Source organism: Rutidosis leptorrhynchoides, chromosome 3, assembly GCF_046630445.1.
Source record: "Rutidosis leptorrhynchoides isolate AG116_Rl617_1_P2 chromosome 3, CSIRO_AGI_Rlap_v1, whole genome shotgun sequence".
Lineage (NCBI taxonomy): Eukaryota > Viridiplantae > Streptophyta > Magnoliopsida > Asterales > Asteraceae > Rutidosis > Rutidosis leptorrhynchoides.
Window position 1 is genome coordinate 173,852,072 of NC_092335.1, and position 72,089 is coordinate 173,924,160.

At 32.5% G+C, this 72,089-nt stretch overlaps 2 protein-coding genes across 2 annotated transcripts; both read right to left on the reverse strand.

The window, feature by feature from the left end:
* Positions 1-7,369: 7,369 nt before the first annotated feature.
* Positions 7,370-8,025, reverse strand: LOC139897019 (uncharacterized). Its single transcript, XM_071879661.1, has 2 exons — positions 7,500-8,025; positions 7,370-7,401 (listed from the first exon to the last, which is right to left on the reverse strand). The coding sequence occupies exons 1-2, from the start codon at positions 8,005-8,007 to the stop codon at positions 7,385-7,387; spliced, it is 525 nt and encodes a 174-aa protein (XP_071735762.1). The 5' UTR covers positions 8,008-8,025; the 3' UTR covers positions 7,370-7,384.
* A 29,746-nt stretch (positions 8,026-37,771) lies between these two features.
* On the reverse strand, positions 37,772-40,824 carry LOC139897020 (sec14 cytosolic factor-like). Its single transcript, XM_071879662.1, has 6 exons — positions 40,577-40,824; positions 40,193-40,448; positions 39,001-39,037; positions 38,600-38,717; positions 38,301-38,411; positions 37,772-38,080 (listed from the first exon to the last, which is right to left on the reverse strand). The coding sequence occupies exons 1-6, from the start codon at positions 40,646-40,648 to the stop codon at positions 37,940-37,942; spliced, it is 735 nt and encodes a 244-aa protein (XP_071735763.1). The 5' UTR covers positions 40,649-40,824; the 3' UTR covers positions 37,772-37,939.
* Positions 40,825-72,089: the final 31,265 nt, after the last annotated feature.

The window sequence follows — 72,089 nt, forward strand, 5'->3', positions numbered from 1 at the left end:
CATTGATGACATACTTATTTACTCAAAGAATGACCAAGAACACGGTGAACATTTGAGAAAGGTGTTAGAAGTATTGAGAAAGGAAGAATTGTACGCTAAGTTTTCAAAGTGTGCATTTTGGTTGGAAGAAGTTCAATTCCTCGGTCACATAGTGAACAAAGAAGGTATTAAGGTGGATCCGGCAAAGATAGAAACTGTTGAAAAGTGGGAAACCCCGAAAACTCCGAAACACATACGCCAGTTTTTAGGACTAGCTGGTTACTACAGAAGGTTCATCCAAGACTTTTCCAGAATAGCAAAACCCTTGACTGCATTAACGCATAAAGGGAAGAAATTTGAATGGAATGATGAACAAGAGAAAGCGTTTCAGTTATTGAAGAAAAAGCTAACTACGGCACCTATATTGTCATTGCCTGAAGGGAATGATGATTTTGTGATTTATTGTGATGCATCAAAGCAAGGTCTCGGTTGTGTATTAATGCAACGAACGAAGGTGATTGCTTATGCGTCTAGACAATTGAAGATTCACGAACAAAATTATACGACGCATGATTTGGAATTAGGCGCAGTTGTTTTTGCATTAAAGACTTGGAGGCACTACTTATATGGGGTCAAAAGTATTATATATACCGACCACAAAAGTCTTCAACACATATTTAATCAGAAACAACTGAATATGAGGCAGTGTAGGTGGATTGAATTATTGAATGATTACGACTTTGAGATTCGTTACCACCCGGGGAAGGCAAATGTGGTAGCCGATGCCTTGAGCAGGAAGGACAGAGAACCCATTCGAGTAAAATCTATGAATATAATGATTCATAATAACCTTACTACTCAAATAAAGGAGGCGCAACAAGGAGTTTTAAAAGAGGGAAATTTAAAGGATGAAATACCCAAAGGATCGGAGAAGCATCTTAATATTCGGGAAGACGGAACCCGGTATAGGGCTGAAAGGATTTGTGTACCAAAATTTGGAGATATGAGAGAAATGGTACTTAGAGAAGCTCATAAAACCAGATACTCAATACATCCTGGAACGGGGAAGATGTACAAGGATCTAAAGAAACATTTTTGGTGGCCGGGTATGAAAGCCGATGTTGCTAAATACGTAGGAGAATGTTTGACGTGTTCTAAGGTCAAAGCTGAGCATCAGAAACCATCAGGTCTACTTCAACAACCCGAAATCCCGGAATGGAAATGGGAAAACATTACCATGGATTTCATCACTAAATTGCCAAGGACTGCAAGTGGTTTTGATACTATTTGGGTAATAGTTGATCGTCTCACCAAATCCGCACACTTCCTACCAATAAGAGAAGATGACAAGATGGAGAAGTTAGCACGACTGTATTTGAAGGAAGTCATCTCCAGACATGGAATACCAATCTCTATTATCTCTGATAGGGATGGCAGATTTATTTCAAGATTCTGGCAGACATTACAGCAAGCATTAGGAACTCGTCTAGACATGAGTACTGCCTATCATCCACAAACTGATGGGCAGAGCGAAAGGACGATACAAACGCTTGAAGACATGCTACGAGCATGTGTTATTGATTTCGGAAACAGTTGGGATCGACATCTACCGTTAGCAGAATTTTCCTACAACAACAGCTACCATTCAAGCATTGAGATGGCGCCGTTTGAAGCACTTTATGGTAGAAAGTGCAGGTCTCCGATTTGTTGGAGTGAGGTGGGGGATAGACAGATTACGGGTCCGGAGATTATACAAGAAACTACCGAGAAGATCATCCAAATTCAACAACGGTTGAAAACTGCCCAAAGTCGACAAAAGAGCTACGCTGACATTAAAAGAAAAGATATAGAATTTGAAATTGGAGAGATGGTCATGCTTAAAGTTGCACCTTGGAAAGGCGTTGTTCGATTTGGTAAACGAGGGAAATTAAATCCAAGGTATATTGGACCATTCAAGATTATTGATCGTGTCGGACCAGTAGCTTACCGACTTGAGTTACCTCAACAACTCGCGGCTGTACATAACACTTTCCACGTCTCGAATTTGAAGAAATGTTTTTCTAAAGAAGATCTCACTATTCCGTTAGATGAAATCCAAATCAACGAAAAACTTCAATTCATCGAAGAACCCGTCGAAATAATGGATCGTGAGGTTAAAAGACTTAAGCAAAACAAGATACCAATTGTTAAGGTTCGATGGAATGCTCGTAGAGGACCCGAGTTCACCTGGGAGCGTGAAGATCAGATGAAGAAGAAATACCCGCATCTATTTCCAGAAGATTCATCAACACCTTCAACAGCTTAAAATTTCGGGACGAAATTTATTTAACGGGTAGGTACTGTAGTGACCCGAACTTTTCCATGTTTATATATATTAATTGAGATTGATATTTACATGATTAAATGTTTCCAACATGTTAAGCAATCAAACTTATTAAGACTTGATTAATTGAAATATGTTTCATATAGACAATTGACCACCCAAGTTGACCGGTGATTCACGAACGTTAAAACTTGTAAAAACTATATGATGACATATATATGGATATATATATAGTTAACATGATACTATGATAAGTAAACATATCATTAAGTATATTAACAATGAACTACATATGTAAAAACAAGACTACTAACTTAATGATTTTTAAACGAGACATATATGTAACGATTATCGTTGTAAAGACATTTAATGTATATATTGTTGGGATTTAACAAGTTCCATTATACTTAAAACCATTTAAGAATCAATTAAAAAGCGGAAGCATGTAATTACCATTTGAACATGTTATGACTCTAACCAATTTAAAGTTAAATCCCAATTAGGATCAAGTTGTGAAACATGCTTACAAACTACAAGCAAGATAAGAGATTATACCTACTCCAAGCTTGTTGATAAGTGATGAAGATGATGATGATGAATGGAGCTCCAAAACAATGAAACCTCAAGTTGTTATACCCCAAGCTTGTGCACCAACACCCTAGCTTTTGGTTAGGATTTATTTTACACTTGAAATGAGCTTGAAAAACTTGAAAATGAATCCCTTTGGCACCCACAAAGGCCACGGCCAACAGCTCTCTTTTGAGCAGAATTTTTCAAGTTGTTTTGATGTGTAATGTTATGTGTCTCTCTCTTTGGTCAAGGAGCATGCATGTATATGGAATGGGAATTGTATTTGACCAAGGAGGAATCTAAGAGCATGTGTGTCTCATTCCCCATGCCACTTCCCATTTGTATTAGTTTTATATATGTATAAAATTTATAAAACTTTCATTATATAAAACTTCCATATACATTTTTTTTATGTACATTTATATTTATATAACCAAATATATAAAATGTAACATAACTAAGTTTAATCATTTAACCCATAAATAATTAAATCCATATTATATAAATTATTCCATAATTTATATATATATATATATATATATACACATCAAGTAATATTTAAGAAAACCATTTTTCTTAAGGTTCAAGTGTCGCGTATTTAATCAACGAACCAATCGTTAAGATCAAAATACAATTAAGGTGTCGGTAAGCTTGTTATTGGGTATGACCCGACTTGGATCAAAACATATTAGCCACGTTAATTTAATATGTCTCTCGGGCATATGAAATACCTTCAATCTCCCACTTGCACGAGAAACATAAGAAATTAATGCAAGTGATGGATACAGCCTAACACACCGTCCATCACCCCTAATATGTTATGACTTTGTGCCATTCAATAACATCATCCCTTTCGAGCTCCCTACTCGAACTGATATATGTAGGTGAATCTTTCATTATATCCTTTTGTCATAGATGTCATGTCAAATCCAGGAGATACAGAGTGATCACTCTCTTATAGATTTAACTTTTCAGGCCTTAGACATCTGACTCTCAACGAATAAGAGGGACAAATTCCATCTCAACTACATACGTCCTAGATATACACTTTGTAATATACCTGAGTTCTTCCTTATATACTACCATGTTTCAGAATAGCGAAGGAAAGAATCAAGGCATAGTACTTGGTGAATATCCGAACCCAATATGTATCTCAGGTCAGAGGATACAATGATATTCGCCTTTACTCAAGATTACATGTGATCAACCACAAAGGCTCTATACAGTAATTCTTGAGAGCGGGTCTTCCAATATTTATTTCCCACAAATATCTATGAACCTTGGTTGCAACCTTGCCCCACATTCAGTCCTTGAATGTATACCAATCCAAGTTCATAATAGTCTAAACCTCACACTTGTTCCCACAAATGTGATCAACTACGGATTTTAGAATAATAGCTTATTCATGGATAAAATATGCAAAATAGGAACATGACTCAAAATAAATTAAACCATAATCATATTAATGAGTTTGAACAAATTCGTTCCATTACAATACATAAAGTAGATCATTTCCAATCACTAGAATGTCGAAGCCCTAATGCACAAACATGTCCCTCATGTTTTGGCCCATGTAAAAGCTTCGTGAGTGGATCCGCAACATTATGATCTGTGTGAACTTTGTGAATACATATCTTTCCCTTTTCAACCTCATCCCTGATGTAGTTGAATCTCTGCTCAATGTGACGAGTCTTTTGATGAGCACGAGGTTCCTTGATTTGAGCAATTGCACCCTCGTTGTCACAAAAGATCTCAAGAGGGTCCTGAATGGAAGGGACCACTCCTAAGTCGTCAATGAATTTCTTCATCCATGCAGCTTCCTGAGCTGCCAGTGAGGCGGCAATGTACTCCGACTCTGTAGTGGATAATGCAACAACCTCCTGTTTCGAACTCTTCCAAGAGACCGCACCACCATTTAACATGAAGACATAACCGGATTGTGATCGAGAGTCATCTCGATCAGTTTGGAAACTCGCGTCCACGTAACCTTTTACAGCGAGTTCCTCCTCACCAGACCCATATATTAGAAACATATCCTTAGTCCTCCTAAGGTATTTCAATATGCTTTTAACAGCAATCCAATGACTATTTCCTGGGTTATTCTGGTATCTACTTGTCAAGCTTAGAGCGCATGACACATCCGGTCTAGTACATATCATTGCATACATGATAGACCCAATAGCAGATGCGTATGGGACTTTCTTCATTCTCTCTTGTTCATCTTTCGTGGCAGGACACTGAGATGAACTGAGAACGGTTCCTTTTTGAATAGGTACCAAACCTCTCTTAGAGTTTTCCATCTTAAACCTTTTCAAGATTTTATCAATGTATGTACTTTGACTTAAACCTATCAATCTCTTGGATCTATTCCTATAGATCCCTATCCCCAATATATATTGTGCATCTCCTAGATCCTTAATGGAGAAGCAACTCTTTAGCCAAGTTTTGACTCCTTGCATTGTGGTAATATCATTCCCAAATAATAATATATCATCCACATATAGTACAAGGAACATGATAGTGCTCCCACTAGCTTTCTTATATACACAAGCTTCATCACCATTTTTAATGAAGCCAAATTTCTCGGCTTCCTCATTAAAACGATGATTCCACATTCTAGATGCTTGTTTCAATCCATAGATTGACTTCTTTAACTTGCATACACTTTTAGGATATTTTGGATCAACAAAACCTTCAGGCTGGACCATATAGACATCTTCCATAAGATATCCATTTAGGAAAGCGGTTTTGACATCCATTTGCCATATTTCATAGTCGTAGTGAGCAGCAATGGCAAATAATATCCTAATAGACTTTAGCATTGCCACAGGCGAGAAAGTTTCATCATAATCAACCCCTTGAGTTTGAGTGAAACCTTTTGCAACAAGTCTGGCTTTATATGTATCCAAGTTTCCATGTATGTCGGTTTTCATTTTGAAAAGCCATTTGCAATCAACTAGCTTAGAGCTAGGAGGTTGCTCAACAAGTTCCCACACTTGGTTTTCATACATGGATTGCATCTCAGCGTTCATGGCTTCCTGCCATTTATCTTTATCAATCCTTGATAAAGCATCTTGGTAGTTTGTTGGTTCATCCAAATCAACCGTATAGCAACCATCTATGAGAAACCCATATCTCTCAGGAGGATTGCTAATCCTACCAGATCTACGAATGCCTTGTGTATTTTGATCATCCATTTGATCACTATCAACATTTTCATGTTGAGTGCTAGTGTCAACCAATTGTGTATCATCTACTTGATCTTGAACCTCTTCAAGATCTATCTTCCTTTCACTGTTTCCTTCCATTAGGAACTTAGTTTCAAGGAATTCCGCCTTCCGAGCAACAAATACATTCTGCTCGGATGGATCATAGAAATAGTATCCCATATCATCCTTGGGATATCCTATGAAGATACACTTCGTGGATCGAGCATTCAACTTATTAGGGACGTAACGCTTAGGATAAGCTTCACATCCCCATACCTTTAAGTATGATAGAGATGGAGGTTTACCAAACCACATCTCGTGAGGAGTTCGTTCCACTTTCTTGGTTGGGGCCATATTTAAAATACGAGCCGCGGAGCTTAGACAATAACCCCAAAATGATAGAGGCAACGAGCTTCTTGCCATCATAGATCGAACCATATCCATTAGGGTTCGGTTCCTCCTTTCGGAAACTCCATTAAGTTGGGGTGTTCCGGGTGGAGTAAGTTGTGAGATAATCCCACAACTCCTAAGATGATCTTGGAAGGCATCGCTTAGGTATTCACCTCCTCTATCGGTACGAAGTACCTTAATTGTCCTATTGAGTTGATTTTGTACTTCGTTTTGATATTCTTTGAATGCTTCAAACGTTTCGTCCTTGTGTCTTAATAAGTAGACATATCCGAAACGACTAAAGTCATCAATGAAAGTAACAAAGTATCTTTCACCATTCCTAGTCATGGGTTTAAAGGGTCCACATACATCCGAATGTATTAATCCCAATAAATCTTTAGCCCTTTCATAGGTCCCTTTGAAAGGTGCTTTAGTCATCTTGCCTTGTAAACAAGATTCACATACTTCAAACGAATCCATTTCATTTGATTTCAAAAGTCCATACTTTTGAAGTGTATGTATTCGGTTCTTGTTTATGTGACCAAGGCGACAATGCCATAAGTAGGAATCACTCAAATCCCTTTTGAGTTTCTTGGTGCTTGTATGGTGCATTGAGCTACTAGATGATGTGTCATCATGAACCAATTCATAAATTCCATTTGAAGGTGAAGCCTTGAAATAGAATACATTATCTAAATAAATATGGATATCATCATTAACAAAATTAAGATTAAAACCACATTGTTTCAAACGGGAAATGGAAATAATGTTTCGACATAAATCGGGTGCATACAAAACATCTTCCAAAATAAGTTCCAAACCACTTGGAAGCTTTAACACAAAGTCTCCTTGAGCCTTCACTTGCACTTTGGCTCCATTACCCATGTAGAGACTTAATGTTCCCGTTTGCTTGCTACTTCTTTTGAACCCCTGCAATGAATTGCAAATGTGAGTTCCACATCCAGTGTCTAATACCCATGTATTAGAAGAAGTAATACTAAGCTCTATATATACCATATATATATTACCTGAGGTTTGCCCTGCATCCCTCTTCTCCTTCAACTCCTTAAGATAGATCGGACAGTTTCGTTTCCAATGACCCATTTCACCGCAACCGAAACATGGGTCTTCCTTGGGGTTTGCCTTCTCGGCTACCTTTTGTTTCTTAGCCTTGTTGATGGTTGAGGTAACCATCTTCCCCTTCCCTTTGCCTTGATGGGCGGGTCCTTTTCTCTTAGCCACCTTTGGCTTAGAGGTCTTACTTTTGGACCCACCTTGATCGATTGCTAACACGGGTAAAGCCCTTTTACCCATGCTAGTTTCCGCCGTTCTAAGCATACCGTGAAGCTCACCTATGCTCTTATCCATCCCATTCATATTGTAGTTAATTACAAATTGATCAAACCTTTTTGATAGGGAGTTAAGGATAAGATCGGTGGCTAACTCATTTGATATGTTCAAGTTAAGACGGTTAGCACGATCAATAAGGCTTTTCATCTTAAGTACATAAGATGAAACCGATTGGGTATCGTCCATACGACAAGCATGTAGCGCCCGAACCGTTTCGAAGCGCTCGACACGCGCTTGTTGGAGGAACATCTCCTTCAATTGCGTTATCATGTCGTATGCACTATGGTGCTCGAAATCCTTTTGGAGTTCGGGTATCATAGTCCCAAGCATTAAGCATGAGACTTGAAGGGAGTCGTGGCAATACTTATCGTAAGAGGCCATTGCCTCCACATCATTCTCATCCGGTTGATCGGGAATGGGGTCCTCAAGTACATACGCTTTATCCTCTTGTTTGAGGACAATCCGAAGATTGCGGAACCAATCCATAAAGTTTGTATGGTTGAGTTTGTCTTTCTCTAAGAGAGACCTTAATGATAGGTGGTTTAGGTTAAGTGGTGCGTTTGGAATGTTGTTGTTGTTATTGGCGGCCATCTACAAAATTAACAAAGTTCGTTTAAGTATCGATTTTAATTTAACATTCAATACCCTTTAAATCAAATTGAATTATTAAATTCTAGAATCCAACGGTAAACCAAATTTCGGTTAGGTGACCTTTATCCCGCAATTTGATTTAGCTAGGTAGTCAATAAATGACAATTGCAATCCATTTACAACTTCTAGAGTATGGGATCATGCAATCCTTTTGCATGGCATATTTATCCCATCAACGCCTATTTGTTCCTCATGCTTCGGTGACCCTAAGTTCATGATTCCCAAATCAAGTCGTCCTACTTGTGTAGACATGTAGACTTAACATACAAGTGGTTAGGTGACCTTTATCCCACATGTATGCGAAGTGTACCTTATTCATATTAGTTCACTCAAGACGGTTAGGTGACCTTTATCCCATCAAGAGATTCCTAATATGTCTAAGTGTTTCCACAAAAGGATGGCGTTTAACTTGTTTACCTTGTATTAGTTAAAGGGATTTTAAGTTTTCATTAATTCTAGTTTGAGAAAACTTTTGCACCATACACCAACATGCATTTAGTGTATGGTTTATTTGAAAATCCATTTTCATGTTATGTAATAAAGCCAATTTTATTACTTTGATATAAACCATTTTATATGTATGATCCTTATCATGTTCTTAATAACCGATTATTAATGTCCTTTTAGCCGTTTTTAATTAAACCATTTAAATTGACGTTTTGCATGTCGTTAATAATGTCAATTTTAACCAATTTAAATTGCCATTTTAGTTTGTTGTTAACTTGTGTGATTAACTTGTAGCAAACAAACATACAATCCACATAATCATACAAAACAACCACGCATGCAAAATCATATGTTCACAATCAAGCCATTTTTGGTAGACATTTGTTTAGCCGAAAACAAATGCCACCGGTTAAGGGTAATAACACAAAGTAGGAGATTTAAAACTCCCACTTAATCTTGCATCCTTCCTTGTGTTCTTCATTGTCATCTTCTTGTATCTTCATCATTTTACAAAATATATCCTAATACATTTTGTCTAGAAAATGAAAATACAACCTAATCTATTTTACATACCAAATATAAAATAAATTACATGACAAAAGGAACAATTATTACACACCAAATTACATGAATATTACAACCACATGAATGAATTAATATTACATACCAAATGAATGAATTAATTCAACCACACATGCAACCATACAAACACAAGGCCAAGGCTTGATTGTGAACAATAATATACAACAAAATATGACCAAATGGCAAGTTCCAAACCCATTTGAAACCTCCCTAAATTCGGCCAAACTATGAACCCCACCCAAACCCAAAAATTTTTTTTTTTTTTGCATTCTATTATCATGCATGTTCATAAAATGCAAAAATATAGTGGGTTTAATAGATCATCTCGAAGCATATTTCAACAACTTCGGCTCTAGATACCATTGTTGGGATTTAACAAGTTCCATTATACTTAAAACCATTTAAGAATCAATTAAAAAGCGGAAGCATGTAATTACCATTTGAACATGTTATGACTCTAACCAATTTAAAGTTAAATCCCAATTAGGATCAAGTTGTGAAACATGCTTACAAACTACAAGCAAGATAAGAGATTATACCTACTCCAAGCTTGTTGATAAGTGATGAAGATGATGATGATGAATGGAGCTCCAAAACAATGAAACCTCAAGTTGTTATACCCCAAGCTTGTGCACCAACACCCTAGCTTTTGGTTAGGATTTATTTTACACTTGAAATGAGCTTGAAAAACTTGAAAATGAATCCCTTTGGCACCCACAAAGGCCACGGCCAACAGCTCTCTTTTGAGCAGAATTTTTCAAGTTGTTTTGATGTGTAATGTTATGTGTCTCTCTCTTTGGTCAAGGAGCATGCATGTATATGGAATGGGAATTGTATTTGACCAAGGAGGAATCTAAGAGCATGTGTGTCTCATTCCCCATGCCACTTCCCATTTGTATTAGTTTTATATATGTATAAAATTTATAAAACTTTCATTATATAAAACTTCCATATACATTTTTTTTTATGTACATTTATATTTATATAACCAAATATATAAAATGTAACATAACTAAGTTTAATCATTTAACCCATAAATAATTAAATCCATATTATATAAATTATTCCATAATTTATATATATATATATATATACACATCAAGTAATATTTAAGAAAACCATTTTTCTTAAGGTTCAAGTGTCGCGTATTTAATCAACGAACCAATCGTTAAGATCAAAATACAATTAAGGTGTCGGTAAGCTTGTTATTGGGTATGACCCGACTTGGATCAAAACATATTAGCCACATTAATTTAATATGTCTCTCGGGCATATGAAATACCTTCATATATATCATATTAAGAGATATTCATACATGATAATATCATGATAATATAATAATTTAAAATCTCATTTGATATTATAAACATTGGGTTAACAACATTTAACAAGATCGTTAACCTAAAAGTTTCAAAACAACACTTACATGTAACGACTAACGATGACTTAAAGACTCAGTTAAAATGTATATACATGTAGTGTTTTAATATGTATTTATACACTTTTGAAAGACTTCAATACACTTATCAAAATACTTCTACTTAACAAAAATGCTTACAATTACATCCTCGTTCAGTTTCATCAACAATTCTACTCGTATGCACCCGTAGTCGTACTCGTACAATACACAGCTTTTAGATGTATGTACTATTGGTATATACACTCCAATGATCAGCTCTTAGCAGCCCATGTGAGTCACCTAACACATGTGGGAACCATCATTTGGAAACTAGCATGAAATATCTCATAAAATTACAAAAATATGAGTAATCATTCATGACTTATTTACATGAAAACAAAATAACATATCCTTTATATCTAATCCATACACCAACGACCAAAAACACCTACAAACACTTTAATTCTTCAATTTTCTTCATCTAATTGATCTCTCTCAAGTTCTATCTTCAAGTTCTAAGTGTTCTTCATAAATTCCAAAAGTTCTAGTTTCATAAAATCAAGAATACTTTCAAGTTTGCTAGCTCACTTCCAATCTTGTAAGGTGATCATCCAACCTCAAGAAATCTTTGTTTCTTATAGTAGGTTATCATTCTAATACAAGGTAATAATCATATTCAAACTTTGGTTCAATTTCTATAACTATAACAATCTTATTTTAAGTGATGATCTTACTTGAACTTGTTTTCGTGTCATGATTCTGCTTCAAGAACTTCGAGCCATCCAAGGATCCATTGAAGCTAGATCCATTTTTCTCTTTTCCAGTAGGTTTATCCAAGGAACTTAAGGTAGTAATGATGTTCATAACATCATTCGATTCATACATATAAAGCTATCTTATTCGAAGGTTTAAACTTGTAATCACTAGAACATAGTTTAGTTAATTCTAAACTTGTTCGCAAACAAAAGTTAATCCTTCTAACTTGACTTTTAAAATAAACTAAACACATGTTCTATATCTATATGATATGCTAACTTAATGATTTAAAACCTGGAAACACGAAAAACACCGTAAAACCGGATTTACGCCGTCGTAGTAACACCGCGGGCTGTTTTAGGTTAGTTAATTAAAAACTATGATAAACTTTGATTTAAAAGTTGTTATTCTAAGAAAATGATTTTTATTATGAACATGAAACTATATCCAAAAATTATGGTTAAACTCAAAGTGGAAGTATGTTTTCTAAAATGGTCATCTAGACGTCGTTCTTTCGACTGAAATGACTACCTTTACAAAAACGACTTGTAACTTATTTTTCCGACTATAAACCTATACTTTTTCTATTTAGATTCATAAAATAGAGTTCAATATGAAACCATAGCAATTTGATTCACTCAAAACGGATTTAAAATGAAGAAGTTATGGGTAAAACAAGATTGGATAATTTTTCTCATTTTAGCTACGTGAAAATTGGTAACAAATATATTCCAACCATAACTTAATCAACTTGTATTGTATATTATGTAATCTTGAGATACCATAGACACGTATACAATGTTTCGACCTATCATGTCGACACATCTATATATATTTCGGAACAACCATAGACACTCTATATGTGAATGTTGGAGTTAGCTATACAGGGTTGAGGTTGATTCCAAAATATGTATAGTTTGAGTTGTGATCAATACTGAGATACGTATACACTGGGTCGTGGATTGATTCAAGATAATATTTATCGATTTATTTCTGTATATCTAACTGTGGACAACTAGTTATAGGTTACTAACGAGGACAGCTGACTTAATAAACTTAAAACATCAAAATATATTAAAAGTGTTGTAAATATATTTTGAACATACTTTGATATATATGTATATATTGTTATAGGTTCGTGAATCAACCAGTGGCCAAGTCTTACTTCTCGACGAAGTAAAAATCTGTGAAAGTGAGTTATAGTCCCACTTTTAAAATCTAATATTTTTGGGATGAGAATACATGCAAGTTTTATAAATGATTTACAAAATAGACACAAGTACGTGAAACTACATTCTATGGTTGAATTATCGAAATCGAATATGCCCCTTTTTATTAAGTCTGGTAATCTAAGAATTAGGGAACAGACACCCTAATTGACGCGAATCCTAAAGATAGATCTATTGGGCCTAACAAACCCCATCCAAAGTACCGGATGCTTTAGTACTTCGAAATTTATATCATATCCGAAGGGTGTCCCGGAATGATGGGGATATTCTTATATATATGCATCTTGTTAATGTCGGTTACCAGGTGTTCACCATATGAATGATTTTTATCTCTATGTATGGGATGTGTATTGAAATATGAAATCTTGTGGTCTATTGTTACGATTTGATATATATAGGTTAAACCTATAACTCACCAACATTTTTGTTGACGTTTTAAGCATGTTTATTCTCAGGTGATTATTAAGAGCTTCCGCTGTCGCATACTTAAATAAGGACAAGATTTGGAGTCCATGCTTGTATGATATTGTGTAAAAACTGCATTCAAGAAACTTATTTTGTTGTAACATATTTGTATTGTAAACCATTATGTAATGGTCGTGTGTAAACAGGATATTTTAGATTATCATTATTTGATAATCTACGTAAAGCTTTTTAAACCTTTATTGATGAAGCCAACTCGTACGTGTGATGAATGAATCGTATGGGTGAGTCAACAGCAGGGGTATATAAAGTCTTATATTCTTCATTTTGGGTTAAGCCTCTCATTTGTTACACACACTCAGATCTAGTGAGCTCCTCCGATTCTCTCTCAGTCCAAATCACCCAGGTGGTGAATAATAGCTCTAGGTGTTGATCTAATCACACTTGATTTAGTTTTGGTTTGACTAAATTAATCAAAAAAAAAACTTAACCTATTCACTAGAGGGTTTGATTCACTTATTCCGCCATTGTGTGAGTTAAATCTGTTGATTTCTAAGTTCCTAGTCATGTTTTATCACCTTCTATTCTTTCCCCCTCAACTCATATTTTAAAGTATTCATCAATATGCTCCATCCAGTTCTGATTCTCGATATACTTCTAACTTTCATATCGGTCATTCTTCTTTTTCATCTACCGCCGGAAGAATCTATTTACTTCTACTATACTCTTGGGTTTATAGTGTTTCTAGTTCTCCCGTGTCTTTATATTGCTATATGCATCGATATATATGGTTTATAATTTCTGGTTTGTCGTTGGGATTTATATGTTCCCTTATATTTCAAAGTCTCTGCTTCTGTCTTCTATAATCATTATCATTCACAGTTAATGCTCTCTTTTATTTGCTGCAATTTATACCCCAATTTCTATTTCGGAGTTTTGTCCTTTCGTTTCTTCTTCTGGCGATTAAGCACCGCTTGTAATGGTCCAGAATTCACAGATATGAATTTCGGAATGAACATTGTTAATGTTCTAGGAAGGAAATTGTGATGGCACGATCTTGACTTGTCAAATTACTAGAATACCTTGGAAAAGGCCGAATCATCAAGAAATATTTTCTTGATATTTTAGAGGTTAAATAGAATACAAGAGTCGTATAACATGGCACATGATGATGTTATGATCTGTGAATCATCACGTTCCATTTAGAAACTCAGCATGACTTACTGTAATATAATCACATTGATCAAGTGTCATTATATTATACTAATTCATGCTTCAGTTCCCAACATTACTTCAAAATATTCCTATTTTAAACTTGAATGTTTCAGAATTTAGAAACTAAAATAGTTTCTTTTATGATGTAATACAGATAGCGCGAAGAGGTAAATGATTTCAAATAAGAAAAATTAAGAAAATATCTTCAGAAATATGGAGGATATTTATAATGAAAGATATGATGATATTTTAGAATTTCTAATATCAGAGGATGATGAAGAATATTGTCCGCAGGGGTTTAGAGTCAGGAGCAAGGTATTCGTTAATGACTTCAGCAGGTACTGAATTATTTGGATCCTTTGAAGTCAGGTTCAGTCTTTGTAATTTGTCCTCAGCCTCCTTCCTACTTTGCTCAATCCGTTTTCCAGTTCCAAAACTTCTCTTTTTCTGCGCTTTGCCAGCACACTTCATCATTATAATCCAGCTTTTACCGTTTAAAGTCGTTTATAGTTTTTGCTGCTTCATCAGCATTTTTTTTTCCATTTTCGGAAAACCAATTCGTAGTTCGGAGTGTTTTTCAGAAACTTCACATTCAAATTAAGTCCAGAAGATAGACGTTATATATACACATATAACTGTTGGCGTAGACATGCTGCGAGATTTCAAAATACTGATTGCTAATTCCCAATGATTCGTATGGCAATTCTCATTACAAGATGCGAATGAGTAAATGATGAGGTTTCAATAAATAATTATAATGATTTTTTTGGAGAGGCTAAAGTCAAAGGGTAATGAAGTTGTTGGTACATCTGCTAATAATGTGGTGGAATGTAAAAGGTTCCCTGGTAACGATGGTGTATATCTCAAGGTTATAATAAGGTTAGTCTGACTGAAAAGTTGAAGTTGACTTGCTGGAGCTGTGACAAAACTGGCTACTTTGAATAGGAGTCGCAAAGTTATTTTTGCTAATAAATGCCAAAGAATCTGACGCGGATACGTTGTTTAAACTTTTACTTTGTTTTCAAGAGTTTTTCGGGTACATAACTGTGGGTAACATGTGGTTGGATCATCATCTCGATTGCTCATCATTCGAAGTGTCTTCAGAAATTTTCGAAGGGTTTGAACACAGATTGTAATCGTTAACATACATTTGATGTTCTAACACAGTTTTGAAGTCAAAATATAGCTTGTGAAAGATGTAAGGATCTAAGAGTGATGATTTTGGTCATATCTCAAGTTGAATTTTGAGATTTCAAAATCAGAATATGTAATTAAATTTTGAATGAGTATGGTTGTTTTGATTTCTATAAAAGAACGTATATTATTGTGAAAGTAGGGAGTATAATGGATGATTTGCTTAATCGGATTCGAAGAATGCAACATATTAATTGTGAATTTATATATCTCTCGGGTATTACCTACCCGTTAAAAAAAATTTCACAATTAATATTTTGTACAAAAGAATTTTATTACAGTCTTTATGAAAATATATATATGTATATTTTCTTCAGATGTAACATAGATTTAATGAGTTAATGTTAAATTAAACTCATTTGATTTACGGTTGAAACTAGAATTGAATAATACCTAAAGGCTTTAAAAAGTACATAACTTTTACGCAGTATTTCTTTAATGACATTGAAATTATGAATCAATACTTCGTTATTTGTTGATGTATGATGTTCGGTTCGTGGAATTCTTGTGAATTTCGCAAAGTACGAATGATGTTATCTGAAAAGTTTCGGGTACATCGATGATGAAAGTGTAAAATCAAATATATACTTGATTTATTATGAATTGAAATTTGTTGAATTGCGACAGAGATTGTAGTTAACACTGGTTAAGTTGCGGCCGAAGGACGTACATTATTGCATATTTGTAATATGAATTAACCGAGTAGTTAAGATTCACACACAATAGCTTAGCACGGAAAGATTTATTTCGAAATATATATATATATATATATATATATAATATACATATAATTTCTTCAGAGGGAATGAGTTAATTCTTCATAACTCGTTGATACAATATACACGTTATTGATTCATAATGATGTCCACAGTGATTCTTGAACTGACGGAGTTTGTGATGTTATCGGTGTTGTTGATTCAGATGTTGACTGTACTGACGATGCTGGTAACGCTTACGGTACTGTTGATGCTGTTGGTAAAGCAAGTTTAGCTTGTTAATCACACACCATTTTTGTCAGGGTTTCTACTCTTCCTTCTATCATTTTGGTTCGTTTAACTGATTTATGGTTAGGGCTAGATTAGATAATCTCTAAGACTTTAGAGATTACATAATCGCCGCGGAATGTTTCTCCAATGAAGTTATAAATTAATACTTCGTCAGTTATTGTTGTTGGTACTCCTTGGTATCTATGGTGCGTATGACGTTGATGCTCGTGGGACAGATTGTGAAGTTGAGGTTTACGACGCGGTTGTGGTTGGAGGTGGTAATGGTACTGTTGGCGTTGATGATGGTGGTACTGGTTATGCTGCTGGTGCTGCTGCTGGTGTTTGTAATCTTTGCACCATATTCTCCAAAACCACTACCCGAGCGCGAAGCTCGTTGACTTCTTCTATTATACCGGGGTGATTGTCGGTTCGGACGAGTGGATAAATATAATCTAGAATTTGATGTAGTATATAATCGTGATGAGATACTCTAGAAATGAGAGAGAAAATGGTGTTTCGGATTGGTTCGTCGGTAAGTGCTTCAGGTTCTTCGTTAAGAGGGCAATGGGGTGGATGGAAGGGATCACCTTCTTCTTGTCTCCAATGATTGAGGAGGCTACGAACCCATCCCCAATTCATCCAGAATAGATGATGGCTGATTGGTTGATCCATTCCGGTCACACTGCTTTCAGAGCTGGAGTGGGATTCTATTTCGGAATCCGAGGAACTTGAATTAATAATGAATTCCATTTCGTACGATTGAATAAGGATTTTTCGATATGAAATGATTTTCGGTTATCGGATGATATTCTAATTACATAGAATATTCATAGATATAGAACAAAAGATTTCATAGATTACGGAGGAATTTGCGGGATATGTCAGGTAAAGTTTAAAGTAACAGATACGATAAGATATGATTTAGCAGATACGCTAAGATATGAATTTTGTATATACACTACTCATGCAATTAATGTAGCAAGACGTGTCTAGACTAGTAATGATAAGCAGGTAATTTCCTAAGAATGATAAGCAGATGATTTCCGACTAAAAATGATAAGCAAAACTTTTGACATGCAGACACGGTCGAAGTCCAGACTCACTAATGCATCCTAACGACTTATCAGTTAGACACACTAATGCAGACATGGTTCGCTAAGACCACCGCTCTGATACCAACTGAAAGGACCCGTTCATATACATTATAAATGATTCACAATAGTTGATTACATTGCGAGGTATTTGACCTCTATATGATACATTTTACAAACATTGCATTCGTTTTTAAAAGACAAACTCTCTTTACATTGAAAATTGACAGGCATGCATACCATTTCATAATATCCACTATCCAACTATAAATTGATTTAATAATAATCTTTGATGAACTCAATGACTCGAATGCAACGTTCTTCGAAATATGCTATGAAAGACTCCAAGTAATATCTTTAAAATGAGCAAATGCACAGCGGAAGATTTCTTTAACACCTGAGAATAAACATGCTTTAAAGTGTCAACCAAAAGGTTGGTGAGTTCATTAGTTTATCATAATCATTTATTTCCATCATTTTAATAGACCACAAGAATTTCATTTTCAGTTCTCATAAATATACGTCCCATGCATAGAGATAAAAATAATCATTCATATGGTGAACACCTGGTAACCGACATTAACTAGATACATATAAGAATATCCCCTATCATTCCGGAATCCTCCTTCGGACATGATATAAATTTCGAAGTACTAAAGCATCCGGTACTTTGGATGGGGTTTGTTAGGCCCAATAGATCTATCTTTAGGATTCGCGTCAATTAGGGTGTCTGTTCCCTAATTCTTAGATTACCAGACTTAATAAAAAGGGGCATATTCTATTTCGATAATTCAACCATATAATGTAGTTTCGATTACTTGTGTCTATTTCTTAAAACATTTATAAAAATTGCGCATGTATTCTCAGCCCAAAAATATAATGGGTAAAAAGGCAAATGAAACTCACCATACTGTATTTCGTAGTAAAAATACATATAACGTCATTGAACAAGTGCAAGGTTGGCCTCGGATTCACGAACCTAAATTAATTATATATAATTATGTGTTGGTCAATATTTGTCTAACAAATTAGGTCAAGTCATAGTGTACCACAATCCTAATGCTCGAGACTAATATGCAAAAGTCAACAAAAGTAAATTTGACTCAAAATAATTTCCAAAAAATCTATACATGATTAATATATAGTTTAAATATCGTCGTTTTATATTTTTAAATATTTTTAAAAGATTTATTAGAGTAATAATATAATTTATTTATTAATAAATAAAATTTTATATTAAATTTATGTAATAAAATATACTTTTATATATATTAAGTAATAAAATTTATAGGGTTCATTTAATATCATAAAGATAATATGATAGGTATTATTAAAGTAAGTTATTACACGTAGTAAAATATGTTTGTATCACATATTTATTTGATAAAATAATATCTATAATGATAGTAAGTAAAAGTTGTATTATTTTGTAATAATAATTATTATTATAAAAATATCAATATTTATAATTACTAAGATGACATTATGATAAAACGATAATTCTAATTATGATAACTTTAATATTTACGATAATTTTTAATATTATCTTTAAAATAATAATTCTATTTAAAATAATAATAATAATAATATTTTATAGTAACAATGACATTTCTATTAAAATGATAATTTTTGTTAAAATGATAGTTTTAATACTAACGATACTTTTAATAATAATAGTAATGATAAAAATAATAAGAACGATAATTTTATCTAAATCAATATCTTATAATATTTTAATTTCATCATGATACTCTTACTCATTATTTCCTAATCGTTTCGTTTAATAGCTTTTAATCGTCTTTTATATCGTGTTCATAATAATGATAATAATAGTAATCAAAATAATTAGGTGTTACAAATATTTGTTTTAATTACACTAATATTAATAATGATAGTTACTATAACATTACTAAAGATAATACTAATAATTATCTTAATGATAATATAGTAATAATGATAATAACAATAACAATAACTATTTTTAAATAATGATATATATATTAATAATGATAATAATAATACTAATACTAATACTAATAATAATAATAATAATAATAATAATAATAATAATAATAATAATAATAATAATAATAATAATAATAATAATAATAATAATAATAATAATAATAATAATTGGATAATAATAATAATACTAATTATAACTTTAACGATAATAACGATAGTAATAATAAAAAAAAATAACAATTTTTAATGATAAATCCCTTTTATTGATAAAGATAATAATAATGATAATAATAAGATAAAACTAGAACGACGATAAAAACGACGATAATAATAATCAATTTTAATAAAAATATCGAAAATTCAATTGATTATAACTTCTAATCCGTTCATCGAAACCATTCGATATCTAAAGAAAAAGTTCTTAATTTTTCGCTAGCTTTTCAAGGACATGCATATCTTATACCTTATCTCAACCGCAAGTGTAACTAATTCAATATTCAACCTAACCTGTCTAAGGGCAATATCAAAAGTACAAGCATGCATAATCCTAAATACTCGAGCACTAGTCGGGGATACACTATTAGTATGTAAAAGTTAAATTATGAGTACTCACGTATCAATATTGAGATTCAATATTGCAGGAAAGGTACGTAGACGCAACGGAAATGATAAACACTATATTGACCTCACGAGCATACCCATGAACCATACTCAATCACCTCCATAGCTATAACCCATAATTTCCTTAATCCTATCCTACTCGAAAAACAATTTTGAAATCACTCGGACAGCACTCCGTCGTAATATTTTATGTATACTAATAATATCTTGAAATAATACGGAGTAAATATATATATGTAAATCGATTGAGAGAGTTTAGAGAAAAATATTTTCAAGTTTCTATGAAATAATGAAACCTATTGAATTCTATTTATAATAGATTTTTGAATTATTAAAGTGAATTATTAAAGTATGAATTATTAAAGTAAATTATTAAAGTATGAATTATTAAAGTGAATTATTAAAGTATGAATTATTAAAGTAAATTATTAAAGTATGAATTATTAAAGTGAATTATTAAAGTATGAATTATTAAAGTGAATTATTAAAGTTAAAGTAAAGTAAAAATAAAGTAAAGGTAAAGTTTAAGTATAGTAAAAGTATAAAACTATATACGTATAATACGCGTATAAATATATATAATATTAATTTAAATCGTTATATATATTTAATAAAATAAAATATAAATATCGTTATCTTTATCATACTAGTTAAGTAATGAGTTGTCAAAAGTGGTTCTAGATATTTATAAAAGTTATATACGTTTTAATAATAAAGTTCTTTTTAAACTAAAAACGTTTTTGTACGTTTGAAGCTAAATAGATCAATCGAGTCTTTATGAAATTCAATCTTCCACTATCCTTTGTCTAGTTCTCAATAATTGACAATTTGTTCTTATTTATAAATCACTTTACCATTTTCCGAATATTGTTAAAATGGAAAGATTTCTCAAATCAACGTGGGCCTTTCAACAGAGACTTGTAATCATAATTCAATATATCTGATAATTCAATCATTTGATCTTATCTTCTAATTCCATTGATAAAAATTTTGAAACAGATACAATCATATAAAGTATTTAATCTAATATTTTGTTTACATTTCAAGTTATAATATATATACACATATACATATATAATCATATTCGTTTAATGGTTCGTGAATCGTTGGAACTTGGTCGAGGTTGAATGAATGTATGAACATAGTTTAAAATTCTTGCAATTTAACTTAACAAATATTGCTTATCGTGTCGGAAACATATAAAGATTAAAGTTTAAATTTGGTTGGAAATTTTCGGGTTGTCACACTTGACATCCCCGTCTGTTCCAGGTATAGAAACCCTAGCCTGAACTATAAAACAGACGTATGCTATTTGAGTTTAGTACACGTTGGTTTGCGTGTATTGTACATGTTGGTTGCATGTATGTTAAAACAGGGGTACTTATTATATAGACGTTAAAGTTTAATTACCAGGGTGCTCAATTTCGTAGAATATATTTTGATAAACGTTTCTGGATTGAACAACTGAAATCTTGTGATCCACCTTTATATACAGATTATGCGCAACATTAAAACTATGAACTCACCAACCTTTGTGTTGACACTTGTTAGCATGTTTATTCTCAGATTTCCTAGAAGTCTTCCACTGTTTGCTTAGATGTTAAACAAGCTATGTGCATGGAGTCTTACATGATATATTTTTCAAGGAGACGTTGCATTTACCAAATCATCACCGTGTATCTTATTTTGACTGCATTGTCAACGGAAATACTGTTGTAAACTATTATTTATGGTGATTGTCTATATGTAGAAATCATCAGATGTCGAAAACCTTTGATTTAAATATTCATTTATGGTGTGCCTTTTCAAAAGAATGCAATGTTTACAAAACGTATCATATAGAGGTCAAATACCTCGCAATGAAATCAATGAATGACGTGTTCGTCCATATAGATTTGGAGCGATCGTCACACATTTCCTTCAAAAATAGCCCAAAAGAATTAAGTTAATCATATAGAATTTTAAGAGTAGTCAATAGTATTTCGTAGCATAGTATGAATTCATTTATAAAAGCTTTTTCTTCATATTAGCGTTTTATAGTTTTAATTCGGGTAGTACCTACCCGTTAAGTTCATACTTAGTAGCTAATATACAATTCAACTACTATAATTCTATATGAAAAAACTGATTATAATAATATATCGCGTTCAAATTTATACAATATTTTACAAATTTACAATACCGCTATTATACATATAGGATGAAATATAACACAATAATAACTTTGCTACTCGACAGCTATAAAGGCAATTCTAGTTAATACGCAAGTCGTTCAGCAAAAGAAATAAAGACACGTAATTCATAAGTCTAGAAACAAGTCATGCATTCTGGTTTTACTAAGACGACTTTCCATCCTTGGTCTTGTGGAAAGTAACCGTTATGACCATTGGCTAGGCAGCATGTTGTAATGTCATCAAAAGGATGAGGGTTTCGTAATGTCCAACAGCCCTGTAATAATCTAAAAACCTTGTTTCTCACCTCAACTACTGAATCCGTCACTTGTGGAAATGTTTTATTTAAAAGTTGTAATCCGATGTTCTTTTTCTCACTTTGGTAAGAAGCGAACATCACTAACCCGTAAGCATAACATGCTTCTTTATGTTGCATGTTAGAAGCTCTTTCTAACTCGCAAAATCCTATGTTGGGATATGTTGAGTCAAAATAGGTTCTTAACCCGTAGCGTAAAATTGCATTTGGGTTCCCCACATTTAACGCTTTAAAGAAAACACGGCGTAACTTACGGTCTCCCCAATGTGATATACCGCACCTATCAAAGGAAAGCCTTTTATAAACTAAGGTATTTATGGAAAGTCTTTCAAATGTTTGACAAGTTAATTTCTGGAAAGCCTTTTATAAACTAAGGCATTTCTGGAAAGTCTTTCAAATGTTTGACCAACTCTAGACAAGATTTCCTCAATCATATCCTCTGGTAGGACTTCTAAAATATTCGGTTGTCTACTCTTAACGTCCATTTTGTTTTTATACTGTAAAATAGACAAGGATTAGATTCATAAAAGATAATTAACAAACAATACAAGCAATTTTTACATAGAACATAAAAGTACAAGCACACTACAATACATATAATACACAACATGGTTACAACTCCCTAATCTGAATCACTGGTTTCTTCTTCTTCAGACTTGGTTCGCTTTCCTAATTTTCTAGGGATATATGGTGTTCCTCTAATACGAGCCGTCGTTTTCCACAATAGTTTAGAAAAACCTGGTGGTTTAGAGGTTTCCGGGTTATTGTTACACTTTAGGAAATACGGATGTTGCCGATACATATAAAGCTCATTCGGGTTGGAATCAGGTTTCTCTATTTTTATACCTTTTCCCTTATTATTTTCTTTTGCTATATTAAATTGGGTCGAGTAATTTCTATAACATCATCGGAATCCTCATCGGGATCAGATTCATCGGAAAATTGGTAATCTTCCCAATATTTTGCTTCCTCGACGGAAACACCATTGACCATTTTTAACTTTGGTCCGTTGGTTGAGGATTTTCTTTTATTTAAACAATTTATTGTAGGTATCAATATTTCTTCCTCCGGAACCTCTTCTTCTTCCGGTTCCTCCTCTTCCGATTCCTCATCTTCTGGTTCCTCTTCTTCCGGTTCCTCTTCTTCTGATTCCTCCTCTTCTGGTTCCTCCTCTTCCGGTTCCTCTTCTTCCGGTTCCTCCTCTTCTGGTTCCTCCTCTTCTGGTTCCTCTTCGGGAATTTGTGAATCTTCCCAAAGTATATTCGACTCTTCATTATTATTAGGTGAGTCGATGGGATTTGTACTAGTGGTATACATCTATCACACAATATCAAACACATTAAGAGGTTAATATATCACATAATATTTACATGTTAATAATATATAGTTTCCAACGAAAGTGTTAAGCAATCGTTTTTAAAGAAAAAATGATCAAAGTTCAGACTCACTAGTGTATCCTAACAAACTCGATAAGACACGCTAATGCAAATTTCTGGTTCTCTAAGACCAACGCTCTGATACCAACTGAAATGTCCCGTTCATATTGATTATAAATGTTCCATATTAATTGATTTCATCGTGAGGTTTTGACCTCTATATGAGACGTTTTTCAAAGACTGCATTCATTTTTAAAACAACCAAAACCTTTATTTTATCGATAAAGGTTTTTTAAAAAAAATACGTAGATTATCAAATAATGATAATCTAAAATATACCGTTTACACACGACCATTACATAATGGTTTACAATAAGAATATATTACATCAAAAATAAGTTTCTTGAATGCAGTTTTTACACAATATCATACAAGCATGGACTCCAAAATATTGTCCTTATTTTAGTATGCAACAGCGAAAGCTCTTAATAATCACCTGAGAATAAACATGCTTAAAACGTTAACAAAAATGTTGGTGAGTTATAGGTTTAACCTATATATTATCAAATCATAATAATAGACCACAAGATTTCATATTTCAATATACATCCCATACATAGAGATAAAATTCATTCATATGGTGAACACCTGGTAATCGACATTAACAAGATGCATATAGAATATCCCCATCATTCTGGGACACCCATCGGACATGATAATTTCGAAGTACTAAAGCATTCCAAATTCCAGAATGGGGCTTGTTGGGCCCGATAGATCTATCTTTAGGATTCGCGTCAATTTGGGGGTCTGTTCCCAAATTCTTAGGCTACCAAGCTAAAAAGGGACATATTCGGCTTCGATCATTCACCCATATAATGTAATTTCATTTACTTATTTCATAAAACATTTATAAAATTGCATGTATTCTCATCCCAAAATATTAGATTTTAAAAGTGGGACTATAACTCACTTTCACATATTTTTACTTTGTCGGGAAGTAAGACTTGGCCACTGGTCGATTCACGAACCTGTAACAAATATGTACATATATATCAAAGTATGTTCAAAATATATTTACAACATTTTTAATACGTTTTAATGTTTTAATTTTATTAAGTCAGCTGTCCTCGTTAGTAACCTACAACTAGTTGTCTACAGTTAGATGTACAGAAATAAATCGATATATATTATCTTTAATCAATCCACGACCCAGTGTATACACGTCTCAGGCTAGATCACAACTCAAAGTATATATATTTTTGGAATCAACCTCAACCCTGTATAGCTAACTCCAACATTACTGCATATAGAGTGTCTATGGTTGTTCCAAATAATATATATAGATGGGTCGATATGATATGTCAAAACATTTGCATACGTGTCTATGGTATCCCAAGATTACATAATATATTAGAATAGATGTATAATACAATATAAGTTAGCTAGGATATGATTAATATAGATTTGTTATCAATTTTCACGTAGCTACAACAAGAAAAATTATCCAATCTTGTTTTACCCATAACTTCTTCGTTTTAAATCCGTTTTGAGTGTTTCAAGTTGCTATGGTTTCATATTGAACTTAAGTTTATGAATCTAAATAGAAAAAGTATAAGTTTATAGTCAGAAATATAAGTTACAAGTCATTTTTGTAAAGGTAGCCATTTCAGTCGAAAGAACGACGTCTAGATGACCATTTTGGAAAACATACTTCCACTTTGAGTTTAACCATGATTTTTGGATATAGTTTCATGTTCATAAGAAAAATCATTTTTCCAGAAGAACAATTTTTAAATCAAAGTTTATCATAGTTTTTAATTAACTAACCCAAAACAGTCCGCGGTGTTACTACGACGGCGTATATCCGGTTTTACGGTGTTTTTCGTGTTTTTCGGTTTTAAATCATTAAGTTAGCATATCATATAGATATACAAAATGTGTTTAGTTGATTTTAAAAGTCAAGATAGAAGGATTAACTTTTGTTTGCGAACAAGTTTAGAATTAACTAAACTATGTTCTAGTGATTACGAGTTTAAACCTTCGAATAAGATAGTTATATATATATGAATTGAATGATGTTATGAACATCATTACTACCTCAAGTTTAGTAGGTAAACCTACTTAAAGTGACAAGAAATGATCTAGCTTCAAAGGATCTTGGATGGCTTGAAAGTTCTTGAAGTTGGATCATGACACAAAAATAAGTTCAAGTAAGATTTTTACTCGAATTAAGATAGTTTATAGTTATAGAAATTGAATCAAAGTTTGAATATGAATATTACCTTGAATAAGAAAGATAACCTACTGTAAATAACAAAGGTTTCTTGATCTTAGATGATTACTTGGAATGGATTAGAAAGCTTGGAAGTAAACTAGTAAACTTGAAAGGATTTTCGAAGTGTTCTTCCTAAGATGATTATAGCTTGATTCTTGAAGTAATTTTTGATGAAGATGATGATTAGCTACTTGAAAAATTCGTTCATAAGTGTGTGTATGTATTGAGAGAGAATTAGAAAGAGAATTGGAAGTGAAATGGAGTGAATGATGAGTGGTAAGTGGTGAGTGGTGAGTGGGGTTAAAAGGAGTTCTAGTTAGTTGACTAGTTCATGGTAGAAGTTAAAATTGATTAGTCATGCATGACATAATCAAGAGTGGAATCTCATGCTAGTTCCTATTGGTATATACCCATAGTAAGTACGTCTAGAAGCTGTGTATAATACGGGTATGAATACGACTAGAATTCTTGATGAAAAAAAATGGGAATGTAGCTGTAACTATTTTCGTTAAGTATGAGTGTTTTGATATATGTCTTGAAGTCTTCCAAAAGTATATTAATACATCTAAATACACTACATGTATATACATTTTAACTGAGTCGTTAAGTCATCGTTAGTCGTTACATGTAAGTGTTGTTTTGAAACCTTTAAGTTAACGATCTCATTTAATGTTGTTAACCCACTATTTATTATATCTAATGAGATGTTAAATTATTATATTATCATGATATTATGATATATTAATATGATATATATACATTTAAATGTCATTACAACGATAATCGTTACATATATGTCTCGTTTTGAAATCCTTAAGTTAGTAGTCTTGTTTTTATGTATATAACTCATTGTTAATATACTTAATGATATGTTTACTTATCATAATACCATGTTAACTATATATATATCCATATATATGACATCATATAGTTTTTACAAGTTTTAACGTTCATGAATCACCGGTCAACTTGGGTGGTCAATTGTCTATATGAAACCTATTTCAATTAATCAAGTCTTAACAAGTTTGATTACTTAACATGTTGGAAACACTTAATTATGTAAATAACAATTTCATTTAATATATATAAACATGGAAAAGTTCGGGTCACTACACCTACATACAAGGGTATTGAAAGACCTGAGTTTGGGAATATGGAAATGGTAGATGCTGATCTCATAAACTACACCAACCGATTCCAAGAATTTGCTTTCATGAATCCTCACATGACTACTCCCGAGTATCTAGGGATCCAACACTACATCAATGGGTTACCTGATGGCCTTCGAAGGGGCGTCGCCGTATTAAACCCAAGGACAATACAAGAAGCCATTTGTATGGCAAACCAGCTAATTAACAAACCTGGGAGGAAAGGAGATTCTAAAAAAAGTGGGTATCCAGTGTTTTGATAAGATAATTAATATTCCTCTCGAAACTGGTGAAATTCTTCTTATCCAAGGAGATAAGAGTGGTTCCAAACTTAATCTTATCTCATGCATCAAAACCCGAAAGTACCTTATGAAAGGATGTCAAGCCATTTTGGCTCACATAAAGGAAGTCAAACCAGATGAACGGCGTATTGAAGACATTCCTGTTGTTAAAGACTTTCCTGAAGTTTTTCCTGATGAACTCCCTGGTCTTCCACCATGAATACAAGTTGAGTTTCAAATCGATTGGATCCCCGGTGCTGCACCTATTGCAAAGGCACCATACCGGCTAGCTCCATTAGAAATGAAAGAGCTATCTATGCAACTACAAGAGCTTCTAGAGAAAGGATTCATTCGTCCTAGCTCATCACCGTGTGGAGCACCTATATTGTTCGTCAAAAAGAAAGTGGTTCAATGAGGATGTGTATTGACTACCGTGAACTAAACAAGTTGACCGTCAAGAATCGTTATCCTCTTCCTAGAATCGATGACTTGTTTGATCAGTTACAAGGATCAAGCATCTATTCCAAGATCGACCTGAGATCTGGATATCATCAACTTAAAGTTAAGGAATCTGATGTTTCCAATACTGCCTTCCGGACTCGTTACGGACATTATGAATTTTTGGTAATGCCCTTTGGGTTAACTAACGCTCCTGCTGTGTTCATGGATCTCATGAACCGTGTATGCAAGCCTTATCTTGATAAATTTGTGATTGTTTTCATCGACGATATTCTCATCTACTCTAAGAGTGAGAAAGAACACGAATAACACCTCCGACAAATTCTGGAGTTATTAAAGAAGGAACAGTTGTATGCTAAGTTCTCCAAGTGTGAGTTTTGGTTGAAGACTGTTTAGTTTTTGGGGCATGTAGTTGACAGTAATGGAATACATGTCGACCCCGCGAAGATCTCAAATATTCAGAACTGGGAAGCACCTAAGAACGCGAAACACATTCGTCAGTTCCTAGGACTTGCCGGTTATTATCGAAGATTTATCAAAGATTTCTCCATTCTTGCCTAACCACTCACCAAGTTGACTCATAAGGATAAGAAGTTTGAATGATCTATTGAACATGAATCTGCGTTTCAGACCCTGAAAGAAAAGTTGACTACCTCTCCAATCTTATCACTACCCGATGGAACTGAAGACTTCGTAGTCTATTGTGATGCTTCAAACCAAGGTTTTGGGTGTGTGTTAATGCAACACCAGAAAGTCATTGCATATGCATCCAGACAATTAAAGAAGCATGAGAAGAACTATACTACCCACGACTTGGAACTAGGAGCTGTGGTATTCGCATTAAAGATATGGCGACACTATCTTTATGGAATAAAATTCACCATATTCATCGATCATAAGAGTCTCCAGCACATCTTTGATCAAAAGCAACTGAACTTGAGACAAAGATGTTGGGTCGAATTATTAAATGACTACAACTGTGAACTCAAGTACCATCCTGGTAAGTCAAATGTTGTTGCTGATGCACTCAGTCGAAAGGATCGAGTCAAGCCTATCCGAGTGCGAGCTTTGAATATGATCATTCAAACAAATCTGACAGCTAAAATCCCTAAAGCACAACTAGAATCTATAAAGCAAGAAAATATCAAACATGAAGGGCCTTCAGGAGTTGAAAACCAATTACAAATCAGGGAGAACGGAACACGGTACTACAACAACCGTATCTAGGTTCCTCAATTCGGAAATCTGCGAAAGCTAGTCTTGGATGAAGCACATAAGACTAGATATTCTATTCACCCAGGCTCCAGTAAGATGTATCACGATGTGAAAGAATTTTATTGGTGGCCTATTCTGAAATCTGATATTGCTGAATATGTGAGAAAGTGTCTTACTTGTTTAAAAGTTAAGGTCGAGCATCAAAAGCCATCTGGTTTACTGCAACAACCGGATATTCCGCAGTGGAAGTGGGAAAGTATCGCTATGGACTTTATTACTAAATTGCCCAAGACTTCTAGTGGCAATGATACTATATGGGTCATAGTAGATCGTCTTACTAAATCTACTCAATTCTTATCGATCAAGGAGACCGACAAGATGGAGAGATTGTCACAACTGTATATCAAAGAAATTGTCTCTCGTCATGGTGTTCCTATATCAATCATATCCGATTGCGACAGTAGATTCACTTTCAGATTCTGGAAATCCTTACAAACTGCTCTTGGAACTCAACTCGACATGAGTACTGCTTATCATCCACAAACCGATGGTCAAAGTGATCGAACCATTAAAACGTTGGAAGATATGCTTCACGCTTGTGTTATCGACTTCGGCAAAGGCTGGGATAGACATTTGCCTTTGGTTGAATTCTCTTACAATAATAGTTACCATTCAAGTATTAAGGCTGCACCTTTTGAGGCCTTATACGGACGAAAATGTAGATCCCTACTGTGCTGGGATGAATTAGAGGACAGACAGTTAACCGGTCCTGAAATCATACACGAGACAACTGAAAAGATAGTTCAGATTAAGAAACGAATAGAAACTGCCCGCAGCCGACAGAAAAGCTATGCTAATAAAGGTCGGAAAGATTTGGAATTTCAAGTTGGTGACAAAGTCATGTTGAAAGTATCCCCTTGGAAAGGCGTCGTTCGTTTTGATAAACGAAGCAAACTAAGTCCGCGTTTTGTTGGACCCTTCAAGATTACTAAAAGAATCGGACCCATGGCTTATCGATTAGAATTACCTGCTGAACTTAGCAGCGTACACGACATATTTCATGTCTCGAATCTTAAAAAGTGTCTTGCTGATGACACTCTCATTATTCCTTTGGATGACATTCGCATTGATAATAAAATGCACTTCATAGAGGAACCCGTAGAAGTCATGGACCGATCTGCTAAACGCTTGAAATAAAGCACCATACCTATTGTTAAGATCCGTTGGAATTCACGACGTGGCCCCGAGTATACCTGGGAACGTGAAGACCAAATGAAACAGAAATATCTCCATCTCTTCTCAACCGCTGATGCATCCGAGAAGTCTACCTAAAACTTCGGGACGAAGTTTTTATTAACGGGGAGGTACTATAACAACCCTGACTTTTCGACTTCTAAATTTACTGAATTAACCCTAGGGTTATCTGCCTGACTATATGTATTAAGGGTTGTTATATACAATTAAATATTGACCGAATAGTAATTTTTAGTCAACAACGTACGCTTAAATAAATAATATATTATTAATTTATATAATTTGACATAATTTAACTAAGTATATAGACTTTGTATCACTTTTATTATTTAGTTAATATATTATATATTTAACTATATAATAAATCCAATTATATATAAATATAATAATATTTACAAACTTAATAAACTGTAGTTTAGTAATTAAAATCATAATTATTATTAAAAATACAAAATACCGAATTATTTATTATTTTTATGCAAAATTCATATTTATATATATATATATATATATATATATATATATATATATATATATATATATATATATAAATCCTTAAAATAAATGAATTTAAAAAAAAATTACTTTTTAATTAAAAATTATAATAGAAAACTACTTTTATTATTTTATTTTGTGCATTATCCCATGACCTAACATTTAATACTTTTGAATTTTAAAATCCCATTAAAAATTAAAATATTTCTTTTTCTTTTAATTATTTTATTCTTTTTACCAAATTTTTTCAAGTATAAATACCCCTCATTTCTCATTCAAACTCACACCAAAATTTCTCTCATTATCTCTTTGAAGATTTACTACTAGTAAGTATTCTTTTCTTACTTTTTACTTTTTACTTTTTACTTTTTACTTCGATTTATTTTTTTTTACTGAAACATGTAAATAATGTTATAAATTATATGCAATTAAAATTAAAATAAATAACATGTTATAATTAGTAATATATGTTACTACAAATTATAAAAGTATTTTTATGAATTAATATATAGGAATTATAATTAAAATCGAATTAATGAATATATATGTATATACGCACCTAACGTGAAGGTTATAATTAAGGATAGCGTACAAAGACTACAAACATCACCGCTACTTGTGGCCTAGGGTGATCCTTGTTACCATTATGGGACGCTTGTGGATCTCGAATACCAAGACTTAGATTCTGGTCAAGAGATCCTGGGCCGCTCGGTAACAATAGATCATTCGAGTGACTTGCATGTTAGCGACGAAGTTTGGGCGAGATTGTACAACATCTTTGTTAAGAATTATAACCCGAACATTCTTAAACTAGAAGCTTACTATAAGTGGAAGCTTTCCATAAATAGTAGGTTTCTAAAAATAGAAACTTTTGAGAAATATGAACTTTTCTCGAAAACCGTCAATGTCAATATAGTTGCTATATTAATAAACATACTTTATGTCAAGTTAGACATTAACTAATCAAACATTATACCTCTAGGTTGATATCCAGATCACTTACTTGCTTTACTTTCCTTCTTGCGTGGAATACTTCAACTGCTATTTAAGGTGAATTTCATAGCCCTGTTTTTACATTTTTATGTTTTTACATTGGGGTGAGACACATGCTTTATTTTAAATGCTTTGACATGCTAGACACAAGTACAAACTTATTATGCGACCAACATGAGTATTTTATTATGTTCACTTGAAACATACAAATCCCTGCTTTGTAATATCATTAATTGCTAGATGAATTAAAGTGGCAAACGAAATTATTATAGATAGCGCTATTGGGAGTAACATCCCGCACTGTTGACCTCAGGTCAATTGGTGGTATAATAATGATCTCGACAATTACATATGTATTGTTACGGGGTAAAATCGTTTAGTTTTGATATTATACGCTCATGACATACTTTTGATATACATGATATATCGACTTTATTTAAATCTTGTGGTCTAACAAACTTACTCAAAATTAAACCTATGTTATTCACTCAACCTCGTGTTGACTTTTTAAGCATGTTTGTCTCAGGTAATTAGAAGCTGTTGATGTGCTGCTTTGATGATGATTGCTTGCTATGCTTGAAGTCTACATGCATTACTTATCATTCCATTTAAAAATATTTAATGCTTTGTTCATTCAATAAAATGTAATGACTATTTATCTTCCGCTGCAAAAACTCAATAAAAGTTATATAAAACGTCTCATATAGATTCGTTCTCATTATACAATTGCTTGATTTGATATAATTAGTGACAAATACCCCCGGCCATATTTGGGGGTGTGACAGACATATACTCACTGTTGTAAACGACGTCCGTTGTGTCCGTTGCGACGCCCGTTGCGGAGTTTTGGCGATTAAACCGTTTCGACCCTATCCCGTTTTCTTATAATTATAAGTCGGTCAATGTTCAAAAGTCAGGTCAAATGCAGGAAAAATTGGGTCAACGCCGCTCAAAATTCAAAAATTCTGTTAAAATCGGTCATAAGTCGATCAAATCAATCAAAATTGAATTAGTTTAGTATTCCATTTTGTATTATATTAACGCTAATAGCAATTATAAGTACAAATTTGTTAATGAAGGTTTTTTAGCTCTAAAATATGTGTAAATATATATTTATATATATAAAAGTCAACATTAGTCAACATCCGTTTCGACCCCGTCTCGACCCCGTTTTTTCCGTTGCGACGTTTTGAGGTCGCTACCGTTTCGGCCCGAGCGAAAGTTTCTTGACTTCTTGCGGGGTTTTGAGGACGACATCCCTGGTTTGTGTGAAATCTACATTGGTACGTTTAACATTAAGAAAGTTCCTTAATTCTGGTATGGGTATGTTTGGCAAACTAGTTTGTAGCTGGTAATTTTATTATATGAATTTAAGTGTTTGGTAGAGTAGTTGAAATTGCTAAAATAGAAAGTAAAATGACAAAGTTATGAGTTTGTTCTCAAACGCTAGTTCAATTAGCTTTTGGCTTTTAATTTTTTTCTCCGTCTAAAAACTTTAAGCTCTTTTAATTAAACGAAACTTTTTATTAGATATGAGCTTTTTCAAAAACAACTTAAGCTAAAGCTCTATAAAGTTTCAAGCCAAACACGCCCTATATGGCTATATGTATGTTCAACATTAAACATAAATTGCTTCTTGAACTCTCAATCTTTTAACATGGTATAATTGAGTTTAAAAAGATTTTAGAATGAACAAATATAATACAATGAATGAATTAGTATAAGAACAACAGAGTTGCTAACTTATTTATATATTTTTTTTGGCGAAAAAGAAGAATATATATTAAAAACCTTCATCGGAACGATGAAGATTAACAAACAAATTACAATGCAAGAGGCCTTGAGCCCAAAATAGATGACAGAAAATTGAAAGAAACAACAAATATACAGAAGGTCCTAATTGACATACGAAGCCCATGTTTGAGCGGGCTTAAAAACCAGCCATTACATGGCCCATTGGGAGCTGGACTGAAGAACATGAAGAAGTAAGAAGCCCACTGTTTACTGGGCTTATGAGCCCATTGAACAACAGAAAATAAAGGAACCCAAAATGGATTGGGCTGGGCTTAAGATCCCAACATCACTTAACATAGAAAGCGTCTTCCCCAATATTGAAATTGACGGCGGCAAATTTGAGTGAAACCTTCATTGAAATTGACGGCAATTGAAGCAATGAAAAGGATCGCTGATGATTCAATCGAAAACCAAGCTAAACGAGAAACAATTGTGTAGGCGAATGAAGCTGTCGAATTTGATAGAGGCGAGGAAGATGGAATGGATTGAAAAAAGAGAAGACCGAGAGTTGCAAGCTGATACTTCTAAATTGAAACGTGAGCTGCTTCATACTCCAAATGGGTTGAAGATTCAAGGCTTTGGTTTAGGCGTTTTGACAGGAGTTTCATCATCAGCCATATTGCTCATAAGATCATCAAAGTTTTTTAGTTCTTCTTTATAAGAAATTTTCTTGGTACCAAATTGATGGACCCTTGGTTTGGAGACCTTTGGATTTGATTCTTGTCCAACCAAATGGTTGATTTCGCTAGATGTATCAAAGAAACCGGCAATATCAGGTATATCATAGATCCAACTCTTGTTTTTATCAAAAGCTTTCTTCAATCCAACACCCACTTTAGGCTGAATGAAAGGTTCATTAATGGTTTCGTTAGGGTGACATCTCGCTCTGATTTTTTCGCAGGAAGAACGACAGCTACTGCCGTGACATTGAGGCTCATCAACAATTTTGTTCTTCAACTTGGCAGCAAAGGAAGTATTATTGCTGTTGACATGGACAGAGGCTTCATCAATGGATATAGAAGCAGACAAATTTTTTGGAGAGAGGTTATCAAGGGTAGGATAGTCTTTGTTGTTCAAAACAAAAAGCTCTTCTTGGGAACAGGTATGTGTGGCCGAAAGTGATTGTACCTTATTGACCATATTGTTATTTGTTTTATCATTGCTTGTAGACACAAAAAGGGGTTTTTTTTTTTTATGTCATCTGCAGCTTTATCCTTTTGCATTCTCAAAGCTTTTGTGACTTTTTCCATAGAGTTGTGTAAATCAAATTGTTTGGTAACCGAATCGGGCAAGTTTTGTTTTGTAGGTGTATGGATATTTGAATTGTCACCGGTAACGTATACTTCACCATCCTCCATGTCACACTCCGGCTGTATATGATCAGAATCCGGCACCGGAGATTTTTCATCAACAGAATCCTTATGTTCTTTCATGACATGATTAGTTAACTGTAAAAGGCCATTGTATTCGTCGATAATCTCGTCACTTACAGCTTCTGTTTGGTCGTTAAAGGAGATCTCTTCGATCCATAGTCTGCACTCAAAATTGTTTGCAACAGTAGCATGAACATATTGTTTAATTGGGCCTGGATTGTTGACTTCAACCATAGCAAAGATGATGTCAGGTTTTTTTAGATTGTATGAGTTTTGATCAATGTGTACAACCCTACCGAAAGACTTGGCGACATCAATTGTACAATTCGAAGAGCAGCACTCAAAAGGGATGCCTCTTATCCCTACCTTGGTAAATCTGAAAAACGTGTTCCTTCTTTGGTTTAATGGAATAACTTCTAAAAAATCCAAATCGTTCAAAGTTGGACCCATAGTCATACGATGAAAACTTTGGATATCGGCACACTGGACTATGTAACCGTAAGCGCCCCATACCGACACAGAGGTTATGGCGACGAACCGAATTTTAAGCCATTTGATAAGTTTGAGAGCAGTGATTGGGATTTTATCAATTATGATAGCCGTTAGGTTGAGATTAACACAGGTTTGTGAATTAGGAGAAACGAAAATATTAGATTCGAATCGAGGTACGTTTTGGTTATGGGAAGAATGGTTGACTGGAGTGATTTTTGGGTTCAATTCTTTTTTGGCAAAACCTGCATAAATTTTTCTGCCATTAATGCTACAGCCATTTAACCTTCAAACTGCTTGGTATGCTTGATCAATGTTGGCAAATTTAACGAAAGCAAATGACCTATCTTGCTTCCATGATAAGCCTTGAATTGTGCCATACTTTTGAATAAAATTGTTAATTGTGTTAGTAGTAAACCTTGAAAGATTTCCTAAAAAAACCGTTGATTTTTTTGGAAAAGAGTATTGGTTGTAGTTTTGTTGTGGATATTTGTGAGAATTGTTTGTGGATTGAAAGTTCGGATTTTTGATTTGGATGGAGTTGGGGAATGTTGGTTAGAAAGTTTGAGAGAAAAATTGTGGGTCTGCCATCCTCACCTGGTTTTGGTCATTTTTATTATTGTTGTTTTCTTTCTTGAGTTGCTAACTTATTACCATGTAACAAAACCGAAATCAATCTTATGTTTGATGAGTATTAAGTTCCAAATTAAATTAAAGGGTAGTCTGGACAGAAATTTTTTTTATATGTTTACCCGTTTAAGCTTAAAATTATAAAGTTGAAATGTAACACTTCACTCGTTATCAAGTAGCGTCATTTGTCATTTGTGGGACAGGGACAATAAGTCTCGTGGGCTTAGACATCACATAACAAATGGTCGAAGAATTGGAAAGACGAACTGCATACTTAAAAGACAAATTGAAGACTGAAAAGACGATGACGCATTGCTTCTTGACAATTCTTTTTGAACGGCAATATCGACATCGAATCAAGGGTTTTGAATGGATTTGGTATAATCATTTTGAATAAATGATACAAATGAGGTAAAGTTATTTTATTAACGTTTTAAATGAAGAAAAATTCCAATATATTTGTTTGATGAGCATTCTGGATATAATTTTTGGTTGGATATCAAAGAAAATTTATATGCTTAATGATTAAGAGATTGTTTCAACTCTAAATGGTTCAACATCTTATGTCATTCAGATATCATAAACAAATGTGCGCAAAGCTGAATGATTCAGCATTTAGCGCTGAAGAGTTAAGAGAACGCAGCCTAAGAAAGTTCCTTAATTCCGGTATATGTATGTTCAACGTCAAAGATAATTTTGCATTTTGAACTCTCAATCTTTTGACATCCGTATAATTGAGTTTAAAAAGATGTCAGAATGAACAAATATAATACGGAGTACAATGAATGAATTGGTATAAGAACAACAGTGCTAACTTATTAACCATGTAACAAAATCGAAACCAATCTTATGTTTGATGAGTACTAAGTTCCAAATTAAATTGAAGGGTAGTCTGAACCGAGAAAAACCTTATATGTTTACCCGTTTAAGCTCCAAATTATAAAGTTGAAATGTAACACTTCACTCGTTATCAAGTAGCGTCATTCACGGGACACGAACAATAAGTCCCGTGTTTTTAGACAACTCATAACAAATGGCCGAAGAACTGAAAAGACGAACTGAAGATTGAAAAGACGACGTGAAGCATTGCTTCTTGACAATTTTAGCTACTAGCATAGAATCGAAACAGAAAAACAAAGATTCTTATATATAACTCGATAGTGAATTTGGTTGCTAGAATTGATCATCAATTTCATGAAATTATGAGAAGCAGTTGCATAATATACTATTAAGATTATAAAGTGTCAAACTTAATTAGGGTAAGCAATAGTTTGTTAGTTATAGTTACAGTTAATCCTCTACTAGCGGGGGAAGTACAACGTCTTGAAGTGCAACAAGCTTCGCCTTCCCACCCATTTCTTCGGGCAACACATCTTCACCGACTTCTCTAACAAATTGACTTTTCTCTTCGTCGTTGGTTACAATTGTAATCTGCAATCACAAAACCAACCCTTTTTTTTTAACTCTGATAAGCACACTGACATTTCAGAAGAGAAAATCATAAGATTTGGATAAAATAGATAAAGGGAGTCAACATTTTTTCATAGCTCAAAAGACCATTTTAACTTTGCGATAATTTGAAAATATTAAGGGTATGATGGGCATTTAAAAGTGGTGCAAATTTTAAATAAAGCGTTGAAGCGGAAGATACCTTATCTAGAGTTGCTTGATCCAGGAACCGAGAAACCATCTTCCAAACACTCACAAAAAACCAAGGCATATTTAGGATGTAACACTTCGCTAATCTCTCTGGGTAATATGACTGCAGGTGAAGCCAAACAGAGTACTCAAGGGTTACTTACATAAATGGCAAAAAGGAACGTATTACGTACGTTACATACACATTGGAAAAATACAATGCTACCTTAAGTTACAATGACAAATGCCAGGGGATACATAATATATGTCAATAACTTGGTTAAACATATGAAAATGACGATAAATATATACCTGTAAAAACTGAAATCCGGTGATTAATCCACGAGTATCAACGTTTTTGTAACCAAGTTGATCTAAATCAAGAACACCAAGCAGTTTCTCATTTCCTATTTCTTTTCCTTTGAAGCCACTGACATGAGCAAACAAAGATTAATTATTCAACCTTATTGAGTAATCAATTTGTGACACGAGGACATGTATAAGAATAAGTTAATGAAATGATTTAAGATTTATGTTATTGAATTTATTGAATACTTGCGGAATTGAACTAACTGATTAATGATTAATAAAGTACTAAATATATTAAGTAATCATCAGGTATCAATGTTTAGGTAAAAGGCTGATATCACTTAACTAACATTTTAAAACAATTACACATACAATCAATCATTTCGATAAAATTAAAAATGTACCTTGCAACAACTTTGTCAAGCAGATGAACCACAAATCCTGCATATTCAAGAAGAAAAAGAGGATATTAAGTTTGAACTACCTTGTTTGTTTCGATATATTAGTCATGCAAAGATATCTTGTATGTTGTAGGCTTAAAGTTAATGGTAAGAAATGAGTTAAGCCAGCTTTTTTAATAATACTGAAGCATGGAAAATTAACTATTGTTAGTCTTTCATTGACTTTACTTAAAAACTTCATGTATTAAAAAATGAATTCTTTTGCAAATATATCCACATCTGTATGTGTTGTATAAATATTAATAAGATATTGTATATCCAATTATAAATATCAATTTCAATAACATTATTAATGAACTTATACACCAAAGATTTACACTAGTACCATTTCATATATCATATATGGTCCAGTCCATGTTCTTCATCCAGAACTACAAATTTTCATGCGGATTTTGAAGCTCAAAACGGTATTCTAGTTTGACTTCCAAAAGTCAACTAGGAAGTTCATACGTCTAAATCCACTAAGTTAGAAGGGACACACCATTAGAACCACCTAACTTGTTAATAAATTAATATAAGTACTCAATCATCACGTTAATTTTATTTTAAATAACCTATTCCTTAATATAATGCAACAAAAAAGCCCATGCTACCCAGCAATCTTTTCAAGAGCCAATTAATTTATCTTAATTAGTTTAAGATAATAACAAAACGTATTCAACTAATATTAATTGTAAATTGTATCAAAATAAACAAATGCAGGAATTTTATTAAGGACAGTAAGTATTTTAGACCTGAAATTGTCCCAATCAATATGAACTAACTAAAGACAAAAACCAAAAATAAACCACCTTTTAAAAAACTATTAAATTAAATTAAATCCATAATAATAAGTTAACAAGAATCATTGGTGAAAGATGAAGACAAGAATCTGAATAAACAAAGCAAAGTTTGGATAACACAATCCTCTCCCTAAAAGAGGCTTTTGTAATAATAAAAAAGTAAACTTTTTTCATATGAGTAAAATATTTAATTATTGAATCACACTATAGCAACTTTAACTTACAACCCTTTAATTCTTGTGGATCTTATTCTAATTCTTGTATAAACACCCCTAAATTTTTATAGCTAGGTCAAGCATAATGCTGAAAAATCACTGATAAAAAAACTTCAAACAAAAAGTTAAGAAATTTACTCTTGAATTGTGGTTGATCTTTAGCAGGATAGTGATTGCTAGCTTTAACAATCATAACAGGGTACCCATCTTTTGATACACCTTGTAAATATATCTTTTTAGCTTCCAATTGATCAACTACTTGAGAATCAGGAATAAACCCTAATGGAACAAAAGATTTTCTCCATTTTTGCCATGAAATAAACATCTTTGCTGCTTTACTTGGATCCATGGATCTTGCAATTAAGAATCTTTCAAGTGTTGGGTCACTAAATTTCTACATAAAAACAAAAACCCATCAATATTTGAACAATTTGAGTAGAATTGTGTTAAAAAGTTTGAAACTTTAACATAATTAACGATATTGATGATCGGGTTATTAAAAATTAAAAATTTAGTAATTACCTCTATGGAAGACCCATGTTTCTGTACCATTTTCTTCATCTGGGTGAGTTTGTGTTCTTGATTGTGGTCCATTTTTTGCTGGGAATTTGAATGAATAATTGGAAATGGATTTTATTTTAAATAAAAGAGAGAAAGAATATCAAAGAGGAAAAATCAGCATGCCACAAAGACTAATACTAATATACTAATAATGAGTAGAAAGAACACAATATCTCAAGTCAGATGGGAAAAGTAAGCATGCCGGAAGGGACCCAAATGAGTAAAAACTAGAAAGTACAAATCTAAAAGCTTCTACTTCCTTTGCTCATATAAATAAATAAAAACGAAAATAAATTATACGTATTGAAAAAGATACTTGTCATTGGTGTTTGGTTTAATAGATACAACAATGCTTAACGATGTAAATTCGCGAGTTTATTAAAATAAATATTTTAATAGGAATACAAGTAATGTAATTCAACTTCACAAAACTGCCTAAAAAAATATAATAAATGTTCTCGTTGGTGATTAAATGAATTAAATCTTTTGTGGTAGTTGTAAAGTGCGATCAATGTCAGCGCTCTTTAGTTTATAGTGAGTATATCTTATTTTTTTTTAAATAATATAGATACGTAATTCATCGGCCTCCAGAAGAAGATAAAATTAATTTATTAGAAAGCAGTAGTATTAAAGAAAATATTTATAAAACAATTCAAATGTGATAGTTGAATTGATAAGTAACATGATTATAGAAGTCGCTGACAATAGTTAGTTTTTTAAGATTTTATGACATCTGATTTGAAAAATTATTCATCGCTGAAAAGTCTTCTTTATCAACAAACAATTTGTCTGAAAAAATATTAGCTAAATTATCTTTCAAATTTAGTAATGTTCTTAAAGTCGTTCTTTTTGGTAATTTCTTGATTCCAGTTCCATTAAATATTTAATTATCCAAAAATATATCCTTGACAAGTGATACAGTTGTTGACTAATATTTTAGTGACTTTAAATTTCAAAATAATTTTCAAATTATACGTTTAACGAATTAAATAAATTCAAATATTAATAACCTTGGAATTAATTGATATGATATAAGTCATGAATATTTGACATCCCATACTGATCGTTCAAATAGTTAGTTACTCAAATCTATCTATCTATTCTATCTATAGTTACTCAAATCTATCTATGTATCTATTCTATCTATAGTTTCTATTATAATTCTAAAATAATGATGTCATAAATAGACATTATTCTTTCATATAAAAAAAACAAAACAAAAAAGAAAAAATTTGATATGGGGTTAGTGATGTCATTAAAAAGAATTAATATATTTATAGTTTATAAATATAATTAAGAAAAAACAAAAATATTATTTTTATATACTCCTAAATCACGCTTTCTTTTTCTCTGCTTTATTCTTCCATCTCGAGTCCTTCAAACCCTAAAATGACAGCCACTTTCTTCTTCTTCATCCTCTCAGGTTAGGGTTTCTTTTCTTCAAATAATTACAGTGTCTATCCCTATTTCCATGTATATATCTATATCTATATCTATATTATTTAATTTAAATCGTTATCATTATATGCCGTAAATCATAATACAGAGTAATAAATCATTTTCATCTTCATCTTCTTCCCCATACAGCTAGGGTTTATTTTAATGAAGCTTCATGAGTCTTGAATGTTCATGAATCCGTGGTAAATTATTGTTCATCGTCTATGTAAGTTTCGATAATTTGTCATTCAGGTAATCATCAATTGTCTATACAAACTTCAGGTAATTTTATTTTTGCTTTTTTTTTCCAGATTAATAGCCGTATTGGAAGTTTTTTTTTGTCTGTATTGCTTTTGTAGATTTCTTCAAGAATCTCCTTCAATATATCAGTTTTAAAGAAATTCATGTTGAAATGCCCCGTTCATATCGATTATAAACGTTACATAATAATTGATTTCATTGCGAGGTATTTGACCTCTATATGATACATTTTACAAACATTGCATTCGTTTTTAAAAGACAAACTTTCATTACATCGAAAGTTGACAGGCATGCATACCATTTCATAATATATCAAACTATCAATGACTTAATAATAATCTTGTTGAACTCAACGACTCGAATGCAATGTCTTTTGAAATATGCCATGAATGACTCCAAGTAATATCTCTAAAATGAGCAAATGCACAGCGGAAGATTTCTTTCAAACCTGAGAATAAACATGCTTTCAAGTGTCAACCAAAAGGTTGGTGAGTTCATTAGTTTATCATAAACAATCATTTCCATTAATTTAATAGACCACAAGATTTTCATTTTTATTTCTCATAAACATCATGCATCTGCATAAAAATTATTCATATGGATTGAACCCCTGGTAACCGATATTAACAAAATGCATCTAGAATATCCCCAAAACAGAACCACTCGAATCGAAGTACTAAAGCAGTTCAAAATCTCTGACTGAGGCGTGTCAAAGCCCGTAGATCTACCTTTAGGATTCGCGTCAATTAGTGACAATTATAATAAACACTAATTCATTGGCTACCAAGTTCAACAAGGGCGATATCCGGTATAAAAATTCAACCATAGAATGTAGTTTCGGTTATTTGTGTCTATTTCATCAAACATTTATAAAAGTGCATGTATTCTCAGTCTCAAAAATATATATTGCAAAAGTATTTAAAAAGGGAGCAAATGAAACTCACAATACTGTATTTTGTAGTAAAAATACATATGACGGCATTGAACAAGTGTAGGGTTGGCCTCGGATTCACGAACCTATATTAAGTATATATATTTATATGTTGGTCAATATCTGTCTAACAATTTAGGTCAAGTCGTAGTGTATCACAATCCTAATGCTCGAGACCGATATGCAAAAGTCCACAAAAGTCAACTTGACCCAAAATGACTTCCAAAATCTATACATCTTTATTATATAACTTAAGTATAGTCGTTTTATATATTTAAATATATTTATCAGATATTATTAGAGTAAATAATACAAGTACTTTTATTAATAAATAAATATTTATATTAAATTTATATATGATAAAAGTATACTTTTATATATCTTAAGTAATAAAATTTATAACGTTCACTTAATATATATAGTGGTATGTATTATTAATGTAATAAAAATATCTTTGTATCACATATTTATTTGATAAAATAATATTGATAATAATAATAATAATGAGTAAAAGTTGTATTATTTTGTAATAATAATAATAATTATTATTATTCTACTAATCATAATAATAACAATATTTATTTACTAATGATGATATTAATTATAATAAAATAATAATTTTTAATAATAATAATAATACTAAAATGATAATAATAATGATATTTTATAATAACAATGATATTTCTATTAAAAATGATAATTTTAATAAAAATGATAGTTTTAATATTGATGATACTTTTAATAATAATAATAATAATGATAAAAAAAATAATGAAAACGATATTTTTATCTAAACCAATATCTTACAGTATTTTAATTTCATCATGATACTTATACTTATTATTTCCTAAATCGATTTGTTTAATAGCTTTTAGTCCTCTTTTATATCGCATTCATAATAATGATAATAATAGTAATCATAATAGTTAGATGATACTAATATTAGTTTTAATGATAATGATACTAATAATAATAAATATAATAATAATAATAATAATAATAATAATAATAATAATAATAATAATAATAATATTAATAATAACCTTAATGATAATAACGATAGTAATAATAATAACAATAACAATTTTTAATGATAATACTTATATTAATAACGATAATGATAATAATAATAATAATAATAATAATAATAATAATAATAATAATAATAATAATAATAATAAAAATAATAATAATAATAATAATAATAATAATAATAATAATAATAATTTTTAGATAATAATAATAACGACGATAATAACGACGATAGTAATAATAATATTCATTTTAATAATAATACAAAATGATAATTCAGTTGACTATATCTTTTAATCCGTTCATCGAAACCATACACTTTCTAAATGAAAAGTTATTAATTTTTCGCCAGCTTTCCAACGACATGCATATCATATACCTTATCTCAGTAGCATATGTATTAAATTCATGATTTATCATAAACTATTAATCGACGAACTAAACATACAAGCATGCATAATCATATATACTCGAGCACTAGTCAGAGATACACTATTAATATATAAAAGATAAGATATGAATGCTCACGTATCAATATTGTGATTCAATATTGCAGGAAAGTACGTAGACGCAACGAAAATGATAAACGTTAGGTTGACCTCACGAGCAATACCCTCGAACAATACCCATAACCTCCATAGCTATAACCCATAATTTCCTTAGCTCTATCCCGTTTGAAAACTTATTTTGAAATCGCCTGAACATAACTCCATCGTAGTATTTTATGTATACTAATAATATCTTGAAATAATACTGAGTAAATATATATATGTAAATCGATTGAGAGAGTTTAGAGAAATATATTTTCAAGTTTCTATGAAATAATGAAACCTATTGAATTCTATTTATAATAGATTTTTGAATTATTAAAGTGAATTATTAAAGTATGAATTATTAAAGTGAATTATTAAAGTATGAATTATTAAAGTGAATTATTAAAGTATGAATTATTAAAGTGAATTATTAAAGTTAAAGTAAAGTAAAAGTAAAGTAAAAGTAAATTTAAAATATAGTAAAAGTATAAAACTATGTACGTATAATAGGCGTATAAATATATATAATATTAATTTAAATTATTATATTTATTTAATAAAATAAAATATAAATATCGCTATCTTTATCATACTGGTTAAGAAATGAATTGTCAAAAGTGGTTTTAGATATTTATAAAAGTTATATACGTTTTAATAATAAAGTTCTTTTTAAACTGAAAACGTTTTTGTACGTTTGAAACTAAATCAAATAAATATGATAATTTTGTTTTCCAAAACTAAATATATTTAAGAATCATTTTGTTAAAAGGTTAAAATAATGGAAATCGTTATATCATAAAACGTTTTAGAAAAGTAGAATTATATATATTCATAATAGGTTTTAAGTTTTTAAAATTACAGTTTGTTGGTGAAGCATGGGATAAAGTCCAAAGGTTAAATAAACATATGAAATCATCTTAATGAAAAATGTCGAGTTACTTAACTTGTCGATATCCAACATCTAAGTTATTTACACTCCACGTTCTTACTTTCACATTAAATAAAATGAAAGTTAATATAGTTATCTTATGAAGGTCACAAGGAAAATATTATAAAACATGAATTGGAAATTAAACAGGAATTTCCACTAACCCTTGTCTAGTTCCCGTTAATTGACACATTTGTTCTTACTTATAAATCACTTTACCATTTTCCGAATGTTGTCAAAAAGAATAGATTTCTTAAATCACAGTAGACCTCATAACATAGACCCGTAATCATATCACAATGTACCTGATAATTCAATCATTTAATATTATCTTTTAATTCTGTCGATAAATATGTTAAACTTATATTGAAACAATATGTTCATGTAAAGTATTATATGTTTAATACTTTGTTAACATTCTCAAGTTATAATATATATACATATATCTATATAAACATATCCATTTATATAACGGTTCGTGAATCGTCAGAATTTGGTCGAGGTTAAATGAATGCATGAGCACAGTTTAAAATTCTCGAGATTCAACTTAAAAAACTTTGCTTATCGTGTCGGAATAATATAAAGATAAAGTTTAAATTTGGTTAAAAATTTCCGGGTTGTCACAGTACCTACCCGTTAAAGAAATTTCGTCCCAAAATTTGATTAGAATGGTCATGGATGACAATAAGTATGTTTTCATGACTCTTATGAGTTGGAAATTAGAGTTTTATCGTCATTAAGTAATATGGATAAAACAATTTGTTTATGTGAAGAGTACGAGTGAAGCTATCGCAAAAGAGTGAAATGAGTAAGTGTAGATTCGTCATATCTTTTGACGTAGATAGGATTGATTTCCGGAGTTCAAGGGATTTAGAGAAAATCTTCGTAATAAGATTTGATTTTTCGGTAATTAAGAAAATTAGAATCCTCTTTGGTTAAATGTGATGATCTATATTTATTGCTCTGTCGGATATTTCACTATAAATCCACCCCTTCGTTTTCCTTATTTCCAAAACTCACACTTTTTATTCCTTCTTCCTCAATTCATACTTTAAAGCATTCGTCAATATGCTCCATCCCGTTCTGATTCTTGATATACTCCTAACTTTCATATCTGTCATTCTTCTTTTTCATCTGCCGCCGGAGGAATCTATTTACTTCTATTTTACTCTTGGGTTTATAGTATTTTTAGTCCTCCCGTGTCTTTATATTGCTATATGCATCGATATATACGGTTTGTAATTTCTGAGTTGTTGTTGGGTTTTATATCTTCCCTTATATTTCGATGTCTCTGCTTCTGTCTTTCTATAATCATTGATATCTACGGTTAATGATCTTTTTCGTTTGTTGCAATTTATACCCCCTTTCCATTTCGGAGCTTCATGCTTTTGCTTTCTTTTCGCAAGTAATGGTCCAGAATTCGTAGGTATGGAGTTTCGAATTATCATAATATACAAAGTAGAAAGGAAAGGTAGTAGCACGATTTGATTTGTCAAATTACCAGAATATCCGGAAAAGACTGAATCATCAAGAAAATATTTTCTTGATATTTTTAGAGGTTAAATAGAATACCAGAATTGTGTAACATGACACATGATGACGGTATGGTCTGTGAATCGTCATGCCCCATTAGAAACTCAGCATGACTTACTATAATATAATCACATTGATCAAGTGTCATTATATTATACTAACTCATGCTTCAGTTCCCAATACTACTTCAAAAACATTCATAATTTAAACTCGAAGGTTTCAAAATTTAGAAACTAAAATAGTTTCTTTTATGATGTAACACAGATAGCGCGAAGAGGTAAATGATTTCGGATAACAATAGTTATGAAAATATCTTCAGAAACATCGAAGATATTTATAATGAAAGATATGATGATATTTTAGAATATCTAAGATCAGAGGATGATGAAGAATATTGTCCGCAAGGGTTTTGAGTAATGAGTAAGGTATTCGCTAAAGACTTCAGCAGACACTGAATCATTTGAATTCTTTGAAGACAGATTTAGTCTTTGTGATTTGTCCACAGCATCCTTCATAGTTTGCTCAATCTATAACGACCCTTAATTTTCCATTCTATATTTTTCCAATATTAAATGCCCAAACAATACTTAACAATTAAACTTTAATCAACAATTGTTAAGAATTATAAAACATATTAATTAACTTTGTGTAATAAATGACAAGTTAATAAAAGATAAAAATAATGAGCTAATAAACTTTCGTGAACAAAATATAATACTCTAAAACTTGTAGCCTTCAAACAATTTAATTAGAACCTTTAATGAGCTATTTAGGCTAAACCAAAGTACAAGGACTAAAACGAAAAAGTTCCAAACTTATTCCATGATACCCTAGCCGAAATTTTTAAGGGTAAAATTACCCTTTTGCCCTCCCAAAATCGGCCCACATTACCTCCCATGTAAACCCTAACTCGTTCCCAAAGTATTCCCATTAAACCCTAATTCTAGAATTCTCTAATCTCATCTATAAATAAAGACCTAGGCTAAAGCTTTTCATGCACCAAAACATATTTACAATTCTTTCTCAAAGTCACAAAAATCTCTCTCCCCCTCTCTCTTGGTTTCGGCCAAAAACACGCCAACACCACCATCACCATCTTCAAGTGGTCTTCAAGCAATCTTCAAGTTGATCATCGTGTTCTTCGCGTTCTTTAAGGATCTTCAAGGGTGTTCTTGATTATTGGAGAGCTTTGATCTTCATCTTCAAGTGTTTCTTCTCTTCTTTTGTTAATCTTCATCAATCTTCATCAAGGTAAAACCCTAGATCCAAAACTCTTAAATCTTACTTATAATTCATGTTTATAATCATAATTATTCATGCATGATCTTAACATCTATATTGTTTATGTAAAATAAAATAAAATATGCATATACATATACATACATACGGCTTACATACATATAAAAAAAGGGTTTTGTTAGATCTTAAAAACCTTAAGGATTCACTAAGATTGTGTTAGGGTAGTTAGATTTGGAAAGTAGATACACATTACATATATATGTATTTACTAATAATATATATATATATATATATATATATATATATATATATATATATATATATATATATATATATACACGACTACATATATATAAAAAAAAATTAATAAAAATACTATATATATGTACATATACACGATATATATATACATATATATATATATATATATATATATATATATATATATATATTTAATACTTAAACCCTAATTAATCTAACCCTAATTTAATAAAACCCAATATTACCTAAACCCTAAAACATTAAATAAAACCCTAATCATTACCTAATCATTACTTCACTAAACCCTAAACCTAATAATACTATTAAACATTTATCACATAAACCCTAATCATTAAATACTACTTTAATTAATTAAACCTAATTAATTAATAAAACCCTAATACTACTTATACTATATTACTAATACTACTTAACACTTATGCACTTATATTATTACTAACACATATAATATACTACTACTTATACGATTACGATAGTCATTCACGATAACGTGTGATTACTCAAACGTCAACGCTACTTAATGTAACACCCTAGGCAAATCCCACATCGCCCACGAACATGAGTGATCATGGGATTATAAGGTAATACTCACGCTTAAATGACACAACGCGTTTTGGGATCACAGACTGAGTAGAAGTGCGAGTACGTTGTGGTTAAGCGTGCTCGGGCGAGAGCACTACCAGGATGGGTGACCTCCTGGGAAAGTGCTTCTCGTGTGTGGTCGCCAAGAAAAAAGCCGTGCGCCTGCGGGCAAAGCGGACAATATTGTGTTCATGTTAAGCTGAGGTGTTACAGAATGGTATCAGAGCCACTCATGTGCCGTTGGGGGTGGTGGGGCAAACCTCATCGAGGACGATGAGTCCCTAAGGGGGGGTGAATGTAACACCCTAGGCAAATCCCACATCGCCCACGAACATGAGTGATCATGGGATTATAAGGTAATACTCACGCTTAAATGACACAATACATTTTGGGATCACAGGCTGAGTAGAAGTGCGAGTACATTGTGGTTAAGCGTGCTCGGGCGAGAGCACTACCAGGATGGGTGACCTCCTGGGAAAGTGCTTCTCGTGTGTGGTCGCCAAGAAAAAAGTCGTGCGCCTGCGGGCAAAGCGGACAATATTGTGTTCATGTTAAGCTGGGGTGTTACACTTAAGGCCTAGGGTGATCCTTGGTACCACTATGGGACGCTTGTGGATTACGAATGCCAAACTTAGATTTTAGTCAAGAAATCCTGGGCCAACCGGTAACAATTGGTCATTCTGGTGACTCGGCAGTGGAATAGATGTTTGGGTATGATGCATAATGTCAAACCCGACTATAGTAATCATACACTTAGTTATCTTCACACTTAATAGGTGTTAGACTTATTAAGGACAACTCACTAGTTTTCGACACTAACTTACTAAAAGTGGAAACTACTAAAAGTGGAAACTTGCTAAAAGTAGAAACTTACAAGGAATGGAACTTAGTAAAACAAACTATACTTAAAACACTTGCATACTTAAACTTAAATTTGAGCAAAACACTTAACTACTCTTAAATGTCAATAGGTTGACTTTCTGCTCACGTTCATCCAAACTTTCTATTCCGAGGAATAACTCTCTCATCTACTTACTAAGGTGAACTCATAGCCCCAATTTTTATTGCTAGCAACTTATTTAATTTATTGGGGTGAGACACATGCTACTTTTACTATTTACAATTTAGACACAAGTACCAACTGTTAAACTATGCTATACCCGGCTATGTCTGACTAAGTCCCTACGGTGATATTTTTAATTGCTCGTTAAATGCATTCTTAATTATTGGGGGTAGGCCTATCGGGAGTAGCGTCCCCGATACATTTGACCAAGTCATTGTATTACTTAATAATGAAATTAAACCGACAAGTATAGACACAACTTGTCATTGGAGCAAACTTTGAACGTTTAGTCTAAATATCACGAATTGGCATAACTTTTTGATCCCTGCGAGATCAACTTTTAAGATCTTTGTGATCTTCTTTGACAACTAAAGATCTGTGTGATCTACTTTTGAAAACAAAATCTTGTGGTCTAAAAACAACAATAACTACTTTTGTTAAACCTATGATTTCACTCAACCTTTTTGGTTGACACTTTAGCATGTTTGTCTCAGGTGCCGATTGATCAAGCTTACTTACTTACTACTTATGTGATGCTACTTGGACTTAGGATCAAGAGATATCGCATTTATTATTCTTGCATTTGAAATAATTACTTTATTGTAATTTCCATTATTGTAATGACATTTCATTTTTCGCTACGTACTCAATAAAGTTTGTTTTATTCATATAGTATTGTTCTCGTATTATAATTTGTTGGTTTATTTGATATTAGTGATGTATTCTTCCAGACCCTATCTGGAGGACGTCACAGAGTGGTATCATAGCATAACTAGTCTGTTATAGAGAACCATGATTGCATCTTTATGTGTGCCTTACTTGTTAGCTAGGGTGCCTTAGCAATCTAGGAAACTATAACCTTTCTTGCCTTAGACTTTAAAGCACTTAGGATTGCCTTGTAATCTTAAAACATATGCTTTACAATCTTATCTTAAAACTGATCAAAATCTCTTTCCTAATGTTAGGATGCCTAACTCTCATCAAGCGAATAAAATGAATCTTTTCAAGCCAACCGAAAATGTAGCTGAAAGGTCTTCCACTGAAAGACCAGTCCAAAGTCCACCTTATGGCATTGGTAGTCCTCCCTCACCAAATTATAGCCCGGATACTCTACCTACTTCTCCTTATTTTCACCCGACTCAAGGATCTGAAAGCAAAGGAAAAAGCCCTGCTAATTCTGCTGACTCTGGCTCTTATCACTCACCGGTATATAAACCGATGAGTACTCCCGAATGGGATGCTCTTCAAGATCTCCCTAACTACGACAGTGACTTCTCAAATTATGAGCCGGAAGAAGAGCCTATTGAAGAATCATCTGAAAACTCAACTCTAAAGAGAAAGCAACCCGAACCCGCTACTACTGGTGAAACCAGTCCATCATTTTGTAATAACATGGAGTACGTAATGGTGAAGCGTGATATCATCAACCTTCAGAGTAGTTGTGAGAAGAATAGAGAGTATAGCAGATGCCATGTCGCTCGGATAGAAGTGCGTCTAAACAACCTAGAAAAAGAAAACAAAATCTTGAAGGAAATCATCAAAGAGTCCTTCGACTCTCAAACCGAAAGGCTAGAGAAACTTGTGAAGAATAACATGGACAAAGTGATGGAGAAAGTGATGGCTGAGAAAGAGAAGAAATGAAGCGTATCTTGTTCTTTGTTTTCCTATTTTCCATTTTCCTATCTATGTAAAGGCTATGCCTTAAATTATTCCCATTTCCAACTCGTGTAATAAAGGCTTATTTAATGCCTCGTTCTTAACAATATAAAGTGTTTCGTTTACATCATATTCATCTTTATCTCGCTTAAAATTTTTCAAACTTATGACCTAACAGATTTATCAAACTTCCATACACCCTTATGTAGTGAAGAATCATGGTTCGTCCAACCGCACCAACTCTTGCCACAACGTTACATAACTTTCTTGTTTGACCACGTCCATTTCATGACTTCCATAACTTTCAAAGATATGAAAGTTGACCAAGTCTATAAAGACTGCAACTTAAAACTAGCCAACCATAACTCGACAAGTTCGTAACTGTTTTCATGGATGACATTTCGATCTGCTCCAAGAGTAAGAAAGAACATGAGCAACATTTGCAAATTCATTCTTGAACTCTTAAGAAAAAGAACAACTCTACGCAAACTTTTCCAAGTACAAGTTTTGGCTTAAAACTGACATGTTGTCGATCCAGCTAAGATTACTGCTATTCGTAACACACTATATTAGAAATCATCATTGATCACATATCCTGACCTTATGGAGTGACCTGGGAATGGAAATATGAATTAGTGAAATATAATGACGGTGGCCAACGTGATTATATTACGGTAATTCATAGAATTATTCCAATATCATGACATATGGAATAGAAAGTGAATCAAAGAAAACTCTCAAGCTATCTGCAAGGGCATGAATGGAGAAAATGATCATCTTAATATTAGTAGATACGAAGAACTCATTCTAATCAAAATATGTATCTATCTCATACTCATTTAACAAACTTTCATGTACCATAAAAGTTGTAAATAATCGAATCTTGAAATTTCACATTCATTTATCCTAAATGGATATCTCCTGATCATTGATACTTAATCATCACTTATTATATTCAGACCCTATAAACGTTCCCTGTAGCATGATATTGTCTGCTTTGCCCGTAGGCGCACGAATTTTTTTTGGCAACCACACACAACTAGCACTTTCCCAGGAGGTCACCCATCCTGGTAGTGCTCTCGCCTGAACACGCTTAACTGTAGAGTTCTCATGAGATCTGCTGCACTTGTGGTCCCAAAACGCGTCATGCTAGGAAAGGTCTCCACACCCTTATAAGGCATGCTTCGTTCTCCTCTCCAACCGATGTGGGACGGATGTAACATGGATGTTACAATCCTCATGTCATTTGAACCCTCAAACGTCGATATTACAAATACCATGTCCAATATTACATTATCTATGTCGAGATGATAAATATCTCATATGCATAATCTTTTAAGAAGGGAACCTTCATACGTGTATCGTTTTGACTATCATAGTCAAGAAACTTCTGTACTCGTACATCTACCTATAGTAGACTACTTGGCACCATGCAAGTAATGGTGTCATACTCAAACAATAATCGATCATTGTCAACTCTAAAATCAAAGGTGAAATACACTATCTCAAGTTGTGGCTTGAGCTAAACTCATCACATCTGGAAAAAAAAACTGCTGTAACAATTGAAATGATTCCATCATATTTTAACGTAACCTCCACTCAGGCCAATTAAGGATGAATTAAAATGATCATTACATAGTTGAAAGTCACTGCTTTAGCATTTATTTATACATGTCTATGCGACTACCAGATTATTCATGCCGAGTTCTCGAACTCTCACTATCACTCGAACGATTCAAGTTGCAAATCTTATTGAAGTTCTTTCATACATGAATCCGAGGGATTTACTCATTTGATAATAATCACATTATCATCCTTCTTACTTCAATATTAACATTTTGAGTCCAAGAACTCATGCCCTGATAAAAGTCAATTCATTAGTTTTCACTACCTCGAAACAATTATTACACAATTATTTCTTCGGAATTTTAAAATCTTCAATCAATTTTTCTCAAACAAATAAACTCTTAAATACAAATATCCTGCTTTCCAAATATTTCTTACGCGTGTCTTTATTTTCAAATTATTCTAGAATTTATAAAGAAAGTGATTTTTCACTTATGCAATCTATAAAATCTAATACATAAATTTTCCTACACATATTTTGACTAGTACATATCAAATTATACTTTCGCTTCTACAAATTACCACTTTGATTAAATTGAAATTACTTTACAAATTTTAAGTAACCCTAGTTTTACTATGAACATCATTTCGTCACCTCCTCTAAAATTACTTGCACTAATTCTATAAACATTTTCGCATTTTTATCAATTTACCTTTGTTTTATCAAATTAAACATTCTTTTAATCAACTCTCTTTCGTATAGTTCAAATTATTTCACGTAAAATAATACGTATTGTACGTAACTCAAGTTTTACTAATAGCTCCGCTTCGTTTATATTGTTATATCAAACGTCACAACTTTTCAAAAATTACTTTGGCTTATTATTAAAACTTTCGTATTGCTCCAATGTGTTTGGATCACCTTTATTCTCATTCTCCGTGCAAGAACGAGACTTACCTCTTTACGTGCATCATCTCTTCCTTGCTATGCTAATCATTAAGAAGTTTCTACTTTCGGTATTTCACGGCTAAACCACAACACCCTCGTAAACATCAATACTACGATCTTTTGAACAAGGAAGCAAAGGTTCCTTCATGGTGGAAACAATACCTTCTAAACAATGATTCACATTCGCATCCGCGTTTAAACTCGTAAGTAAATAATAGACCGACTCGCCATTTGTGCGAAAACACTTTTCTTACTCTGAAGGAGTTACCTTAAATATTTATGAAGATACTCTAAACATTTCTTCCTTCGTGGATTGTGACTAGATGTTATTCTAGTCAAGTTTTAATCTATGGTTCGACATGAAACTGAAATCATAAATCTTAAAGCTACATCCTGAAACTATTTCTAAAGACAAGTTCTCATGTATACTGAACGATGTCTTTCACTCGTATTATCCTGAGGTTAATGAATCCTCAACTAACATCTCATTTGTCTATTAGACATATCTTGAAAACTAAAGGTATTATGGTTACCTTTCGCAACTTGAAGCTGGTACTATCCCTAACAAACACCAGCCATACATCAAACTACGTAACTGAAATCTTTACGTACTCTACTCTATTTTATTTGCCCTACTATTGTGGCATGAACACTCAAGACTTAAATGAGCTCAACGACACATTTAATGCTGATATAGCATCAACTTTCCTTTTAAAGGAAAACTAGCCAAACGACACTCTTGCTATTCCTTGAAAAATCTCCGTATTTAATGCACTTTATAAACGACCTATTAAGGTTAAGGATCAAGAGATCAAACGTGTAAACAAAACAATATACTTATTGTTAATACTTATTCGAATTCACGTAAGGGCCCCGATTGTACCAGGGAACGTGAAAATCAAACTCTATTGTTAAAATCCATTGAGATTCGCGTAGAAGCCCTTGATATACATGGGAATGTAAAGACCAAATGATACAGAAATACTTCCATCTCTTCTCAACTATTGAGGCAAACGAGAAATCTACTTAAAACTTCGGGACAAAGTTTCCAATAACGGGGAGGTACTATAACGACCCTCAATTTTCCATTCTATATTTTTCCAATATTAAATGTCCAAACAATACTTAATAATTAAACTTTAATCAACAATTGTTAAGAATTATAAAACATATTAATTAATTTTGTGTAATAAATGACAAGTTAATAAAAGATAAAAATAATGAGCTAATAAACTTTCGTGAACAAAATATAATACTCTAAAACTTGTAGCCTTTAAATAATTTAATTAGAACCTTTAATGAGCTATTTAGGCTAAACTAAAGTACAAGGACTAAAATGAAAAAGTTCCAAACTTATTCCATGATGCCCTAGCCGAAATTTTTAAGGGTAAAATTACCGTTTTGCCCTCCCAAAATCGGCCCACATTACCTCCCATGTAAACCCTAACTTGTTCCCAAAGTATTCCCATTAAACCCTAATTCTAGAATTCTCTAATCTCGCCTATAAATAGAGACCTAGGCTAAAGCTTTTCATGCACCAAAACATATTTACAATTCTCTCTCAAAGTCACAAAAATCTCTCTCCCACTCTCTCTTGGTTTCGGCCAAAAACACCCCAACACCACCATCACCATCTTCAAGTGGTCTTCAAGCAATCTTCAAGTTGATCATCGTGTTCTTCGCGTTCTTCAAGGATCTTCAAGGGTGTTCTTGATTATTGGAGAGTTTTGATCTTCATCTTCAAGTGTTTCTTCTCTTCTTTTGTTAATCTTCATCAATCTTCATCAAGGTAAAACCATAGATCCATAACTCTTAAATCTTACTTATAATTCATGTTTATAATCATAATTATTCATTCATGATCTTAACATCTATATTGTTTATGTAAAATAAAATAAAATAAAATATGCATATACATATACATATACATACATACGGCTTACATACATATATAAAAAAGGGTTTTGTTAGATCTTAAAAACCTTAAGGATTCACTAAGATTATGTTAGGGTAGTTATATTTGGAAAGTAGATACACATTACATATATATGTATTTACTAATAAAAATATATATATATACATATATATACACGACTACATATATATAAAAAAATATATAAATATACTATATATATATATATATACATATACACGATATATATATATATATATATATATATATATATATATATATATATATATAACACTTAAACCCTAATTAATCCAACCCTAATTTAATAAAACCCTAATATTACCTAAACTCTAAAACATTAAATAAAACCCTAATCATTACCTAATCATTACTTCACTAAACCCTAAATCTAATAATACTATTAAACATTTATCACATAAACCCTAATTATTAAATACTACTTTAATTAATTAAACCTAATTAATTAATAAAACCCTAATACTACTTATTCTATATTACTAATACTACTTAACACTTATGCACTTATATTATTACTAACACATATAATATACTACTACTTATACGATTACGATAGTCATTCACGATAACGTGTGATTACTCGAACGTCAACACTACTTAAGGCCTAGGGTGATCCTTGGTACCACTATGGGACGCTTGTGGATTAGGAATGCCAAACTTAGATTTTGGTCAAGAAATCCTGGGCCAACCGGTAACAATTGGTCATTCTAGTGACTCAGCGGTGGAATAGATGTTTGGGTATGATGCACAATGTCAAACCCAACTATAGTAATCATACACTTAGTTATCTTCACACTAATAGGTGTTAGACTTATTAAGGACAACTCACTAGTGTTCGACACTAACTTACTAAAAGTGAAAACTACTAAAAGTGGAACTTGCTAAAAGTAGAAACTTACTAGGAATGGAACTTAGTAAAACGAACTATACTTAAAAAACTTGCATACTTAAACTTAAATTTGGGCAAAACACTTAACTACTCTTAAATGTCAATAGGTTGACTTTCTTCTCACGTTCATCCAAACTTTCAATTCCGAGGAATAACTCTCTCATCTACTTACTAAGGTGAACTCATAGCCCCACTTTTTATTGCTAGCAACTTATTTAATTTATTAGGGTGAGACACATGCTACTTTTACAATTTACAATTTAGACACAAGTACCAACTGTTAAACTATGCTATACCCGGCTATGTCCGACTAAGTCCCTATAGTGATATTTTTAATTGCTCGTTAAATGCATTCTTAACTATTGGGGGTAGGCCTATCGGGAGTAACATCCCCGATACATTTGACCAAGTCATTGTATTACTTAATAATGAAATTAAACCAAAAAGTATAGACACAACTTGTCATTGGGGCAAACTTTGAACGTTTAGTCTAAATATCACAAATTGGCATAACTTTTTGATCCCTGCGAGATCAACTTTTAAGATCTTTGTGATCTTCTTTGACAAATAAAGATCTGTGTGATCTACTTTTGAAAACAAAATCTTGTGGTCTAAAAACAACAATAACTACTTTTGTTAAACCTATGATTTCACTCAACCTTTTTGGTTGACACTTTAGCATGTTTGTCCCAGGTGCCGATTGATCAAGCTTACTCACTTACTACTTATGTGATGCTACTTAGACTTAGGATCAAGAGATATCGCATTTATTATTCTTGCATTTGAAACAATTACTTTATTGTAATTTCCATTATTGTAACGATATTTCATTTTTCGCTGCGTACTCAATAAAGTTTGTTTTATTCATATAGTATTATTCTCGTATTATAATATGTTGGTTTATTTGATATTAGTGACGTTTTCTTCCAGACCCTATCTGGAGGACGTCACACAATTCGTTTTCCAGTTCCAAACCTTCTCTTTTTCTGAGCTTTGCCAACACACTATTCTTTATCATCAAACTTTTGACTGTTAAGGACTACTCACTAGTGTTCGACACTAACTTACTAAAAGTGGAAACTACTAAAAGTGGAACTTGCTAAAAGTAGAAACTTACTAGGAATGGAACTTAGTAAAATGAACTATACTTAAAACACTTGCATACTTAAACTTAAATTTGGGCAAAACACTTAGCTACTCTTAAATGTCAATAGGTTGACTTTCTGCTCACGTTCATCCAAACTTTCAATTCCGAGGAATAACTCTCTCATCTACTTACTAAGGTGAACTCATAGCCCCACTTTTTATTGCTAGCAACTTATTTAATCTATTAGGGTGAGACACATGCTACTTTTACTATTTACAATTTAGACACAAGTACCAACTGTTAAACTATGCTATACCCGGCTATGTCCGACTAAGTCCCTACAGTGATATTTTTAATTGCTCGTTAAATGCATTCTTAATTATTGGGGTTAGGCCTATCGGGAGTAACGTCCCCGATACATTTGACCAAGTCATTGTATTACTTAATAATGAAATTAAACCGAAAAGTATAGACACAACTTGTCATTGGGGCAAAATTTGAACCTTTAGTCTAAATATCACGAATTGGCATAACTTTTGGATCCCTGCGAGATCAACTTTTAAGATCTTTGTGATCTTCTTTGACAAATAAAGATCTGTGTGATCTGCTTTTGAAAACAAAATCTTGTGGTCTAAAAACAACAATAACTACTTTTGTTAAACCTATGATTTCACTCAACCTTTTTGGTTGACACTTTAGCATGTTTGTCTCAGGTGCCGATTGATCAAGCTTACTCACTTACTACTTATGTGATGCTACTTGGACTTAGGATCAAGAGATATCGCATTTATTATTCTTGCATTTGAAACAATTACTTTATTGTAATTTTCATTATTGTAACGATATTTCATTTTCCGCTGCGTACTCAATAAAGTTTGTTTTATTCATATAGTATTATTCTCGTATTATAATATGTTGGTTTATTTGATATTAGTGACGTTTTCTTCCAGACCCTATCTGGAGGACGTCACACAATCCGTTTTCCAGTTCCAAACCTTCTCTTTTTCTGAGCTTTACCAACACACTATTCTTTATCATCAAACTTTTGACTGTTAAGGTCGTTTACAGTTTTTGCTGCTTCATCAGTATTTTTTCAAAATTCGGAGAACTAGTTCGCAATTTAGGGTGTTTTCAGAAACTTCACATTCGAAGTATGTAAGTCTAGGAGATAGACGTTATATGTATATATAACTATTGCCATAGAATTGCTGTGAAATTCGAAATACTGATTGCTAATTCCCTGTAGTTGGTATGGCAATTATTGTTACAAGATGTGGATGAGTACATGATAAAGTTTCAATGAGTATAATGATTTTTCGGAAGGTCAAAGATCAATGAAGTTGTTGGTAAGTTTACTGCTAATGTGGCGAGATATAAAAGGTTTCCCGGTAATAATGATGAAGGGGTAATTGTAATAATAAGGCTTATTCGAATGAAAAATTGAAGTTGATTTGCTCAAGCTGTGACAAAACTGTCTATTTTGAAAAGGGATTGAAAGGTTATTTTTGGTAATAAATGCCAAAGGATCTAACACGGATACGTGTTAAGCTTCTACTTGGGTTCCGAGAGTTTCCCAGGTGTATGACTGTATGCATAAGTTCTTCTTTTCATAGATAACGTGTGGTTGGATCATCTTCTTAACTGTTCCTTAATTGAGGTGCTTTCAAGACTCATGAAGGGTTTAAACGCAGATTGTAATCGTCAATATACATATGATGTCCTAGAATTTTGAATGATACAAATATTTTTTTGGGTTTTATGATTAGAACTGATGTTCTAGCACAGTTTTGAAGTCAAAGTATAGCTTTGAAAGTTGTAAGGATCTAAGAGTGATGATATCGGTTATATCTCAAATTGAATTCTGATTTGTTAAAGTCAGAATATGTAATTGGATTTGATTGAGTATGGTTGTTTTGATTTCTATGATAGTATGTATATTGTTGTGAAGATAGTGAGTATAGGTGATGATTTGCGGAATCAGAATAGAAGAATGTAACATATTAATTGTGAATTTATATATCTTTCGGGTATTACCTACCCGTTAAAAGTTTCACAAGTAATATTTTGTACAAGAGAATTTTCATTACAGTATTTATGAAGATATACATATATTTTCTTCAGATGTAATTCATAGTTAATGAGTTAATATTAAATTAAACTCATTTGATTTTCGGCTGAAACTAGAAATGGATAATCTCTAAAACATTAGAGATTACATAATCTTCGCGGAGTATCAATACTTCATTATTTATTCTTATTGATATTTCTCGGTGAATGATATTGGTGTTCGTGGAATTCTTGTGAACTTTGTAAGGTACGAATAATGTTTTCGTAGAAAGTTTTGGGTACATCGAAGATGAAAGTGTAAATCAAACATATAATTGAATAATACACTTGGTTTATTATGAAACGGAATTCATTGAATTGAAACAGAGATTGTAGTTAACGATGGTTAAGTTGTTAATGAAGGATGTACATCATAGCATATTAGTAATATGAATTTAACCGAGTAGTATCTACCCTTTTTCAATTCATACATAACAGCTTAGTACAAAAAGATGTATTTAATCTCAAAATATATATATTAAATATACATAAAATTTCTTAAGGGGGAATGAGTTAATACTTCATAACTCGTTGATACAATATATACGTTGATGATTGTGGTGTCGATATCGTTGATGGTTATGGAGCTGGTGTAGCTTGTGGTGCTACAGGTGTTGCTGGCATTGGTGATACTGATGGTGATGCTGGTGGTACTACCAGTGGCGCTTGTATAACAAGACTAGCTTGTAAATGACGCACCACTCTTGTCAGGGTTTCTATTCTTCCTTCTATCATTTCGGTCCACTCATCTGATTTATGATTAAGATTAGATTAGATAATCTCTAAGACTTTAGAGATTACATAATCGCCGCAAAATGTTTTTCCAATGAAGTTATGAATCAATACTTCATCGGTTATTGTTGTTGGTATTCCTTGGTACCTACAGTGCGTATGATGTTAATGCTCAAGGTACAAATTGTGATGTTGAAGTTTGGGGTGCAGAGGTTGTTGTTGGTGGTGGTAATTGTACTGTTGATGTTGCTGATGGTGGTAATGTTGATGCCGGTGATGCTGCTGGTGTTTGTGGTATTGAGGCTTGTGATGTAGATGTTGTTGGTGGTACTGGTGTTGATGATGGTGCTCGTAATCTTCGCACCATATCCTCCAAAGCCACTACCCGAGCACGAAGTTCGTTAACTTCTTCTATTACACCGGGGTGATTGTCGATTCCGACGAGCGGATGAATAAGATCTAAAATTTGAGATAATATATAATCATGATGAGATACCCTGAAAATAAGAGAGAAAATGGTATTACGAACAGGTTCGCCGGTAAGTGCTTCAGGTTCTTCGCCAAGAGGGAAATTTGGTGGATGAAAGGGATCGCCTTCTTCTTGTGTAACACCCCGTTTTTCTAAACATGACGCTCAGGGCGTCATTTGAAGTCCAAAAATGATTAATTAATGTTTTGGATGTAATTAGTTGACCACGTTGGACTTTGGGATGTTTTAAAAGTGAAATTGGAGAAAATCAGGTAAACTGTCGAGTTCGGGTGTGTTTTGTCGCGTTCTGGTCTGTCGTGATCCGTGACAAACATGACCGAAACGAGACAACTTCTGATACATGGTTTCTGTCTTTTTGTCGCGTTCGAGTATTGTTTGTCGCGTCCTGGTGTCGCGAAACGCGACAAAGTGTCGCGAAACGCGACAAATGTCGATGTAATGTCATTTTTGACCCATTTTAATGGAATCTTTTGAGGGTGTTTTGGTAAATTCACATGTGGACGAGTTTTATACCCCAAATCAGTTCCAATGCTTATCTTATCTCCATTTTCACATCCAAACACTCTCATCTTCAAAGTTTAGAGAGAGAGGGAGATTCTAGAGAGAGATTTGGAGTTTTGATGAAGAAGAAGCTTGAATCGATCAAAGGTGCGAGTGATAAAGTTGTTCCTTTCTTTCTCGGCTACGTTTTGATTGTTATGGTAAATTCTAAATCCGAATTTCATTGTTTGATTTGAGATTTCATGTTAGGGTTTTGAGATTGTTATTTGTAAAACCTATTTAGATGATGAAGGGGGTTAATGGAAACTCACTATTTTGATATTTTGCGGGTTTTGGGTTGGTTAATGATTTAAGCATGTTTAAGGTTTGTAAGTAGGGTATAATCACTAGTATTAGTGATTTTAGGAGTGTTGGAACTTGTAAGACCCATTTGGGGGTAAAATGGGTGAATTTGGGTTATGTTGAGATAAGGAAAACCCTAATAGCTATGATCTAGGGTTTGGCCATGTGAATTGAAGTTGTAAGTGTTAAATTGTGTTGATTAGTCACTAATACACTTGTAAATGATGGAAGAATTGTAAATGGGTCATGTTTGGCTAAAATGGTATCTATAAGTGTTGATATGGGTCAAATGAGTTAAGGTTGACCTAATGGGGTGAAATGGGTATGAAATACCCTAAGTTTGTGTTAATTGGTGTTAGTAGACTTACATCACTAGTTTTAGTAATTAAAGATGAGTCTTGGTCATTTATGGGCGGTTTTGGGTGTAAGTGAGTTATTTAATGCTTTTGGGTCATTAAATGCTTGAGGGTGAGTATTGTGGTTAATTCCACAAGTTGTGTATTGAATTTGTACTTATGTATTAGGTACCTTGCTCGAAGCATACGGAAGTGCTAAATCACCACCGACGTGATAAGGTGAGTGGAATAATTATGCATGTATGTATATAGTGTAGTTATTTGTGAATGTTATGGTATGAACCAACGAGCCGGTAGTACCATAACATGTGTGTGATGAGTGTCATGATGTGAACCACGAGCCGGTAGCATCAAAGTGTGAACCACGAGTCGGTAGCACTATAAAATGAGATGTGAACCACGAGCCGGTAGCATTAAAGTGTGAACCACGAGCCGGTAGCACTATAAAATGAGATGTGAACCACGAGCCGGTAGCACTATAAAATGAGATGTGAACCACGAGCCGGTAGCATCAAAGTGTGAACCACGAGCCGGTAGCACTATAAAAGAGTATGACTCAAATGCGTAGTGGCGTGAACCAAGGAGCCGGTTGCGACATAGCATTACGTATGGTGTGAACCACGAGCCGGTAGCACCATAGCGTTTATGGTTAACCATATGGTATTGTGTATGTGTTGTAGTGTAGCATATTATATTGTTTGAGTATATGCTATTGATTATGCTAGCTTGCGGTATTGGAGGTTATTAGCTTGATACTTGAGATGGTTTGCTAATTATGTTGCTAGCATGGATGCGGTATGTGAGTAAGTGTATGCAAGTAGGTACATTATATATGTATATATATAATTATTGCATTCACTAAGCGTTAAGCTTACCCCTCTCATTGTTTACCTTTTTCAGGTATTGTGTATGTGAAGTTAGCTAGTCGTTAGACTAGATGTGTAGGAGCGCTTGGGCTCGATGGGGTAGCTTTTGGAGTTTTAGACGTGGATTTGGGGATTTGGTAGTCCCCGAGATTATGCTCTTGGTATCGGGTTGGGTTATTGTGTATTAACCCGTATTTCTTGTGATCGGGTCATTATTACAAATGATTTTGTAAAGTGTAATTTGTGTACCAAGGGTCATGATAGGTTGTTAAACATATCATTACGATGTTATGTTTTGATTAAAACAGAGTTGAAAATGTATTGTATTAATGGGACCTAACTAAAAATAAAAATAAAAATGTGTACTCCGTTTTTGGTTAAACGGATTGGGGTTGTTACATCTTGTCCCCAATAATTAAGGAGGCTACGAACCCATCCCCAATTCATCCAGAATAGATGATGGCTAATTGGTTGATCCATTCCGGTCACACTGCTTTCGGAGCTCGAGTGAAACTCCATATCGGAATCCGAGGGACTTGAACTATTTGGATTTTGACCTATCAGAATCCAACAAGTGGCATAATGAAGAAATAATGGACACAATAAAAATTGATTAGAAACAGATTAATTAACAATATGAAATTCCATTAAGAATCCACGCTGACAAAATCCTAGCTAACTGTTCCTAGCTAACTGTTAATTCCGTATTACCATATAATTATCGCAATTTATTTATCGCAGTTTATTTATCGCAATTTACATTCTCGCAATTTTATTTATCGTCATTTAATTTCTGTTATTTACTTTACGCACTTTATTTATCGTCATTTAATTTCTGTTATTTATTTTACGCACTTTAAATATCAGGACATGTATACAAGGTTTTGACATATCATATCGACGCATCTATATATATTATTTGGAATCACCATAGACACTCTATATGCAGTAATGATCGAGTTCTCTATACAGGGTTGAGGTTGATTCTCAAATAATATATATACTTTGAGTTGTGATCGAGTCTGAGACATGTACACGGGTCACGATATTTATTAATCAATTCGAATATTATATATTAAATTATATATGAATTACTGGACTGTTACTGTGGAATAACAACTGTGGACTACCAACACTGGACAATTAAAATGAATTAAAATATTGATTATAACATATGAAACTAAACAATTTTTCAAGTTTGCCACTTGATTTCATCTTAAACATCATTTGTATCTTCACGATTACATTCTCCGTTCAAACCTTTCATGATTCTTGAAAACACCTCAATCGAGAATATGAACCAATCGCACTTCATTTACGGGAGAAAAGATTTATGCATATAGTTATGCACCTGAAAACACTCAGAACCTGAGTAAACGTCTAACACGTAGCTATGCTAATTCCTTTAGCGTTGTTATTACCCAAAATAACTTTGCATTCCCTTTCCAAATTAGCAAATTTTGTCACAGCTTCAACGAGCCAACTTTGACTTTTCATTCAAAACAACCTTATTATACCTTCGATATATACGCGTGCTCTTTTATTGTTACCAGGGAACCTTTCATATTCTACCATATTACCATCAGCGTTTAATCATCTAAAAACACAATTTTCTTGAAACCACCTCGGATTAATAACCGATGATTCAGATATCATAGCATTAAATGCAGAGGAAACAGAAAAATAGTATATGGTCTAAACGACCAAAAGTTTGATGATAAAGAAAGGAGTGTTAGGAACGCTCGATAGAAAATTGGGTATTGAAAAACAGATTGAGCTACCCATGAAGGAGACCAAGGACAAATACTAGGACCAAACCCTATATTCAAAGGATTCAGGTAATTCTAGATCCGTTGAAATCTTTAGAGAATATCTTGCTCCGAAGTCATGTTAAAATCTTGCGGAAAATCTTCCTCATCAATCATCGAACTTAGAAATTCCAAAATATCATCATAAATACCTTCGATATTTCTGAAGATATTTTCATAAATATTCTCGTCCGAAATTATTTATCTCTTCATGCTATCTATATTACATCATAAAGGAAACTACTTTAGTTTCTAAATTTCTTTAAAAAAATTCGAGTTTAAATTATGAATGTTTTTGAAGTAGTGTTGGGAACTGATGCATGAGTTAGTATAATATAATGACACTTGATCAACGTGATTATATTACAGTAAGTCATGTTGAGTTTCTAATGGGACGTGATGATTCACAGATCATAACGTCATCATGTGCCATGTTACATAACTCTTTCATTCTACTCAACTCATGAACAAATCAAGAAAATGTATTCTTGATGGTTCTATCTTCCGTGATGTTGATAAATTTGAAAATCAAATCGTGCTATCACGTTCCTTCCTGCTTAGAACATTATAATCATTCGAAACTCTATATCTACAAATTCTGGACCATTATTCGCTTGACTTGAAGTCGGGAAGAGAAAACAAAAGCATAGAGCTTTGAAATTTAAGGGAGAATATAAATCCCGATAGCAACACATAAATTACAAACCGTATATATCAATGTTTATAGCAACATAAATACACGGGAGAATTAAAAACATTATAATCCCAAGGGCGAAGTAGAAGAAAGCAGATTCCTCAGGTGGAAGTTGAAAAAGGAGAATGATTGTTGTGATAGTAAGGATGAGGACAAGGATCAGAACTGGATTAAACATTTTCAGAATCTTTTGAATGTATGAAACAAGAAGGAAAGTATAGGAATGGTGAGAATTAGGGAACGGAAGAGTTTAATTTATAATGGAAATATCAGACAGAGTAATCGAAGCAGATCACCGTATTTAATTAGAAAGATCTTAATTTCCTCATTCGCCGAAGAATCAAATCTTTTAGATTTCGAAGATTTTCTTTAATCCCTTAAATTCCAGAATTCAACCCTGACTCTGCCAATAGTTAAGACGAATATTTACTTTTTCTATTTCAATCTTTTGCGATAGCTTCACACATACGCTTTAAATAATCGAGTCATTTTGTCTATATTAATCAATAATGATAAAACTCTATTTATCAACTCCTATTCGTCATGAAAACATTTTTATTGTTAGCCATGACCACCACACTCAAATTTCGGGACGAAATTTCTTTAACGGGTAGGTACTGTGACGACCCGGGAATTTCCGACCAAATTTAAACTTAATCTCTATATGAATTCGACACGATAAGCAAAGTATATTTAATTGAATCTCAAAATCTTTAAACTGTGTACATGGTTACATTTGACCTTTGACTAATCCCGACGATTCACGAACAATTGTGTATAACAAATATGTAAATATATATATAAATATAAATATAAGAATATATATAATATTTCGAATTAGTAGAATACCTTTTAATAAATTTAAAATTTACAAATGTAAGATAATGAACAGAATAATTAAGTTACCATTAAAATAAATATATAAAATATATATAGTATTATTATGAACCTATATAAGATAAATATATATAAATGATTGTATTAATAATTATTATGTCGAAACATATATAAAACATATAAATGTTAAACATTCAATTGATGTATTCATATAATATAAGATATAATTATTAGATATTACAAAACTCATAAATTGTAATATTAAATGTAATTACAAGTTTAATTATAGTTATTATGATATTGTTACATACATTATTAATATTAATATCAGTATTATTAATAATATTAAAATTAAAATATTAAAATTTGATACATTCAATTTGTTATATTAATATTATTGTTATCATTGTTAATATCGTTATTATTATCTAGTATTACTATAATTATTAATATATTATTATTATTAATATTATTAGTAATATTAATATAATTAGTATTAATATCTATTAAAAATCAATATTTTAAGTATTGTTAATTATATTAAGATACAACTTATCATTATTATCATTAATATTATTATTATTATTATTATTATTATTATTATTATTATTATTATTATTAATAAATATTGTTATTTATATTATTATTAGTTTTATTTATAATATTAAGAGTATTATTATTATTAATATATTTATTAATTATTAATATTAAATATATATATATAAAAATTTTACAGATTCCAATTCTGTTGTGCATCGCTATCTTCTCTTGTAGGGTTGTCTGCTAGATTTAACAGGTTGATTCCATAGTCAGTAAAAACAAAAATCAGTGTTGAATTTAAATCATAAAATGTACGAAATCTGTTACACATCATTTTCTTCTTTTTATTTTTCTTGACTTCTTGCTTGATCCATGATAGAAATTATTAAAGGGGAATCCATTATTTTTTTTCCTTGTCTCCCGTTAACTAATCCATCATTGGTATACATATATTATACACATATATGCAGAAGGATAGATAGTTCAACCAACATCTTGTTTTCCTTACGAGACTCAAGAATCGCCATCCTGCATTCTCTTTCATGTTTCTTCTCATTGACAAGAACTATCACCTACAAAACCTATTATCACCAAACACCCATTTAATTACCAACTCTCACCCTTGTTATTCGTTTCTTATGTCTCTCAATCGGCCAAGTAACAAACCTTCCTATGACAACCATCGACCACCTTCCGACAACCACCTTTAAACCGTCACCTAGACATCAACAATAACACCATGAAACTATCGTCATCATTACCTTCGATCACGTCTTCAACAAACCCAATGTTTCAACCACCATCAAAATATTAAACTACCTGATCATTATCGTTGTTGCAAATTGATCACCACTACCAACCATAGCAAACGACCACCGGTCACCCTCCATTCGTCTCTCTCTTTTGTATATCCGTAAATCACCATGAAAACCAAACCCATATAGAAGCTCCTGTCACTTCGTTTCCTTCTACTGAGCACACAACGAAAATAAAAAAAAATCATGAAATATGTTTACAGTATTATGAAATGTGAACATGATTATGATTATATATTATATTGCATTACATGTGGGACTAAAAGAAGTTTTGTTGGTAGACAAAAATGAGCCACTTATAAAGAAGTGGTCCTAGATAATTGATAACAATGACATGATGATTTGGAAAACAACTGCCACGCATGTTCTTTTAAATCCGATTTTTTTTTCGTCGAGTTCCATGGGACAAATCAACAGTCCGTTAATATCTTTGGGCTTGCTAAAAATCGAATTATGGGTTTGGATATAGATAGTTGTTGGGCTCGTGAGCAGTTGGGCCGTAATTGTTAACTTGGGCCGTTATGTTTTCAGTTGGGCTGCAAATTTCTGGTTGGGCCGAAATACGGGTTAAATAAGATAGAAGTCGAATTTAAAACAAGAATGAATGGGTGGTGCAATGGTTGATAGTGTTTGCAGTTTAACGAGAGGTCGCGGGTTCGAGTCCAAGCATGTGCTATTCTTTTTTTAAAAAAAAACTCATTTCAAGTGAGGTAGTTTCCTTTTTTGTTACTATTGTTATTATTAGTATTGTTATTATTAAACTTATTATTACCATTATTATTACTTGTAGTGGAATGATTATTAAGTTTATCTTTTATTAAAATTTACAAAGTTATTTTTTTTTTTACTTTATTAATATTATTATTATCACTATCATTACTCCTACAAATAAAGTGACAATCGTTTGTATAAAAAAAAAATTATTTTCCATATCATTATTAAATCTAATTATTTATTATCATTATTTTCGTATTATCATTAATTTCACACATAAATGATATTTGTATATGAGTATATCTAATACACATAACATAACTATATTTATATATGAAATGAAAATATATGAATAAATAATAAAACTTATAAAATAACAAATATAAAAATTATATCATTAATAATAATATACAAATTTGTTCGATTACAATTATATGTGTTAATATATATATAAAAATGATATAGGTTCGTGAATCCGAGGCCAACCCTGTATCGTTCAATATAGTCAAGTGTATTTTTACTACAAAATACATTAGGTGAGTTTCATTATTCCCTTTTTAAATGCTTTTGCAATATATATTTTTGGGACTGAGAATACATGCGCTGCTTTTATAAATGCTTTACGAAATAGACACAAGTGATCGAAACTACATTCTATGGTTGGATTATTAAACCGAATATGCCCCTTTTTAGTCTGGTAATCTAAGAATTAGGGAACAGACACCCTAATTGACGCGAATCCTAAAGATAGATCTATCGGGCCCAACAAGCCCCATCCAAAGTACCGGATGCTTTAGTACTTCGAAATTTATATCATGTCCGATGGAGGATCCCGGAATGATGGGGATATTCTTAAATGTATATTGTGAATGTCGGTTACCAGGTGTTCAATCCATATGAATGATACTTTTGTCTCTATGCATGGGACGTATGTTTATGAGAAATGGAAATATGAAATCTTGTGGTCTATTAAAATTATGAAATGATTATTTATGTTAAACTAATGAACTCACCAACCTTTTGGTTGACACTTGAAAGCATGTTTATTCTCAGGTACGAAAGAAATCTTCCGCTGTGCATTTGCTCATTTTAGAGATATTACTTGGAATCATTCATGATATATTTCAAAAGACGTTGCATTCGAGTCGTTGAGTTCATCAAGATTATTATTAAGTCAATTTTAGTTAGATTTATTATGAAATGGTTTGCATGACGTGAACTTCCGATGTAATGAAAGATTGTCTTTTCAAAAACGAATGCAATGTTTGTAAAATGTATCATATAGAGGTCAAGTACCTCGCGATGTAATCAACTGTTGTGAATCGTTTATAATCGATATGGACTTTGTCCGGATGGATTAGGACGGGTCCTTTCAGTTGGTATCAGAGCGATGGTCTTAGCGAACCAGGTCTTGCATTAGTATGTCTAACTGATAGTCGTTAGGATGCATTAGTGAGTCTGGACTTCGACCGTATTTGCATGTCAAAAGTTTTGCTTATCATTTTTGTCGGAAATCATCTACTTATCATCCTTAGGAAATTACATGCTCATTATTCTTAGTCTAGACACGTTTTACTGCATTGACAGCATGAATAGTGTATAGACAAAATTCATATCTTAGCGTATCTGACAATTCATATCTTAGCGTATCTGACAATTCATATCTTAGCGTATCTGTTACTGTAGACCTTGCCTGATATCTCTTGTAAATTTCTCCTTAATTTAAGGGATCCTGGTACTATATATATCTATGTAAATTATGCATTGAGAATACCATCCAACTATCAATTACTGTCACTAAACTCTTCATATCAAAAATCTTTCCTGAGATCGCGTAAGATGGCCTCTACGAATCGACCAAGTTCCTCTGACTCCGAAGACAGCGTGACAGGAGCACACCAATCGATCAATTATCGTGATTACTGGAGAAAATGGGGGTGGGTTCGCGACATACTCACCCTATGGAGAAGGGAAGAAGGTACTCCATATCATGAATCGAATCTACCACCTAACCTTGGAGTACTCGACCCGCTCACCGGCGAACCTGTTCGCAACACCGTTTATACCCTTTTTGCCAGAATTTTTCATCTTGAGACTACCATTAACGGAACTAGAAAAGATATCCAATCTCTACCCCACACTGATAACCAACCAGGGTTAGTAGAAGAAGTTAAAGAACTCCGAGCTCGAGTGTTAACTTTAGAGAGCACGGTACACAGTTTGCAAGCACCAGCAGTATCACCAACACTAGTCACATCACCAACCTCAGCACCAATGGCACCAGTACCACCAACAACCCATGTTTCAACAATCCATGCCTCAACATCTCATTCTGTACCTCGAGTATAATTATCGTTCCACGAATCATTCTACATCATTTATCTTCGTTCGACATGACGATTATGTAAACTCTAATGTTTTAGAGATTATGTATCATAGTTCTAATCGTAAATCTGATGAGTTTAATATCACATTGACTCATTAAATCCATAATTACATCTGAAGAAAATATATATATATATAAATATATTTTCATAAAGATTGTAATTAAAAATTCTCTTGTACAAACTGTTAATGGTGAAAATATTTTAACGGGTAGGTAATACCCGAGGACTATTTAAATTTCACATTAATAAGTTACATTGTACGTTCTTCGAATCTGTTTCAACAGTCATATACTATCCTACTTACATCCACCGATATACAAATCCGTTCACCACCGAATAACCATATTCATCCAAATACATATTTGGA

Excerpts from the sequence above, each read along its gene's own strand:
- LOC139897019 (XM_071879661.1), bottom strand. The coding sequence starts at position 8,007 with ATGGACGATACCCAATCGGTTTCATCTTATGTACTTAAGATGAAAAGC.
- LOC139897020 (XM_071879662.1), bottom strand. The coding sequence starts at position 40,648 with ATGGACCACAATCAAGAACACAAACTCACCCAGATGAAGAAAATGGTA. Across the intron at positions 40,449-40,576 it reads AACATGGGTCTTCCATAGAG|AAATTTAGTGACCCAACACT; the intron begins GTAATTACTAAA and ends GTTTTTATGTAG. Across the intron at positions 39,038-40,192 it reads AGATCAACCACAATTCAAGA|GATTTGTGGTTCATCTGCTT; the intron begins GTAAATTTCTTA and ends TTGAATATGCAG.